The 71,758-nt window shown below is 49.3% G+C and overlaps 1 protein-coding gene and 1 long non-coding RNA gene across 2 annotated transcripts; one reads left to right on the forward strand and one right to left on the reverse strand.

The window, feature by feature from the left end:
• Positions 1 to 4,187: 4,187 nt before the first annotated feature.
• Positions 4,188 to 13,462, reverse strand: LOC136456077 (uncharacterized). The gene is made up of 8 exons (XM_066455839.1): positions 6,525 to 13,462; positions 6,107 to 6,413; positions 5,964 to 6,030; positions 5,678 to 5,890; positions 5,213 to 5,594; positions 4,870 to 5,131; positions 4,707 to 4,792; positions 4,188 to 4,631 (listed from the first exon to the last, which is right to left on the reverse strand). The coding sequence occupies exons 5-8, from the start codon at positions 5,426 to 5,428 to the stop codon at positions 4,575 to 4,577; spliced, it is 621 nt and encodes a 206-aa protein (XP_066311936.1). The 5' UTR covers positions 5,429 to 5,594; positions 5,678 to 5,890; positions 5,964 to 6,030; positions 6,107 to 6,413; positions 6,525 to 13,462; the 3' UTR covers positions 4,188 to 4,574.
• Positions 13,463 to 50,118: 36,656 nt separating this feature from the next.
• On the forward strand, positions 50,119 to 53,090 carry LOC136458326 (uncharacterized). Its single transcript, XR_010759971.1, has 6 exons — positions 50,119 to 50,238; positions 50,682 to 50,839; positions 51,018 to 51,066; positions 51,178 to 51,287; positions 51,979 to 52,089; positions 52,927 to 53,090. It is a non-coding gene; the product is annotated as an uncharacterized lncRNA (long non-coding RNA).
• Positions 53,091 to 71,758: the final 18,668 nt, after the last annotated feature.

A 71,758-nucleotide genomic window follows, 5' to 3' on the forward strand; every position in this document is an offset into this window, starting at 1 on the left:
TGAAGGCTTCAAGCCTGTGAAGCAACGACTACAACGATTCTCTCCCGACAAGAAGGCAGCAATTAAAAAAGAAATCACAAAGCTAATGGTAGCCGGATTCATCAAAGAGATCCTTCATCCAGATTAGCTAGCAAACCCAGTTCTAGTACAGAAAAAGAATACAGATGAGTGGCGCATGTGTGTCAACTACACAGATCTCAACAAACACTACCTGAAAGATCCGTTCAGGCTACCACACATTGATCAGATAGTTGATTCAACAGCTGGATCTACCCTATTATCCTTTCTTGATTGCTATTCCGGATATCACCAAATCGCATTAAAAGAACAGGATCAGAGCAAGACATCTTTCATCACCCTGTTCGGTGCCTACTACTATAAGACAATATCTTTTGGACTCAAGAATGCTAGAGCCACTTACCAAAGAGCTATCCAAACATGCCTTGGAGATCAGATCAGCAAAAACGTAGAAGCATACGTGGATGATGTGGTTGTAAAAACAAAGAACCCGGATACACTGATTGAAGACTTAAAATAAACCTTCGAGAACCTAAAAAGGTGGAGGTGGAAATTGAACCCAAACAAGTATGTATTCGGAGTCCCTTCAGGACAACTACTTGGATTCTTGGTCAGTCATCGCGGAATCGAAGCAAGCGCTAAGCAAATTCAAGCCATAACAGAGATGGGCCCTCCTCGAAGCATCAAAGATGTACAAAAACTAACAGGCTGCATGGCGGCACTCAACCATTTCATTTCAAGACTCAGCGAAAAAGGGCTACCTTTCTTTAAACTACTAAAGAAAACAGACAAGTTCGAGTGGACGGAAGAAGCCAATGAAGCTTTCAAGAAACTTAAGGCGTACCTCACCTCCTCACCAGTTCTCACACCTCCAAAGAAAGACAAAGACATGATGCTATACATTGCGGCAACTTCTACTGTAGTCAGCACGGCGATAGTAGTAGAAAGAGAAGAAGAAGGGCGCGTGTATAAAGTACAGCACCCGGTATACTACCTCAGCGAAGTACTATCAGAATAAAAAATCTGGTACCCGCATGTGCAAAAACTACTCTATGCCCTACTGATCACTTCACGCAAGCTTTGCCACTATTTTGAAAGCCACAAGATTACCGTGGTAACAGATTTCCCACTAGGAGACATCTTACACAACAAAGACGCAACAGGGCATATATCCAAGTGGGCGGTTGAACTCGGTGCTCTCAACATCGATTTCACCCCGCGGAAAGCAATTAAATCTCAAGCCCTTGCTGATTTTGTTGCCGAATGGACATAAATTCAACAACCCATGTCAAGCACCATCCTTGATCATTAGAAGATGTACTTTGATGGATCACTCAAGCTAGGCGGAGCCGGTGCAGGCGTCCTCCTAATTTCTCCAGATGAAAAACAACTCAAGTATGTCCTTCAGATATTATGACAAGCTACCAACAATGAAGTAGAATATGAAGCTCTCATCCACGGGCTAAGAGTGGCTATTACCCTCAGAATCAAGTGACCACTCGTATACGGTGATTCGGTAGTAGTCATCAACCAAGTCAACAAAGATTGGGATTGCACCAAAGAAAACATGGGTGCTTACTGTGCTGAAATCCAAAAACTCGAAAAACATTTCCAAGGATTTGAAATTCTACATGTCCTGTGGGATTCCAACATTGCAGCAGATGTCCTTGCCAAACTTGGATCGGACAGGGCAAAGGTCCCACCCGGCGTATTCATAGAAGAGTTATCAGCTTCTTCTATCAAACAACCCGGTGAGACAACCACAGAACTCATAGCCAAAGGCAACCAGATTCTGGTGATCAACACTTCATGAACACAGGTTTTTATTGATTACATCAAAGAAAATAAGTTGCTAGCGGAAAAATAGGAAGCCACACGAGTTGTTCGCAGAAGCAAAAACTACGTCCTAGTGGGGGACAAGCTATACAGAAGAGCCGCATCATCAGGAGTGCTCCTAAAATACGTCTCATTTGTAGAAGGCAAAGAAATCCTAGGTGAAATACACTCAGGTTGCTGTGGAAATCATGCTGCTTCAAGAATACTAGTAGGCAAGGCATTTCGCACCGGATTCTACTGGCCAACTGCTTTGAAAGACACAGAAGAACTTGTCAGAAAATGCAAAGGTTGTCAAATGTTCGCAAGACAAGCTCATGTGCTAGCTCACAATCTCATCTGCATCCCACCCGCTTGGCCTTTCTCCTACTGGGGGCTAGATCAAGTAGGACCTCTCAAGAAAGCAAAGGGCGGTTTCAAGTACATCTTTGTAGCAATTGACAAGTTCACCAAATGGATCGAATACAAACCACTCGTAAAATACAGCATTGCCAAAGCAGTCGACTTCATCTAAGACATTATGCACCGCTTCAGCATGCCCAATCGAATCATCACAGATTTAGGTTCTCCCTTCACAGCTATAGAATTCAAAAGTTGGGCACAGGATTGTGGCTTCAGCATAGATTATGCATCAGTCGCACATCCAGAAGCCAACGGACAGGTAGAAATGGCTAATGGACTCATACTAGCCGGATTGAAACCAAGACTGTATGAAGAACTAGTAGACTATGGATCAAAATGGATTGAAGAATTACCCAAGGTTGTATGGGAGCTACGGACTCAAATAAGTAGAGCCACCGGATACTCACCTTTCTTCCTGGTGTATGGATCAGAAGCTATACTACCCGCAGACTTGATCTAGACGTCACCAAAGAAAGAGCAATACGACGAAGGAGAAGCAGAACACACCCGAAGATTAGAACTCGACAGTACAGAAGAAGTTAGAGTAAATGCTACCCTGCAATCAGCAAGATACCTCCAAGGACTAAGGCACCACTACAACAAGAATACCCAGTCTCAATCATTACAAGTCGGAGACCTAGTACTAAGAAGAATACAAAAAACCAACGGATGCCACAAACTACTCAGTCCATGGGAAGGTCCTTTTATCATCACAAAAGTCATCGGACCAGGCACATACAAGCTCATAACTGAAGACGGAAAAGAAGTCAACAACACATGTCACATCAGTCAGCTATGAAGATTCTACGCATGAAAACAACTCAAGGGAAAATATGTATACAAGACACGAGAGATCAACGTTCATGATCAACAAAGATAGCACCCACCAAAAACATATGTATCATTATGACATATCAATATTAATGATCAATAAAGATGATTCTTTCTCGACAAACATATGTCTCATCATGGCTTTTCCTGAGTTGTTTCCAAAAATCAAAATGGCTGAAAAGACGCCTGAGCATCCCGGCCAAGAGCAAAATAGCTGAAAAGATGCTTGAGCCCGCCGATGAGGGTAGCTAACAAGCTAACACCCGAAAGAAAAAGCAAAATGGCCAAAAAGACGCCTGAGCATCCCGGCCGAGAGCAAAATAGCTAAAAAGACGCTTGAGCCCGCCGATGAGGGTAGCTAACAAGCTAACACCCAAAATAAAAAGCAAAATGGCTGAAAATACGCCTGAGCATCCCGGCCGAGAGCAAAATAGCTGAAAAGACGCTTAAGCCCACCGATGAGGGTAGCTAGCAAGCTAACACCCGAAATAAAATGCAAAATGGCTGAAAATACGCCTGAGCATCCCAGACGAGAGCAAAATAGCTAAAAAGATGCTTGAGCCCGCCGATGAGGGTAGCTAACGAGCTAACACCCGAAACAAAAAGCAAAATGACTGAAACTTAGCCTGGGCATAGACCAGAGTAATTTCAAGACAAGACCCTCCAGCTACTTGTTCCAAATAGCAAGAGGCTCGGGGGCTACACTAGAGATACCTAAGAACACAAAGACCTACATATAATGAGTTGTTTACATGGCACAGAAGAAGGCCAGACAAGCACTCGACAGATCAAGAAAGGTTGTCAACACAAAGATCTATATATATAACGAGTTGTTTACATGGGACAGAAAAGTACTCGACAAATCAGACAAGCACTCGATAGATCAAGAAAGGTTGTCAACACAATATATAACGAGTTGTTCACATGGGACAAAAAAGTACTCGATAAATCAAGAGAGTTTGTCAAGATAGCGCACAGAGTTGTTTACAAGGCAAAGACGAAAGCAAGACAAAGTACTCGGCAAGTCAAGTAATTCTGACCAGTTAGACAAATCATCCAAGGAATAAACAAGGCATCTAGGCAGAGAAGATATCAACAAAAAATCTTCATTCAAAAGAAGCATAATGTCATATTACAAGGCACGGGCATAAAGGTCAAATACATCAAGCCTCATCATCAGGAGGAGAGATAACAATATTAAGATTATCTACAATTCTACTAGCTAAGTCTTCAACCTCAGGCTCCATCCTCTCAACGGCATCAATGTACTCTTGACTATCAGCTTCCTCTGCTATCTTGGACAAAGGAGCCACTGGAGCAAGAACCCGAACCTAAGCCAGGACATTCTTGGTACACAGTTGGGCGCACCTCTTCACAAACTCTTGAAAACGAGTCAGAATTCGAGGAATTAACTGAGCCCAAGATTGCCCATCGTCCGCTGGAGTTCGAAGAACGTCGGCTACTGAACGAAAAGATTTACACAAAGCCTTCTAGTTTTTAGTAGCCGTCGCCAACTTGCCAGACAAGTCTTCAATAGTTTTTTGGGCCTACACAAGATCTCTATTAGCTCCACGCCTAATCAACTTAGCAAGCACAAGTTCTTCCTCGGCATGAGTAATTACCTCCTCAGCCTTGTTGTGACTAGAACAAACAAGAGTCTTCATTTCATCAATGCCCTCCGAGAGTTTCTGCTTTTTGACTCGTAGAGCTAAACAAGGCACCAAACAAACAAGTCAGCAGAAAAGAAAGTTTGAATATAGAAAGAAACAAAAGAACTCGCAATACCATTGCACTCTTTCTTCGTAGCCTCCAAGTTCTTCATGACCTCTGAATTCTTTGAAGCCTCCTGGATGGCAGCATCCCTCTGCTTCTTGGCCTCAATAACCTGGGCACGAAGACCTTGTTCCTCCTTCTGATGCATTTGACGTTCAGCCTCCATCTCGGCATGGTAGAGATCCAGCTCTGCCTTCAAGGTGCTCAGCTTAGAAGACAACTTCTTCTTGGTTTCAGATGAGAAGAAGAAGCTAGTATGGTCCCGAGAGAAGGACTAAACAAAAAGAAAGAGAGAAAAAAGACATAAGAATAGGAGAAAGACGAACACCCAAAGAAAGAACTTCAAAAAACTTACTTGGAGTTTTTCTCCAAAAGAAGTTGCAAAGGTTGCGAAGTCTCCCCAAGAAGCGGTCAACTCTGACAACTGATGAGTGGCATCAAATTGATGAACCACATCTTTAGTAGAAAGAGGAGCGGAGGGAGAAGACGGCTGATGTGGAGAAGACGAGACCAAGGACACATCATGGGAAGTCCCGACTGCCTCCCTAGATGAGTCCACCGCAATGGCCATGGTCACCTCTGGGGCAACCAAGACAGCAGCGGCATCATCACCAGAAGGCCTTGTCGCCCCCACAACCACTTCACTAACAGTGCGTTGCGAGTCCTAAGGCTCAGTACTCGGTGGCACAACAGAAGGCTGAGAAGAAGTCGACGGGGGGACGAGAGAAGACAAAGGCCTAAAAGTTGATAAAAGAACTCACCACTGAGAACAAGAGAAAAGGAGAACAGAAGCAAAGAGATAAAACCAGAATCCACTCACCCAGCTATCTTCTTCTTCGTAAAACAAAAAGAAGACTTCGTAGGAGGAACCATGGCAGAAAAAACGTCCCCGCCACTAGGCGGCAGGAGCAGTATAGCCGGTACCAGAGCCCCGGAAGAACTCGGTACCAGAGCTACGGAAGAACCCGGCTCTGGAGCCATGGAAGAACCCAGAGCAGGAGCCTCAGAAGAACTCACACCCGACGACCATTTACTACAAAAAGATAAAGACCAAAGTCAGAATAAAAAGAAGGTTTCAAGTGCAGGGAAATAAGAAAACAACTCACCGCCGCATAAGGGGCACACCATCATCCTCTTCTTCCTCAGTCTCAACCAAGGCCACCAAGGCACCAGCTGAAAAAGGAACAAAAGTACTCGGTTCAAGATAAAAACAAGAAGACAAAGGGACAGAGTGTATTAATATGCTCACCTAAGAGCATGCTAGCTACAACTAGAGTATCTGGATGAGTACTTAGCTGGCGAGACTTCTTGAAAGCAGGTAAACTAGATGAAGAACCATCCGCTCATCCCCTCTTTGAGACACTACGAGGACCTCGAGGGACTAGACGAGGAATATATTCTTCATATACATCAACAAATCCAGAAGAAACTCCAGGAAACACTGTGGTGATTGGGAAGTTACTGGTTACAGAAGCCCCAGCAAGGTTCTCCCCAGTATTCACCACGGCAGGGAGGACATCAAGAGGGATCGGGTCAACAAAGTTGCGCCCCAATTCCTATAAAAAGAATAAAACAACAAGACAAGGAAAGTTAAGCAAAAATGGATATAGCAAAAGAAATACTGAAAGTACCCACACAACTTTTTGCACGAAGAAAAAATAACTTACAGCTGGAGGCGGGTTGTTGACAGAGAACTCGGAGACAGTAAGCGGGACAACACTTGCTCCTTTTAGCATCTTTTGGAGACACTCGAGTACCTCCTCGTCGGTCAACTCAAGGGCTGGGACCATGCGTGAAGGATCCTCAGCCCCAGAATACTCAAAGCCAAGGTGCTCTCGCTCCTTTAGAGGCTGAACTCGATGATGAAGAAAGCTTGAGACAATACCGAAATCGGTCAAGCCCTACTGTTTCAGAATACTTATCCTATCAAGAAATGGCTGGATTACCTAAACCTCAGCAGTCGTCACAGGGTTCTTATCCCATCAGTCATTAACCAAGGGACTAGATCCAGAGTGAACAACAAGAGAAGGAATCAGATTAGCGGCATAAAACCAGTCGGCACGCCAATCCCTCACAAAATCAACCAGGTCATAGTCAAAGAACTTGCTCTTAAGACCCTGGTGAAATTGAATCCCGCAGCCACCAAGAACACTGGTGTCTTCGTGGCGGGGTTGGGGTTTCAGATGAAAGAAGTAGCGAAAGAGAGAAAGAGAAGGGGAAATCCAAGGAAAGTTTCACAAAGATGAACAAAGATAGAGAGGTGAAGGACTGCATTGGGAGCAAGATGATTTAGGCAAATCCCAAAATAGTTGAGAAATAGATGAAAAAAGGCAGAGGCAGGAAGGCAAAGTCCAGCACGAATGAAGGAGACAAAAAGAACGATCTCACTAGAACCTAGAGCAGGGACCCGATGCTCACCTAGAACTCTCCATTCAGCAATGGCTTTGCTCTGGATCAAACCATCGCTGACAAGTTCCCGAAGCTGATCTTCGGTCGTCATCAAAGCCGGCCAAGCCTTCTAGGCAGCCCTCATGGCCACGAACTCTTGATTCTCAATCACGGAAAGTGATGATTCCTCATCCACGAAGGTTGACTAGGACTTGCTCACGGCCTTCTTCTTACCCACGTACTAACGGAGGCAAAAAAGCAACTAGGGGAGGAGAAAGCTTGGACGGCGGTGCTAAGACGGCGGCGACAATGGCGACGGCGAATTTCTAAGAGCTAGGGTTTCAAGACAAAAGATGGGCAGTAGAGAAAAAGAAGATGAAGGGTCTTTAAATAGATTTTATAGTGATAAAAATGGCCCACCAGGCTCGTTAAAGCACCGTGTGAGAACACAACGGTCCATTTACTAACACAGCTAAAATGACGGAGGGCACAAATCTACACAACGGTACAATTCAACAGACAGATTTCAGACTTATCCATCCAGCACTACGGCGGAGTTATCAGATTACTGCAAAAAACAACCCGCCAACCATGAAGAAAAGAAGGGCTACCTCACAAGGAACATAAGAACTCGGTTATTACGGAAAGAACTCGGGAATCTCATGAACAACAGGGACTACAGCAGAAAAATAAATGACAACTCAGAAGACAAGATTCTTTCTATTACAAGCGACTTAAAAAATAGAAGACTACAAATCTTACAAAGACCCAACGAACTCGGTACCACGAAAAGCAAAGTAGCAAAGAGGAACCCGAACACGGCTAGGCTCTAGAACAACTATATGTCCCAAATTGCTACTCAGAAGGACAAACCGCCATCGGCTACACTATTTTCTTTAAAGGACGGACATAGTGCATCCAAGGCAGAAATCAGCAATACGGCGGGACAACATGGAGCAGAGAAGGCCGACAGACATCTGTCTACCCAAGACCGATGTGATGTTGGATATGGTGTTGATCTATACTGGATAGTCTCAGGACAGGCGACGAGGATCAACCCATAACTGCCAGATGAAGGAACAAAGCCCACATCATAAGACTTCCTCCAACTATCGCCATGTACATCTTGGTACAATGCTGCTACGGAATTAGCCTACCTCTAATCCCTATCACAAGACTTCCTCCAGCTACGACAAGACACACAGGAACTATAAAACACGCCCGGGGGCTACTCTACTTCGCAAACTACCATGTTCAAGACCACGAAGGTTTCAACAGAATGTTCAATGAATGAAAACAAACACCCCGGGAGGGTATTTATAGATCGAAGGAGCGGTGCACATGGACTAGGAGTACCAACGAAACAAGCCTAACAAAGGACACAGTGAAAAGACAGGGCTCAATAATGGAAGACTCAAGCGAGAGGAAACAGTACTCTAAGACGAGCATATTCGGAAGAATATACCAACACAGTACAACCCATGAACAAAAGACATTTATACTCAACTACCACCATACAACTATATCTGACAACAGCAGACTACCAGAGAATAAGCCAAGACTCTGCATCCGAGTTCTTCCTGAACAAAACAACCCCGACAAGGTGCAGCAAGAACCAAGACAAGCACTTAGAAAGAACCCGGATCGATTAGAAAACAGCCTCGAAAAGGTGCTGCAAGTACAAAGACAAATTTAGAAAGAACCCGGATTGATCAGAAAACAGTACGGATGAGGTACATACACGTTCAGAAAAAATCTAGACAAAGTGCAAACAATCTGAAAGAGGTACATCGAGAACCAGAAGTCTAGAAACAACCCGGACATATGCGCAGGGGCAGCAAAAGGAGAGGTATATAGTTCTTTCGAACAACTCAGATTCAAGACCCACCAACTTTTTGTTCCAAATAGCAAGAGGCTCAGGGGCTACACTCACTGAGTGCACTTTTTTCTTCAAAAAAGCGCACGTCACTCAGAACACTTCTTCAAGACAGACGACTTCAAGGCCATAAGATAAAAAGAACCCGGACATAGCTATATCTGAGTTCTTTCTGACAAAAAGAACCCGAACACAGCTAAATCAGAGCTCTTTTCAACAAGGAAGCCAGGGAACCTTTCACCAAAGAATCAGGAAGATTTCAAGAAAAGACCCTCAAGCTCCTTGTGCCAAACAGCAAGAGGCTCAGGGCTACATCCAAATGGGGGTACTTTTTTCTTCAAAAAGGTACACACCACGCGAAGGTCTCATAAAGTGCTACACGGTTTTGCTCAAGAAAGCACTCGGACGACGCTTGTTCCTGCTCGACAAGACTTGAAGGGACAAGACTTGAAGGGACAAGACGAGGCTTCTAGAACTCAACCATGAAGTGCCCAGGGGCTTGTCGGTGCCGGACCCATGGGATACCCCGCAAGGAAGAGAGAAGAACTAGCCTGACTAGGATTCTTCCCATGTAATCTTAGTAGTAGTATTATCCTGTAATCCTACTAGGACTCTCACTATAAACCGACTAGGACTCTGGCCTCCTAACTATATAAAGGAGGGCAGGGCTCCTTGAATCAGGAGTTCAGAGAACAATTGTACAACACAACACTTTATGATCAAGCCAACGTAAAGGCTAACACCGACTGGACGTAAGGCTATTACTCGATCAGAGATCAAGGGTCCGAACCAGGATAAATCGACTGTCTCTTGCGTTAACCATCGAGTTCTACATACGCTGAAGCCCGAACATACTGCCCTAGGTACCCCCAGGGCAGGCTATCGGTGGTCAAAGATCGACAGGTGAGACGGAGCCTGCGGCCTTGGGGTTAGGCGACACGAAGCCCTTTCCCAGAGGTCGGGCGAGGCAGAGCCCTCCCCCAGAGGTTGAGCGAGGCGGAGCACATGACCTTGGGGTCGGGTGAGGTGGAGCCCTCCCGCAGAGGTTAGGCGAGGCGGAGCGCACAACCATGGGATCAGGCGAGGCAGAGCCCTTCTCCAGAGGCCAGGCGAGGCGGGGCCCGTGCACCTGGGGGTCGGTTGGAGCTGTAGTTGTGCTCTTGACTGCTCGGATGAATCAATGTTGATGACCATTAGCTCCTTCCCTTCGAGTACCCTAGTATTGGTCCCCAATAGTAGCCTCGAGCCTATGGAATAGTAGAATACTTCTTCGGAGGTTTTTCTAAATGGGAGGACTCTGAGGGCCTTGGCCTTCTTTCATCGTCCACGACATGTTCTGGGGACGGCGATTCCCTTTCGTTGTGATCGAAACCTTCGGGGGTCTGTCGTTCTGCGACCGCGTGTTTGGTCTCCTTGCGAGTCTAACTTTCCTCGAGCCCCCACCTGTAGCAGGGGTATGATTGGGGGTCAGTTCATTTTTGTGATCGTCTTCCCTCAAGCGTTTTTCCGATATAAACGGATGGGTTGAGCCGTGCTATGATTTTCCCCTATGGACAAATCATAGTACTCAGTGAGCTGTTAACGGCCTAGTACGAGTGGGGCCCCGACATCCCGTTTGTGGGGATCCGGCTTGGGTCAGCTAGTGACCGACTCCAGATTCTCAGCGATCAATCCATATAGTTCTCGGGTTCGTTCGACCGGTCCCGAGGGCTCTCTACCTCTCTTCGAGGAAAACCATGGATCATATCTAGCCAAGACTCGAACGTGGGCCAAGATGCCTGCAGCGCTCGTTTGCCCAGGTACTGGCCACTAGCGGGCCTATCCTTTTCCACTCCTTACTCTAAAGGTGCCCAGAGCGGTTGTTGAATCCATCGATGGGCCAACCTTCGAACTCCTAGGCCTAGACGGACCGTAGAGGCGTCTTTTAGCTCCGTATCCCTCTTACCCGTGGCGGGTTGTGGCCCGTTTAGGAAGACAAAACGTCTGACGCATTTTCTGAGGGGATGGCCACATGTTGCATGCACACACCCGATGATGTGACGCGGTGACAGGTCATGGCAGGCACGGAGATCTAGGCTGGCGGTTGGTTTTCTCGCACCTGTCGCCCCTATAAAACCAAAGGGTTAACCCCCCGGGTTCCATATGTTGCATCTTTGCCTCCGCAGCCACGCCATCGCCGCCATCGCTTATGTTTCCTACCTCCACATCTCTACCGCTGTTGAGCCCGCATCCATCCGTCCCCACCTCCAATGGATCCGTGGTGTTGTTTCGATATCACCTTCCAGCGCATGGAGTGCCTCGTCCATCGCGGTCTTCTCTACGTGTGAACCTCGGCCGAGGAGTGGTTGCTGCTCGACGAAGAGGATTTGCCGTTGCCGCCCGACGGCTACGTAGTGTCGTTCGCTCACTTCTACGAGCGGGGGCTCGTAACCCCGTGCACAAATTCCTTCGAGGGCTGCTGCACTACTACAAGATTGAGCTGCAACATCTCAATCCTAGCAGATCCAACACATGGCGGCGTTCATCACGCTGTGCGAATGATTCCTGGAGATCAGCCCCCACTTCGACTTGTGAAGGAATTTCTTCGCCGTCAACCTTCAGAAGAAGAGTGAGAAGAGTGGCAGGCAGAAGCTGCACAGGCCGATGGGGTGTCTCGGCATCCAACTTTGGAACAATCGAGTCAACGAGTACCCGTCACTATGGGATACACTAGTTTTGCCGAGTGCCAGGGGCACTCGGCAAAGTCTCTAAAACACTCGGCAACTGCTTTGCCGAGTATAACACTCGACATACAACACACGACATTGTGTGTCGGCAAACAACTATTTACCAAGTGTTTTTTTATCGTGCACTCGGCAAATGATTTGCTGAGTGTCAAATTTAATACTCGGCAAAAAAAAGTGGTTTGCCGAGTGTTTTTATAAAAACACTCAGCAAAGGATTATTGTTTGCAAGTGTTTTTAGGAATTACACTCGGCAAACCTATTTTCTAAAGAAAAATAATAATTTTTTTCTCAGGCATACCATTGTTGTTTGCCGAGTGTTTTTTGAAATTATACTCAGCAAACATATTTTCAAAAAAAAAATAATTAGGAATTACACTCGCCAGCTACCATCTGTGTGCTGCTTACAGTAGCGCAAGAACTGGCTCTTCAAAACAAGCTGCTATCACTTCCCAATTCGCTATCATACATGATAATTTTCAATACGCAGACAGTTTCATGCTAATTGGAGAATAATTTACAAGCAGCCAACCAAACAAAAAACTGAAGGTCTGCCAGGAGATCCACTTCACCGACTCTAGCATATATAAGTCCAGGAGAAGAAATATAGAATTTATACAGCTGATCACACGCAAGTGCTTGAAAAACTGTTGGATTAATTTCTCTTGCAGCTGAGCACGATCAGGCACCGAACAGAGAGAAAGAGATGCTAGTAAACTGTTGACCAATCAAAAAATAAGCACGGACTGCTGCACTTGCCGCTCAAAAGCTAACAGCGAGATGCACCTGCAGCTAGTGGATCCTACGCTCATGTGCCTGAAGCAGGAACACGGAGGGAGTCGGACCGAGCAGCCTGGGAGCGGCGGACTGCTTCCTGGAGTTCGACTCCTTTTCACGAATCAACCAGAGAAAGAGAAGAAACACAGAGAGAGGAGGGAGCGTACCAGCACAGCGCAGGGTCTTTGGACCTTGAATCCGGTGGCCCAACAACGGTACCACACCGGTGTGCTCTGTGCGCTAGCGAGCACGGACTCGGGCGCTGGGTGCGCTCCTGCGGACGTCGGACAGAGCCGACGGACTTAAGCAGAAAAGGGACGCGACCAAAAAATTCAATGAAAACTAGATCAAATCAAAACGAATCGCTCCCAAATTTTGCACAGACAATCACAGCGGAGGAGGGAAGCTATTCTCAAGAAATCATTGCCCAATTTGAACTCTGCCTCCAGAAAATTCAGATCGAAGCCAAAGAACGAAAACTTTTCCCAAGACCGACAATCAGCTCTCGTCTTGATTCAATCGAATTCATTTATAGAGCAACATCAGCACATATCATTGCACGAATCTAGCCGACCGAAACACCTCCAAAACCTCGAATCAAACAGATCGAAGCAAGAACGAAAAAGGAGGAAAACTAGAACACAGTAGCACAAAAATCACATACAAACACACGTGATGAATCCCGGAGGACGACAGGAGCATTCGAAGATTTCTGCGGCGACCGGAGGGGAAGAGGGCTGCTAGGAGAGGAGGGGAGGGAGGCGGCGCAGGCGGGAGGAGAGGGGGTGCTGGGGCCAAGAGGAGAGGGGAAGAAGAAGGGGTGGGGACAGAAGGAGAGGAAGCGCCGGTTAAGTATGATATTTTGTTTGTTTGCCTGAGTGTTTTAGACTGCGGCACTCGGGTAAATTTTTTTTTTTCTTTGCCGAGTGTTCTAATCTAGATACTCGGTAAAGTTTTTTTTTATTTTTTTTCTTCTCATTCTTTTAAAAAAGATATTTTTTATTTTACCGAGTGTTTCAGATCTGGGCACTCAGCGAATTTTTTTTTATTTATTTTTTCTTTTTCTTTGTCAAGTGTTCTAGATCTGGGGACTCGGTAATTTTATTTTCATTTTTTTTTCTTCTCTTTCTTTTACAGAAAAAAGATATTTTTTGCTTTGCCGAGTATCCTAGATCTGAGCACTCGTCAAAGTTTTTTTTTATTTTTCTTCTTCTTCTTTTTTCCTAGAAAAAATATTTTATTTCTTTGCCAAGTGTCAAAAAAACACTTGACAAATCCCCTCTTTGCCAAGTGTTTTTTTACACTCGACAAATCTCCTCTTTACCGAGTGTTGTTTTTTTGCCGAGGGTTTTTATCGCAGCACTCGGTAAAAAACTTGTTTGTCAAGTGCGCGAGAGAATACACTCGGCAAACATAAAAATACTCAGCAAATTTGACGTTTTCAGTAGTGCATCCATGTGGCTTTCGACGTCCAACAAGGGGCGGCACTCACAGTGGTTCTCCCTCAAGAACGACACCACTGCCCCTCTGCCGGAGTTCACCGGATGCCTGATCAAAGAGGCCCCGGAGCCGTGGAGGAAGTGGGGCGTCCCAGGGAAGGACATAAAGAAGATCTGAGACCACATCGCCACCATCCACATCCTGAAGAAGAACGGCCTAAAGGGGTCAGGCGTCATCGGGGCTTACCACGCAAGGAGGGTGGCGCCGTTGATGATGCGCGCGCTCCCGCTCTATGCGATGGCGCCCGAGGCATCGTTCGACAGAACGGTGCTTGCCGAGGGAATGCCCCAACTCTGTGATCACGCAACGCATCAAGGAGGCGATGGAGCCTTTACGGAACGACGCGGGTGCCGCCCTCGACTTCATCTACCTGGTGTCGGGGCATCCTTCGATGTGGCCGGAGCCAGGCTACATCGTCTTCGTAAGTTTCCCTTTCTTTTGTATTCTCTTCAATTGATTTCCCGACCCCATGAGACTAACTTCGAGAGGGGCGAGACCAGCCGAGGGACCTCATCCTCATGGATCACCTGGCGCCGCTGCCAAGCGATTTGGCTGTGAGGATGGCGAATCGCGCCAAGGGCGAGCGGCTGAGGAAGGCAAAGGAGGACAAGAAGATGAAGAAGCAGCGGAAGTTGCAAGCGCGGGAATAAGGGGAGGACACTGGTAGCGATGATGATGATGATGGTGACGACGACGAGGTAGCCAATGATATCGAGTTGGACAACCTAGAGAACGAGGATGCACTGACAGGTATCAGTTCGTCCTTGCAGGCGTCGGGACCCTTCCCATTCCATGAAGGGGAGGGTATGTCTAGGGAGCCGGTAGAGGTGGGCCGTACCATCGTCCTGCCCTAGGAGCCAACAGAGGCTGGCGGCTATGCCATCGCACCCAAGGTGCTAGCAGAGACGGGCGGCTCTGTCGTTGCGCCCCAAGAGCCAAAGGGAGTGAGCCCCTCTGCCCAGGAGCAAGGGGGACTTGAAACGGCCTTGCTCTAACGAGGCAAAGCGAGGGTTGGGGGTTTGCCCCCCAAACACATCTACCACCCGATGGCGCTGAGGTGGGTTATCACTTCCTCTATTTTTTCTATTTTATTTGGATTTCGTCGTGACTTATGCTTTTTTCCCTTGCAACATCGGCAGGTCATGTAATCCTTAGGCGCTGGCGCCAAGGAAGAGCATCATCCTCCAATTGAGGCGGCAGCTGTCGGTTGGTGTCACACCTGTTTTAGGTGAGAGCAGCGCCATGTCGCCGGCCGATTAGGCGCTACCCATGGTGGCGCTTGTGCCCTTGGTGGGACAGGCAGACATGGGCGCTCAAGGGGCACCTTCGGAGGTCGTGGAGCAGCCGGTGACGGACGCGATACCGCTGTTGATGGCGGGACGGATGGGGCTACCGATCGTGCTTGTGGCACCGACCGTGGTGGGCACGGTGCAGCCGGTCATGACCCTACCGACACAGGTGGACGTGGTGATGGCCATGACAGATGGCTCACAGCCGAGCGTAATTGCAGCGGTGCCTGAGGCACCGGTGTGACCCATGCCATCGGCGACCGAAGCAATGGCGCCTAGCATGGGCCGGATGGAGGGGGTCATAGCCGAGGGGTCCTCGGGAGTCGTTGTGCTAGGAGAGGGGTTGGTGGTGCTTAGAGACAATGGGGAGTTGTCCCTAGTCCTAACATCGGTGGGTAGCAACTCGACCGCACGGGGGCGAGCCCCTACTCTAGTGGGTGGATCCGTAGGATCTGATGTCGACACTTTTTACCTTGGACAATGTGGCAGAGAGCATGGAGCAGGGGAGCCTCAATGTAGGGATCACGTCCATGCTCGAAGCCCTGAACCACGCTATGGGCGCATTGCGCGATGTTGTCGTTCCCTCCGGTCGGGTATTTGCCTGATCCTGTTTCTTGCCCTTTTCTTCCTCTATATACTTTTTGTATCCTGACCATCATCTTTCTGCAGTCCCTTATAGCTCGTAGCTGGGGGGAAATCTTGGTTCCTTCGTCAACAAAAGGAAACCTAGGATAGCCTCATTGAGGAGACACAACTACATGGGGAGGTGATAGCTCAGCTTGTTGTCTCCCAACAGTGGGTGTCCGAGCTAACTCCCCTCGCCGAGGAGGCGGCCAATCTTCAATCGCATGTGGCCAAGGCCCGTCGAGATGCTGATGAGGCCAAGAAGCCGTTCGAGGCCCTATCGGCAAGGTAGCGGAAGGATGATGAAGAAGTCACCAGGGTCAGGAAGGAGCAGGATGAGTTGCTCTAGAGGGATGCTGAGACCCACTAGCGGATCCTTGACCTTCTGGGTGAAGTTGAGAAGGAATGGGATCTAAAGCTGGGAGCCAAAGAGTAGCTCGTGGCCCTAGAGAAGAGGGCGAGCCTGGATGTCGTGGCGGTCGCTCGGCTACGCAAGGAGCAGGATAAACTGATCTAAACCACGGAGAGGCTCTGCTCTGAATGTGGCAAGCTAGCATTCCGAGAGTGTGACCAGACCTACCAAGAGCGCGACAACACGTAGCAAAAGGTCGGCACCCTCTAGGCCGAGCTTGAAAGCACGGTGACCCAGAAGCTAGAGGCCAAGATCGTTTCTGCTAGGCTGGTCATGGATCTCTCTAAGGTGAGGAGAAATCTTCAAGCAGAGAGTGACGAGCTCGGTATCCTAAGCATCACCCTTGGAGTGGTCTACGACGACCTTGAGGTGGTGCGGTCAGAGGGGACTAGCTCGCTCGTAGCTCGAGCTATCGAGATCACGGCTCGGATGCGCCAACTCAAGAGGAATGCCCTCTACGCTGGGATCAATCAGTCCTTCACGATTGTTCGTTCTCATTATGGGGACAACATCAATTTGGAGGCGATGAGCCATGGCTATGCGCCCTGCTATGAAGTCCACGAGCTAGAGGCGATGGAAATGGCGGTGGCTCCCCTTTCGCAGGACCTGGCGGACAGGATAGAAGGCATTGTTCTCCCTCGGAGGGGCTAGTTAGTTAAATAGGTTGGGCGCTCATTTTTATAATAATCGGATAAGTTCTGACCCTTGTGTTTTGTTCGAACAGGTCTATTCTTTGATTTCGGTCTGAATAAATTTGTTTTTTTTCTCCCTTTTTATGTGTGAAAAGGGTTAATGCGTTTTGACCCTTCCGTTTGTTAAGACCGTAGAGTTCGAGGTGTAGGCAGATAACATTGATCACGCTGGTGAGCAAGAGTGCCGTAGCCGCTAGGGCGTAGGTTTCTTGCAGTCTGACTAGCCTTACTCAGTCGTTTGTTTCCGCAAACCTTACCACTAGGTTTTTTAACATGAGGAAGGGGTCAGGCACGTCGGCTATTTTAGAAAGGGTATATGTATATCCCTACCAGCCCTTGAGTGAGACCCGACCCCTTATCATTGCTGGGGTTAGGTGCCAATAAAGATCGAGGAGAGGATAGTGAAACTAGTAGGAGAAAGCGCCTCTTGTTTTAGAAACGTTATTCTTAGTTTTCACACGTACCCCCTCCTTAGGATCTGAGCCATTATTCTGTGACCGTGCATTCGGTCTCCTTGCAAGTCCAACTTTCCTTGAGCCACCACACATAGCAGAGGTCCAATCGAGGGTTGGCTCGTCTTTGTGATCATCACCCCGTCTGTGGTTTTCATAATCGGAGGGGTTGAGCTAATGTCACTTGCCTCAATGGCTCGAGTGACGTGCTCGGTGATCTCGCTAACAGGCATGTCCGAGTGGAATCCAGTTCAATTGTTGTAACACCCCGGGTGTTTAAATATTAAAAAAAACAGGACATGTCATCATATGCATTGCAAGGCATTGGTCATATTGCAAATTTTGATATGCATTCACTAAAACAAGTTTATATTTATGTTATGAGTGTTGAATTGAATTGTTTGAATCAAGTCCAAAATTTGGTTTGGATTTGAATTTTCGAGAAAACCCTGATTTTTAGTATTTAAATCCTACCCTAAAAATTCATTTCAAAATCTAAGTACATTTTGGGGTTGAGCCTAAAAGCAAAAGTGTAGAGCTTGTCAAGTTATACAAAGTTTGTTTTTGGAGTTTTCAAAGTTATTATGAAAATTTTGAAGTAATTCGAAAAGGCGTAATTCGTTAAATGTCCCATATTTGAATTTAAAAGTTCATTTCAAAATGTAAACCGAATTAGGGGTTAGTTATAAAAGCAAAGTTGTAGAACTTTGGATTTTGAACAACTTTTATTTTTGGATATTTTTGAGTTGTTATACAAATTTGGGAGTAATTTGAATTTGAATGCGAATGGCAATTCTATAATTACTGTGAACAGTGTTCACCGCCTAAGCTACACTGCCGGCGACCTTCTGCTCGCTTCTAGGCGCGACTATGGCTGCCCTCGGCTTCGCGCTGATGCGGGAAAGACTCCTCTGTGGCATCTCCTTGCTTCCTTGGCCGCCCTATAAAGCTCCGACGCCATCGTCGTCAGTTCTTTCTTCGTCCTCTGTTTTTCCAGACGTTGCCGATCATCTCCGTCGAGCCCTCGCCGTCAAACCAGCGCCTGTGCCGTCGCAGCAAAGCGCTCAATAGCTTCGCCTACTCCTTGCGCACCTAGCCAACCAACTATGGTCTCTTGATTCCGCCAGGAACTCGTGGTGCATCGCTTTCTTCTCCACGGCCGGTAACCTCGCCGTCGTGCTGGTGTTGTCGTGGCCAGCGCCCTCCGGTGAGCCGTTGCCCTTGATTAGTGTACCTACGGCTTCGTCTCGATGCTGTGGTGCTTAATCCCTTGTTGCTTGTTTGTTTTGCCTGCTGTAGTCGCCGGAGCGCCGTCATCGACGATCTTTGCTCCACCGTGATCATCGTGGATGTTGTCACGCATCACCGTTACTTCTCCGGTCTCGCTCTTTGCTCCAACGCGTTCGGGGTGAGCTACTGGTGCTTCTTGAACCCTTTGTTTTAGCTCTACCGGTCTTATTTTGCCGGCGTAGCACCGCCAAGCCGCCGTGTCCGCCATGACCGGTGTTGAGCTCGGGTTGTGCTGTAATCAGTGTGAATTGTGCCACCAATCGATGCACCTAGTCGTAGTGAACGTGTTGGTAGCTTTGCCGTCGCTGTTGGTCTCACCGTCGGCGAGGAAGCATCGGTCAGCGCCGTCGCCGTCGTGGTCAACGCGGGAGGTTAGGGATGACAAGTGGGACCCGAGTGTCAGTGACTGTGTAGTTAAAAATGAATTTTCCGTTTTTCAGCTTTGAATGAATAGTGATGTAATTTGTTATTTTTGTGTAGATTTATTTAGAGCTCCAAAAATTATGAAATTTTTTGTGTGACCTCTCTGTGATGTATATTATTTAATAAAAATATGAAATGTTATTTTTTAGCACTTTTTGAATGTGATGAAAATTGCTTAATTTATTAATAAATGGATTTCCATGATTTTTCTAAGCTTATTTAATTGTCCAAAAATTTTGAAATTTGTTTTGCCACTTATCATGTAATGAACATTTACAAAAAATTTTGAGATCAATTAGAATAAGTTGATTTATTTCATAATTTTGAATTAAATAATTAATTCATAAAAGCAAATAGTAATCTTTTATGATTTTGGTTTTGATTGAATTTTGGATTGAGTGATGACCTTGGGTCATTAGTCGGTAATGATCCTTGGCAATTGATTTAGGTGTTGCAAAAAGGTTTAGTTAGTTTGACTTGCAACTGTACCACGAAGGAAAGTTGTATTCGAATTGTTAATTTTTGCATCCATCATTGAGCATCATGTTTCGTATTCCGCATCATGTTAAACATGGCATTGTTACTACGTGTAGTGAATGAAGGTGAACACATAGTAGTTAATCAAGTTGTGGAGGAGATTAATCCATCTGTTGAGGTCGGATCGAATACTTGTGGAACGTCATAGGAACCGGACTTTTCCGTCAACAAAGGCAAGCCCCGGATGCATACAACCCTACCATGTGTTTTACAAATTAATTTCGCTTTTGCTTTTCTTTACTGCATTAAGTGATTAGAGTTAAGTAAAAGCCTAATTGGTGCATTACCAACATTGTTTTTCCGTATCTACCTTGTTACCAGTTTTACGTCAGTAAATGTCTAGTTATGCTTAGCCATGCTTAGACAGATCAAAATCGGGTGATTACCTATCACCTGCGAGTTTCAAATGGATCTTTGGGTTACTTATGTTATCATGAGATATAAGAATATGAAGTAATAAATCTAGACCTGGGCGGATTCGGTATGTGAGAGCCACAAGACGTGGAGGTCTTATAAGCGGATTCTTTCCGCCTGTGTCGATTAAGGTCCATCCGTTGTTGAACTACGTGAGGTGAGACTTTGTAGTACTAACCACATACTCCAGTAAGCCTTAACTTGGCTATTCTATTACGAGAATGGCTACTTGCGCACTAGGAGTGGAGATGACGGGAATAGCGTGTACCCACGTGGCAATGGGCTGGATTGGTGGAGTACTATATTCTCGGGTGGCGCGGACCCGTTCTTGTTTTAGAGGATCCGAGAGTAGGTTGGTATATATAGGTCAGGGACCTACATATGTCATGTGGTCTGGAATTCCCAGCTGGGTTATAATCGGTTCGAATCGTCGTTGCTCCTCGGTTATGGAGACTCACTTCTCTGTTCATCATCATAGTTTAATAACTGAACTTGAGAAGGTGTTGGATATGAAGTTTCATGATCTCAATACAGATTGTGTCATCTTTGTATATGATTTTATGAAGTTTTAAATATCGAATTAAAGAATTTTGTTAAAGAGCTGTTACACAAAATAACTTTGATTATTGCTAAAGCTATACCTTGAATCCTTGAGCCTGCATTCCTGAGTTTATCAGTTCTTATTTTGGTTAAGTCTTGCTAAGTACTTTTGTACTCAGGGTTCATTGACCCTTGTTGCAGGTGAGCCTCATGAGCAGATCTGTTTTAGATCATGCTACATGACTATTGTTCGATCTGACGATGAGAAGTAAATGTGTGGTCCTTGGGCAGGGCAGTTTTAATGTATGTTTTGTATTATGTTATAATGCCACTCCACTATTTTGTTTTGTAATAATCATCGACCTTGTTGTGAGGTTTGAAACTACTGTTTTATAAACTAAGTTATTGTAAGACTTTCACTATTTTTACTCTGATGTATATATTTGAATAAATGTTGTAATACAGCAATGACTCTGTAATGTGATCTTACTTCGGAAATCGTGGATGATTCGGGGTTCCCCGAGGACACCCGACAGACTTCTTAAGTTACTAGGAACATATGCATAGTTTTCAAAGGTCGTTGGACACTGACAAGTGCATGTAGGTCCTATAATTTAGGAGGTTCTGCCACAATTGTTCATGATGGGGTTGACATAGCCCTCATGTGGCATTCCACTGCTCCTTAACCCGCCTCCTAGCAGATGCCTGAGTCATTCCAGAGACCGACTCAGGTGGCCCACTGGCCTCCCCTCGATGGAGATTCTATGGGCTTGGCTCGAGGTTAGGATCGAACAAGAAGGTCAAGGTGACCCTATCCACTTCTGAGCAGGTTGGGCAAAGGCCGCTAGGGCTCATCTATATTTTCTCCACTGGCTCTGTTTTACGCAGGGTAGCCTCGAGCCCTTCGTGGGCCAGCCTTTGAACCTCGGTCGGTCGGATTCCTGAGTTGGGGTCGGTCGGCTCAAGCCCCCGAGCCCTGTTGGGCTTAGTAGGGGTTTGTCGAGTTTCATGGGTCACCCCATCCATGGTTTCCACAACCAGAGAGGCTGAGCTAACGACACTTGCCTCGATGGCTCGAAGGTCGCACTCGTCGAGCTCAGCTAATGGGCATGTCCGAGTGGAATCCGGGTCCATCGTTCATGACAGTGTCAGCATAGCCCTCATGTGGCATTCCACTGCTCCTTAACCCACCTTCTGGTAGATGCCTGAGTCATTCCTAGAGACTAACTTAGGTGGCCCATTGGCCTTCCCTCGATGGAGATTCTGTGGGCTTGGCTCGAGGTTAGGATCGAACGAGGAGGTCGAGATGACCCTATCTGCTTCCGAGCGGGTCGGGCAAAGGCCGCTGGGGCTCATCTTCATTTTCTCCCCTCGCTCTATTTGACATGAGGTGGCCTTGATCCCTTCACAGGCTGGCCTTCAAACCTCGGTTGGTCGCCGCTCGTATCGAATGAGACGTCTACCACTTCGTGATGCGATGCAAAGCGTTGTGACGCAATAATTGCATATGCGATGCTTGGATGTATGAGATGAATGTGTGGATGAATGTATGAATGAATGCATAAGACTGGATGAATGATTACTCATGCACTGGAGAAGTAAAGTAGGAGTTGGTAAAGTTACCTCGATGACGCAATAATTGCTCCTGTTGCTCCCTACTCATCTATCGACAGTGGCCTAAGCCGTCTGATCAACTTGGGCAACCTGTTGGCCTCTCCTTGATGGAGATTCCATAGGTGGGCCCCTCCAAACCCTTCTTAGGAAGGCAGAGGCTAAAGCTCGAGGTGCGGGGACAAAAACTCTGATCACGCTGGTGAGCAGAAACACCATAGCCACTGGAGTGTAGGTTTCTTACAGTCCGACCAGTTTTACTTAGCGTTTGTTTCTACACACCTTGGCCCTGTTTGCTTGTCTTATAATCCGTACTTTTCAGCTTATTTTTTCAGATGGAACAGTGATATTCTCTCATAACAAATCAGCCATAATAGTGTTTTGGCTTATTTTTTTAGCGAAGCGAACGGGCCCCTTGCCTTTAGGTTTTAGCATGAGAAAGGTTGGGCATAGAGAATGTCTACCGAAGATACACTCTTGCTAGCCCCCGAGTGAGGCCCAACCCCTTGCCATCGCTAGGGTCAGGTGTCACATAGAGATGACCCGTCTCTCAGTAGCGGCCTGAACCATTCGATCTACTTGGGTGACCTGCTGGCATAGGACTTACCTTGATGGCTCGAGTGATGGATTCAGAGAGCTCTTATCGGACATGTCCAAGTGGAATCTAGGTCCATCGTGCATGATGGAGTTGGCATAACCCGCATGGGGCATCCTACTGCTCCTTACCCATCTCTCGGCAGAGGCCAAACCGTCTAATCGACTTGTATGACCCATTGGCATAGGACTTACCTGCAAAGATAGAGGATGAGATCATCCCGCCCAAGAAATGAGTTAGGCAGATAAGTCAGGCGGTGAACTTGTAATAAATGAACAAGCTCTTAAATTTTGTTTTGGCCAAATAGCTTTTTAGCCCTTCTCCCCTTTTTGTATAAAAGGTTAGTGCATTCTGACCCTTTCCATCATTGAGGCCATAAAGCTCGAGGTGCAGGTGAACAAACTCTGATCATGTTGGTGAGCAAAAACACCGTAGCCGCTTGGGCATACGTTTCTTGCAGTCCGACTAGCTTTACTTAGCGTTCATTTCTGCAACCCTAGCTTCTAGGTCTCAACATGAGAGAGGGTCGGGCATAGAGAATGTTTGTCAGGTGGATATACTCTTAGACACGTACTGACTCTTTTCGTAGTTAAGGCTAAAAAGCTCAAGGTGCGGAAAAAGCTCTGATCATGTTAGTGAGCAAAAACGTCGTAGCCGCTGGGACATAGGTTTCTTGCAGTCCGACCTATTTTACTCAGCGTTTGTTTTTGCAACCCTTGTTTCTATGTCTCAACAGTGAGAAAGGGTCAGGCGTAGAAAATGTCTACCGGATAGATATGCTCTTATTAGCCTCCGAGTGAGGCCCGACCCCTTGCCATTGCTTGGGTTGGGTGTCACTAGAGATCGGGGAGTCGATAGCAAAACTGATAAGAGATAGTGTGCGTATATTAATGGTAAAAGCAATATAGTTGCACGATGTTCTAGGCATTGATGAAGACTTCATCGTCGATGGTCTTGAGCTTGTAGGTGCCTGGTCAGGGCACCTTCGCGATGACATATGGTCCCTACCATGATGGAGAGAGCTTGTGGTGGTTCTTGTTGCTCTAGACAAGGCGGAGCACCATGTCCCCTACGTTGAAGGCCTGACCCTACACTCGACGACTGTGGTACCAGTGTAACACTTGCTGGTACGTAGCCAAGCGAAGGAGGGCAATGTTGTGTGCTCCATCTAGCTGGTCTATGGCATCCTCAAGGGACGCCTTGGCTCCCTGATCATCGTCTACCCTGACCCTTGGTGCTCCGTAGTTGAGGTTGGTCGGGAGGACAGCCTTGGAACAGTAGACCATGAAGAATGGCGTGTAGCCAGGTGGCCTGGATGGGGGTCATCCTCAGGCTCCATAGCACCGTGGGAAGTTTTGTGACCCATCGTCTGCCAAACTTGTTCAACCAATTAAAGATCCAAGACTTGAGGCCTTGTAGGACCATGTCATTCGTGCGCTCGACCTGCCTATTCATGTGGGGGTGCACCACGGTGGCCCAATCGACGTGGATGTGGTATTCATAGCTGTCGGTGTTTCGGACTGGGGGGGTCCTCAACCAACCAGTGAATTTGTTCTACATGCTCCCTGATTCCGGATGGTGATGCAAAGAGACACAAGATTTATACTGGTTCGGGCAATCGGTGCCCTACGTCCAGTCTGAGAGATCAAACTTGTATTCCTTGCACTGAAGTACTCGTAGTAGGGGGTTACAAGCTAAGGGGGAGAAGGAACTAGTCCCAGGTCTTAGCAGAGTGTCAGTGTGGGCCGTCTCAGACGTTGCTCTCAAGTGGCTAGAATGTGTGCGTATGTGTTACCAAGTGTCCTCTCCCTCTAAGTGGCCCAAGTCCTCTCCTTTTATAGTTGAAGGGAGGACAAGGACCATACATGTATTACTATGTGGCGTCGTGCCAATAGGGGTGGCACGTCTGAGCCCTGTGGCCTGTTCCTGTGGCGGTGTGGTCGTAGGAGTGGTCCGTCCTTAGGAGTACTAGGGCGGCGTGGTTGTCCCATCAGATCCTATGTGTCGTGGGAGCCCCGGGAATGCCTTGGAGCGAACGTGGCGACGAATGTGCAAACCACTAGTGTACAGACTGTGCGCGAGGCCGAGACTTGGTCGGTGCCGAGGCTTGCACTACGGTGGGGGGGTCTCAGCGGGCACGAACCCCAAGGTCGCTAAGGCCCTGGTGTATAGTGCCTAGGGCCTTGTGTGAGCGGCTGATCGTGGGTACAACATTAGGACATAGTGGCTGGTAATCCCCATCGTATCCTGTCCTAGCCGGTATGGCGCTGATCGTGGACACAGTGTTATCACACAGTGGCCGGTAATCCCTGTCGTGCCCTGTCCCTGGCCGGTATGGCGCTAATGCGACCTCGGGTCGCATCGGCCATTCTGTGGTGTTGAGCTACTGTTCGGCTAAGATTGCGGGAGTGGTTGAAAGTATTAATGAGACGTGACGCGCTGTCGGGGGGTTGACCGAGGCGGGGGCGATGGGCTGCGGACGAGCCGGCCTCGAGCGGTACGGAGAATGAGGCCTCGTGCGAGACGGAGATATGGCTCCTTGCCGAGGCCTCACGCGAGAGGCCTCGCATGACACGGAGAACGCACCTCCTGCCATGGCCTTCTATGGAGAGCCTCGGGCGAGGCGGAGATGGCGTTCCCTAGCCGAGGCCTTCTCCGGAGAGCCTCGGGCGAAGCGGAGTTTGCGTTAGAATGCCGAGACCTTCCGCTCAGGGCTTGAGGCAAGGAGGAAAAGGACCCAGTGGGCTCAGTCATGGCTCATGAGGGGCCCACGACTCGCCTTCTAGTTTTTATTTATTAGAGGGGACTTTAGCGACCCTTTCGATGTTCGCTTGGGGTACCCCGTTCTAAGGTACCCGACAGTAGCCCCCGAGCCTCGGGGGGAGTGCATGCACTCCCCCTGAGGGCTTGCCGAAGCTTGTTTTATACCTACCCCGTAGGAATTGGGGTTTGTTTTTTGAGGTTCTGGTGGGTGCGCACGAGCGCACACGCCGGGTGTAGCCCCCGAGCCCCTGGAGGAGTGGAGTTACTCCTCCAGGGGCTTTCTTCATTTTTGCGTCTGAGCGAGCAGTTCTTAGTTGCATTTGCCGAGCCCCCAAGCGCAAGTTCGGGTTGCGGGGGTCTCGGCGAGGCTGCAGGAAAAAGCCCTCTAGCCTCCGCACGGAGCGAGAGGTTTGTCAGGGGTCCCCTGACTTTGGGTATGATCCTCACGCTTCCTTTTGCTCGGAAGGAGAGGTGGAATGTGCCAGGCTACCCTCGATGGGCACGAGCATGGACATTTCCGGTGAGCTGTTAGCGGGTAGTCCGAGTGGAGGCCCGAGCCCCATTCGCTGGGGAACAGCTAGTGGTCCAGAGACGCACTCCAAGAGTACTAGGGGGTTTCTCTAGTGGGTGCCGAGGCCGTTCGCGGGCCTCGGTGGCTCGGTGCCTCCCTACGGTGGGATCCCATTCGGATACTTCCCTGCCAAGTCTCGGACACGACTTAGGACGCCCTGAGCGACTGTTCGCTCAGGGCCTGGGCCATTCGTAGGCTCGTCCTGATGTCGTCCCTGACTCTGTTGCCCTGGGAGTAGCTGTCGAAACCTTTTGGAGGCCTAGCCTTCGAACCCCTGGACCAGTAACGGGCTCGGTGCCCTTTATCGAGTTTGTAGCGAAACCTCTAGCACGGTTTTGGACTGTTTGCCTTCGTCTTGGGTGTTCTGGTCCTTTCATCTGATCTTCACATGTCCTTTTCGTTCGAACGGAGGGTTAGTTTACCGAGCCCATTTTGGTCTCGGCAAGGTTGCAGGAAGAGCCCCTAGCCTCTGCGTGAGAGGGCCGTCAGGAGTTCTCCTGACTTTTTATACGCCCCTCGCGCGTGAGGGTTTGTTTGCCGAGGCCCCTTTGGGCGCGAGCCTGGGTCGTGGGGTCTCGGCATATTTGTAGGAGGAGCCCCCTAGCCTCTGCATAGGGCGAGAAGGCCATCGGGAGTTCCCCTGACTTTTTATGTGACCCTCGCGCTTCCTTTTCACTCGGAAGGAGGGGTGGAATGTGCCTCGCTACCCTCGATGGGCACGAGCGGTGGCACTTTCGGTGAGCTGTTATCGGGTAGTCCGAGTGGAGGCCCGAACCCTATTCAGTTAGGGGACGGCTAGCGGTCTAGAGACACACTCCAAGAGTACTAGAGGATTTCTCTAGTGGGTGCCGAGGCCGTTCATTGGGCCTCGGTGGCTCGGTGCCTCCCTACGGTGGGATCCCATTCGGATACTTTCTTGCCGGTCTCGAACACGACTTTGGGCATCCCAAGCGTTTCGCTCGCTTGGGCCTCGGCCCCGTATAGGCTTGCCCATAGTCACCCCTAACTCTATTATCCTGGGGTGGCTGTCGAAACCTTTTGGGGTCCAGCCTTCGAACCCCTAGATCGTAATAGGCTCAGAGCCCGGTTCCTTCCTATGAAAGGAACAGGCCACGGGGAATATCTTCCCCATTGGCTTAGCAACGGGTGGCGCGCCTTTTGAGGCGGTTTCATGGGGAGGCAAAACGACGCCTGCTGCCGTAGTGGCCGAGCGTGACGTGATGGACGGGACGTAACTATCCTCGCATTTAATGCGGGAAATATGGGTGCGTGGGCCGATGAAATCGGCTCGTGGTTAACCACGCCGGACAGGGGAAAACCTCCCCGATTTCATCACCCATTCGTTTCACCTCCTCCCTGCATAAATACCTAAGGAGCCTCGCCCCTCCTCAGTCTTACCTTGCCTGCATTAGCACCGCCTTCGCCGAGCCGTCGCCAGAGCAGCAGGTGCCGGGAAGAAGAGGAGAGAAGAGCGAGCCTGGGTAGAAAGCGAGAAAAAAGCGAGAGCATGGGAGGGAGAGAGAAAGACTCACTGCTGCACCCGATTCCTCCATCGCACCCATGGCCGGCAACGTCGTCGTTGTCGAGGTGGACCCTTGGGATCCATCGGACGTCACCGAGGAGATGCTCCAGTCGCTTGTCAATGGTGGACTCCTCCACCCGGTGATAGACCCTAGTAGGCTGGAGTGGATTGCTCCGTATGGCGAGCCGGAGCCGAGGCTCCATGACGGCTACATCGTGAGCTTTGTCTCCTTCCACGAGCACTGGCCTCGGTGTCCCGGCGGACCGGTTCATGCGGGCACTCCCGCACTACTATGGCATGGAGCTCCACAATTTTAATCCCAACTCCATCGCTCAGGCGGCTATCTTCGTTGCCGTCTGTGAGGGGTATTTAGGGATCGCTCCCCATTGGTAGTTGTGGCTCCACCTATTCTGGGCGCGGCACACTACCAAGCCGATGGGCACGTCGGGCAAGAGGAAGGCATCGAGGGCCGGAGGCTGCACTCTCCAAGTGCGTCAGGACCACCTGCACCTCTACATCCTGGCCCAACTCACGTCCTCCAACCACCGGTGGTACACGAGTTGGTTTTACCTCCACAACAAAGATGGAGGACTTCCCCCCTACATCGAGCGGATTGTGGGGAGTTGCCCGGAGAAATGGAAGTGGGGTGTCCCAAAGGTCGACCAGCCCAAGCTGGAGCCACTCCTGGAGGGGCTGGCGAGGCTGCGGGGCCATGGCCTCACCGTAGCTGTGGTCGTGGCCGCCTTCCACCGCCAGAGGGTGCTACCGCTGATGGCTCGGCGGCGACGGCTGTTCGAGATGAAGCCGGGTGAGCCCATTGAGGGCACCCGGATGTCCTCCTCCACCCTCTCTGACGAGGAATGTCTCCGTCAGGTGGGGGAGACGGTAAATGCGAAGTTGAGGGGTGGCAACTTGACCCCCTTCGTGATGCGACCGTCGCGGGGGTTCCTTTCGCTGGTAAGTCAAGTGCTGCTGTAGCCTCTAAGCCTCCTCAATCTCTCCTTATCCCTTGTTTCCTTATGCGCGTTTGTCATTCCTTCAGGGGATGAGGGACGTGCACTCCTCTCCGCCGCCCATTCCCGAGGACACGGGGCGGCGTGCGATCAATCGCGCACATGCCGATGCGCAGAAGAAGCGAAAGGATGCTAAGGCGGCGAAGCACATGAAGCACATCCTCACGCGCGAGGAATTGGATAAGCGCCGCCATCAACAACGGAAGGATGGTCTCCCATTGGAGGAATCCCCATCGACGTCGTTGTCGACGGAGGCCTCGAATAGGAACGACAAGGGCAAGGGAGGACGAGGCCCCCTAGACCACCTTCCTGACATCGTGGAGGTGGCGCCCGGGGCGTCGGCAAGCAGCCCGGCACCCCGGGGAGGGGAGGAGAAGCGGACTCGGGGCCGACGGTTGCCCGCTCTGGGGCCGAGGCCGACACGCCTGAGGCGCGGGCGTTAGGCAAGCGCAGCCGTCGGCCCGGTAGGCTCGGCGGCCGTGGCAGAGCAGGTGGCGGTGGAGGCTGACGCCACCACCCCCGTAGAGGACCGAAGGGGTGCCGGGGTCCGCTGAGGACCGACCGGCATCGATGGATACGGATGCGACGCCACTACCGCCGCCTCCGCCGTTGCGGATGAGGTTTGCTGTGGCGAAGCGGGGGCCAGCCCCGTTCGAAGTAAGTGTATTTTTGGCAGGGTCATAGTGTCTTCCGTTCGCTTTTTAGGTCTCGCGCTGACCCTGTAGGTTAATTTTTCTTTAGTCGGAAGCGGCCTGCAGACGACCTCCCCTTGGCGCCCCTTCAAGGCGCTTAAGGCGAGCCCTGGCTCCTCCGCCCACTGGGTGGCGGAGGCACAAGCCACCATCCAACGTGGCGCGGCGTCGGCGAGGGTCGACCCAAAGGAACTGGCCGCCCAAGGAGGGGTTGCCGAGGTGGCCCCTACATGGTCGGATGGGGCCGTCGTGCCCTTTGTTGCCGAGGCTCCCAGGGCCTCCGAGGCTGAGGCGATGGAGGCCCCAGTGCCCACGACTGCCGAGACCGCAGTGTCCACGGTCGGCATTTCTACGTCTGCCGAGGCCACAATGGCGGAGGCCGGAGCCCCCGAGACTGCCGAGGCCATGATTGCAGAGGCAGGAGCCCCCGAGGTCACCATGGCCGTCGTAATGGCAGCGAGGCCGTCTGTGCAGGAGGTGCAGGCGGCGGAGGCCTCGGCTATGCCCTTGGCTCAGGGCTCACCGTTGTTGCGGGAGAGCGCCTGGGAGATGGAGGTCTATCCGATCTCCTCTGATGATACTTCCCGGGTGCGGGAGGTGGTCGACGCCGAGGAGACTGATGCCGTGGAGCAGCCGGCGCCACTCTTGGACGAGGGAAGCTCGGCCCTCATGCGGGTGCGACCCGAGCCCTGCGGGTGGGATCACCCGCGGGTACTGTGGCGAAGCTAGGATGACCCTGAGGGGGAGCCTCTGTTCGCCCTTGAGGATGCGGCCGAGGGCAGGCGCTGGAGTACCTTCGAGCAGTACCACGAGCTGGCAGAGCGGTCGCTATGAACAGCGCTGTCCGTGGTGGCTGACGAACTGCCCGGAGTCACCCTAGGTTCGTGTGTTCCTTTCTCATGTGACGTTGTTCTTTTCTCGGTTTTGTCGCAATCGATGACCTCTGCTCTGCCTCCTCAGGAGCTCGAGACCCGGTCCCTCAGGAAGTCGGTCTTCCTCCGGCGGGAGAGGGGAAGTCTGGGACCAGCTTCAGCAGCAGAGGGGCCTTCTTGCCGATGCTAACGAGCTTCTGTCGGCATGAAGCACGGAGGTGGAGGACCTCCGCCTTCGCTATGCTGACACGAAGGTCGAGGTGGCCACAGCCCAGACACAGCTCGCCCCCTTAGCGGCGCGGATCAAGGAGCTGGAGGAGGAGCTTATCCGCACCGTCAAGTGATCGGGATGCCTTCATATCTCGGGCTGAAGAAGCGACGGCCTCAGGCAAGGCCCTGGCCGGGCAGCTGGGGGCAGAGGAGAGCGCGCACCGGCTGACCAAAGGCGCTTTGAATGAGGCCCTTGCTTCGGTTGAGGCCTCGCAAATCGAGGCTGTGGTTTTGAGGGGGATGGTCGAGGGTGAGTTCCAGTCCCCTTGTTTCATTTCCTTCTCCTTATGTTCGCTCCCTAACTTCTTTGTATGATGCAGAGCTGGGGAGTGAAGCTTCTAGGGCGGCGACTGAGACCCGACGCTAGGAGTAGAAGGCCAAGGGTGAGTTCCGTGGGCTTCCGTCCCTAACTTGGGTTGTTTTTTCTCTGGCTCGACCTCATTCCATTTTCTACGGTGCAGAGTCAGAGGCGGAGTTCGCTCGGGCCGCCGAGGCTTCCAGCACGGTGCAGACAGTGCTTGACAATGAGATCGAGGAGCATGAGGTGCTGAAACGTGCCGCCCTTTCCACCTGCGAGGCCTTGGAGGTTGAGGGGGTTCAGTCAGGCAGCTCCCTTGGGAGTCGCTTGATTGCGCTGAGCAACTAGGTGCACGAGCGACTCCGAGGGGCGCTGCACATGGGTGTCAAGCGGGCGATGGCCGTCATCTCCTCTCACTACCTTGGCATTGACCTCCCGAGCATCAATGATGGCTATGTTCTGCTTGATGATGAGGAGGAGGCCAACGCGGCGGTCGCGAAGCTGATGGTGGTGGCGGAGGGCCCTGGCACGGTGCTGGCGATGCTCTTTGAAGAGGAGGTGGTTCCTCCCCTACCAACTGCTGGTGCTGAAGGCCTCGAGCCTTGACCTGGGCCCCAGGGGTTATGTAAAAGTAGAATAGGGGTTATTTTTGTATCATAACGTTTGCGGCTGTCGAGGCCTTTACTTTTGAAGTACTTGTGTTTCTTAGTTGTTTTTCTTATGTCTCCGAGCCTCTGCCCTCTGTTGCTCCTGATCAGATTTCATTTGCAAGACACCCCCCTGGGGCCTAAGCCGTCCCTTGAGCGAGAGGTAGTGAGGGAGTGCCATAGCCCAGAGGTGTAGGTAGTCTCGCGACTCTACTGACCTCTTGCTTAGGAACAGCCCTTGGTCCAAGGAGTTTTTGCAAATGATTTGTCAGAGCCTGCTAGAGTCTTGGCGTAGGAATTTTTGTGAAAAACAACTAAAGAATGGTGCGTGGGACCTAGGGGGAGTCCCCCATCTAGCCCCCGAGGGAGGCTTGGTTCTGCCAAGGCAGAGCCGAGTCTCCCTTGTCGTGTTGATTGTGTTGCCGAGACCTACGATGGGCTTGGGGGGTTTCTCAAAAAATAAGACCAACTATAGAACGCTTTTTAATTGTATTTTGGGAAACGACATATACAATGCTTGGAAATTTAGGGATAAAAGTGATGTAGCTGTTCTATGTTCCAAGCGTTGGTGAAGATTTCGCCCTTCTCATTGGCCAGCTTGTAGGTCCCGGGCTTTAGCACTTGGGCGATGATGTACGGTCCTTCCCATGGCGGGGTCAGCTTGTGGCGACCCTTGTTGCTCTGTGCTAGCCTCAACACCAGGTCGCCTACCTTCAAGTCTCGGCCTCGGACGCATCGGGCCTGATAGCGCCGCAGGCTCTACTGGTACTTGACCGAGTGTAGTAGCGTGACGTCTCGGGCTTCCTCCAGCTGATCAAGGGCGTCCTCTCGGGTGGTGCGGTTACTCTGTTCATTATAGGCTTGCAGCCTCGGGGAACCATATTCCAGGTCAGTGGGGAGGATGGCCTGTGCCCCATAGACTAGGAAGAAAGGCGTGAATCCCGTGGCTCGACTTGGAGTGTTCCTCAGGCTCCAGATGACCGACGGGAGTTCGGCTGAGCCATTTCTTGCCAAACTTTTTCAACCGGTTGTGAATCCTTGGCTTGAGGCCTTGTAGGATCATGCCGTTGGCATGCTCTACTTGGCCGTTGGTCCTTGGGTGTCCTACAGCCGACCATGCCACACGGATGTGGTGGTCGTCGCAAAACGTCAGGAACTATTTGCCGGTGAACTGCGTCCCGTTGTCGGTGATGATGGTGTTGGGGACCCCAAACCTGTGGATAATGTCAATGAAGAATAGCATCGCCTGCTCGGATTTAATTCGACTGATCGGAACGAGCCTTGATCCATTTGGAGAACTTGTCGATTGATACCAGTAGATGGGTGTAGCCCCTGGGGGCCTTTTGTAGAGGCCTGACCATGTCGAGCCCCCACACGGCGAACGGCCATGTGATGGGGATGGTTTGCAGGGCTAGGGCCGGGAGATGCGTCTGCCGAGCATAGTACTGGTATCCTTCGCAGGAGCGTACTAGCTTGGTAGCGTCGGCGACCGCCGTCGGCCAATAGAACCCTTGGCGGAAAGCTGTTCCCTACGAGCGTCTGAGGCACCGCATGGTGCCCGCAGGCGCCTGTGTGTAAGTCCCAAAGCAGGGCTTGGCCTGCCTCGGCACTGATACAACGTTGGAGGACACTTGAGGGACTTCGCCTATACAATTCATCATTGTAGAGGGCGTAGGTCTTGGCTCGGTGCGTGAGCCATCGTGCTTCGGTTCTGTTGTCAGGAAGCTCCCCCCGATCAAGCCAATCGAGGAATGGGACTCGCCAATCCAGCATCCTGAATCAGTCTGCGGAGGCTCGGTGTTGACTTGCATGACCTTGGGCTCAGTCGAGGGGGTCTCGGCAGCAGAGGGGGTGTTGGGCTTTGCTATGGGTTCCACAGGTGGGCCCTCCTCTATTGTCGAGGTGCAACTGATGGAAGGTTTGTGGAGGTCTCTGGCGAAGACGTTCGGGGGGACCGGGGCTCGTGCCGAGGCCATCTTTGCTAGCTCGTCGGTGGCCTCATTGTACTTTCACACGACGTGATTTAGTTCGAGACCGTCAAACTTGTCTTCTAGGCGTCGTACCATCTTGTCAGTAAGCCTCCATTTTGGGGTCGAGGCAGTTTGACTCCTTCATCACTTGATCTATGACGAGCCGCGAGTCAGCCTCGGACATCGAGGCGCCATGCCCCAAGCTCGATGGCGACTTGCAAGCCATTGATGAGGGCCTCGTATTCGGCCACATTGTTGGAGGCGGTGAAGTGGAGCTGCACCATGTAGCGCATGTATACTCCGAGGAGTGAAATGAAGAGCAGGCCCGTGCCTACCCCGATCTTCATCAGGGATCCATCAAAGTACAGGGTCCAGCACTCCATCTGAATTTGAGCCGGTGGCAGTTAGGGTATCTATCCATTCAGCCACGAAATCGGCCAAGACCTGAGACTTGATCACTTTTCGAGGCGCAAAGGTCAAGGTTTCCCCCATAAGCTCGACAGCCCACTTGGCTATCCTGCCCGAGGCCTCCCGGTTATGAACTATCTCGCCCAAGGGGAAGGATGATACCACAGTCACTGGGTGCGACTCGAAGTAGTGGCGCAGTTTGTGTCGGGCCAGGACCACAGCGTAGACCAGCTTCTGGATGTGGGGGTAGCAGTGCTTTGGTCTTAGAGAGCACCTCGCTGATGAAATAAATAGGTCATTGGGTGGGCAGAGTATGCCCTTCTTCCTACCTCTCTACCACTACGGCGGTGCTGACCACTTGGGTAGTTGCGGCGACGTAGAGTAAGAGGGCCTCATCCATGGCTGGGGGTATCAGGACGGGAGGATTGGTGAGCAGCCTCTTGAGTCTGTCGAGGGCTTCTTCAGGCCTTGGGGGTCCAGGAAAAGCGCTTGGAATTCCTCAAAAGTCGGTAAAGAGGTAACCCTTTTTCGCAGAGGCATGAGATGAAGCGGCTCAGGGCCGCAAGGCATCCCATGACCCTCTGCACTCCCTTGAGGTCTTTGATTGGTCCCATGCTAGTTATGGCCGAGATCTTCTCTGGGTTAGCTTCAATGCCATGCTCCGAGACTATGAATCCCAAGAGCATGCCTCGGAGGACCCCGAACACACACTTCTCGGGATTGAGCTTGATGCCCTTCTCTCTAAGGCATTTGAAGGTTATCCTCAAGTCAACAATGAGATCCTCATCCTTTCTGGTTTTGACCACGATGTCATCTATGTAGGCCTCGACGGTCTGGCCAATGTTGTCGCCAAGACCTGGGTCATGCACCGTTGGTACGTGGCACCTGTGTTTCTGAGACTGAAGGGCATCGTTACATAGCAGTACATACCGAATGGTGTGATAAAAGAAGTCGCAAGCTGGTCAGACTCTTTCATCTTGATTTGATGGTAACCAGAGTACGCATCAAGGAAAGACAGGGTCTCGCACCCTGCAGTGGAATCAACGATTTGATCGATTCGGGGTAATGGGAAGGGGACCTTTGGACAGGCTTTGTTCAAACCGGTGTAGTCTACACACATCCTCCATTTCCCACTTTTCTTCTTGACTAACATGGGGTTAGCCAACCACTCTGGGTGGGACACTTCCTTGATGAACCCGGCCGCCAAGAGTTTCTGTATCTCCTCACTGATGGCCCCTACGCTTTTCCTCGTTGAAGCGGTGCAGGCGTTGCCTCATGGGTCTGGATCCGGCCCGGATGTCTAGGGCAGTGCTCGGTGACCTCCCTTGGTATGCCCAGCATGTCCGAGGGGCTCCATGCGAATATGTCGGCGTTCGCACAGAGAAAGTCGACGAGCATGGCTTCCTATTTGATGTCGAGGGTGGCGCTAATCCTTAGCGCTCGGTCGTCGGGGCAGGCGGGGTCGACCGGGATGAGTTTGATGGTTTTAGTAGGCTCGAATGCCCCCAGCGCGATGCTTGGAGTCAGGCACCTCGCCACTGAGTTGGTCGAGGTGGGCGAAGAGGGTCTCGGCCTCTGCAAGAGCCTCAGCGTACTCGATGCATTCGATGTCGCAGTCGTATGCATGTTCGTACGTGGATTCAATCATGATGACACCGCTAGGGCCTAGCATCTTGAGCTTGAGGTAGGTATAGTTGAGCACTGCCATGAACTTGGCGTAGCACGGCTGCCCCAGAATAGCGTGGTAGGCTCCCCCGAAACCCGACTACCTCAAAGGTGAGGACTTCCTTGCGGTAGTTGGAGGGGGTGCCGAAGCAGACAGGAAGGTCGATGTGCCTAAGGGGTCGCGTGCGCTTCCCTAGCACGATGCCATGGAAGGGTGCGACGTCGCCTCGGAGCCTCGACCGGTCGATCTCCAAGAGCTCCAGGGTGTTGGCGTAGAGGATGTTGAGGCCGCTGCCTCCGTCCATCAACACCTTGGAGAGTCGAGTGTTGCCAATGATCGGGTCGACGACTAGTGGGGTACTGCCTGGGATTCGGAATATGGTTAGGGTGGTCATCTCGATCGAAGGTGATCACCTCTCGAGACCAGTCAAGGTACTGGGGGTGGCCACCTTGACCGAGAAGACCTCTCGGTGTTCCCTCTTGCGCTGCTATGCCATAAGGCATGCCAAGGGCCCATCGAAGATCATGAAAGCATTGCGTACCTCGGGGAACCCGTCATCCTGCCGTCGTCCCGGTCGCCGGCGCCCTTCTGCTTGGCGTCATCATCGGGAGCCCGAGCCTAGCGTAGTAGCGCCGCAGCATGGTGCAATCCTCGAGAGCATGCTTGACCGGGTTCTAGTGGTAAGGGCAGGGTTTCTTGAGCATGTCATCGAAGGGCCTAGGGCCTTTGAAGCCTCAGGGATTCTTGCGCTTTGTGGGCCGCGACCAGATCAGCCTCCAGGACCTCCCGCTTTCCTAGGCGCCCCTTTTTCTTTCTCTTGGGGAGGTGGGAGGCTGAGGCCTCAAGGGCCTCGTCCCTCTGCTTACCCTTGGTGCCGGTGTCAGGGAAGATGGCTCCGACAGCCTCTTCACCCGAGGCAAAGCTGATGGCGATGTCGAGGAGCGCGGTAGCAGAGCGCGGCATGTTGCGACCTAACTCTCGGACCAAGTCCCAACAAGTGGTGCCGGAGAGGAAAGCTTGGACGATCTCTGAATCGCCGACGCTGGCCAACTCGGTGCACTGTTTGGAGAAACGCCGGATGAAGTCTCGGAGAGACTCGTCCGGCTTCTAGCGACAGCTCTTAAGATCCCAGGAGTTCCCAGGGTGCACGTATATGCCCTGGAAGTTCCCGATGAAGATCCTAACCAAGTCGCGCCAGTCGTGGATTTGCGAGGGGGGAAGGTGCTCGAGCCAGGCTCTCGTCGAGTCCGATAGGAGCAAGGGGAGATTGCGGATGATGAGCAGGTCATCGTCCGCGCCACCTAGCTGGCAGGCCAGGCAGTAATCAGCAAGCCAGAGTTCTGGGTTGGTCTCGCCGCTGTACTTAGCGAGATTGGCGGGTTGCCGAAACCAGGCAGGGAAAAGAGCAGCGCGGATGGCCCTGCTAAAGACCCGAGGGCCTGGCGGTTCAGGGGAAGGACTGTGGTCCTCCCCGCTGTCGTAGCGACCACCTCGGTGTGGGTGGTAGCCCCGAGTGGGCCCCTCGTTGTCGTGGCATCGTCGCCTGCTAATTGCCTCATGGTCTCCCTATGCCTCGCGTCGATTGCCAAGGCGGTTCAGAAGCACAGGGAACCCTATGGGCTATTGGCGCTTGGTCGGGCTCAGGAACGAGCCAGGGGCTTCCCTATCTTGCCGAGGCGGTGCCGTGGGAAGGTTCAAGGCACCCCCGTGCCATCGGGAGGCGGACCTCTCGGCCTGCTAAACCGCAGCGGTCTCTAGGAGATCGCGGAGCTCGCCGCAAACCCGCCACCCCCTCCGTGGTAGAAGGCTCGGGCATTGCAGGGACCAGCATTGCCGTAGCCATGACGTTCTGGCTAGCGCGATTGAAGACTAGGGGTTGCTCACTCCCTTCGTCGTCATGGATGCGGTGATGCACATCGTGGGCCCTCCGTCGGGCTCCCCTGCCTTCGCCGCAACCTCGCTGTTCTTGTTCGAGAGAGTCTCGAAGCTGCTGCAGAAGGAGCTAGTCTTGTTTGACCTTGGCCTAGAGCTCACGGAGCTGTTTCTAGGTCTGGGTGCTGAGGTCGTGCAAGAGCGACGTTCTCATTTCGTGCGGTCGGCAGGACATTGTGTGGGGGTGTGGCGGCGCCTGCCCCTGGACTGAAGCGAGGAATAGCTACCTACCCCCCTCATCCTCTTCGCCCGCCCTCGGCATCCCGAGCCCAACGTGAAAACACACTCGCGAGTGGGGTCGTAAGTGCCTTCGTCGTCGGAGTCGGAGTAACTCGAAGCAGGTAGTCACTTGCGGCCAAGAACTGGCGCAAAGCCTCAGGGTCATGGAGCCCGAAGAAATCCGCTCTGGGCCATGCCTCGTCCTCATCCGAGGAGTCGGCATGGGTGCTTAGGTCAAGAGCAAAGCGCTGGCGAAGTTCCAAGGGATCCTCATGAGCGACAGTGTAAGCGTAGGCGTAAGAGGTGGCGGCATTTCTCAACCCAAAGGGGTAATGGGATGGTGCCATTGCCAAATCTCTGCTCCGGCGGAGTCGGGTTCTTCAGGGGGTGGTGGAGCGAAGCTGATGACTAGGCATCGCCGCGTGTCATCAGCGAATTTCCTTTATCCAAGCTCAGGCCAGACAGGTCCCCAGCCAGGGGACCCTATGCCAACAGCTGGTCAGTAGGATATCGGCAAGGAATGGCGTGCCGCCCCGGGTTCGCGTAGCGTCAGGGTGGCCTTGCTCGCGTCGTGCATGGCGAGCGTGGCGAGAGCGGCCGCCGGGCGCCGCCTGCGCATGGGCTAGCCGGTGCGTAACTTCATCGTCAGACGGTGGGGCTCGAGGTGTGAGGAGTACCATGTCGTACTCATGCCCTAGAGACATGAACTCTAGGCTCCTAAACCAAACTACGATGCCGAGACGCAATGGTCAGTACGGGGTCTGCCATCCAGAACCTGCTAGGATGACGAAAACTGACACGCAGACAGCCCCTACCTGGCGCGCCAACTGTCGGTGTTTCGGACCGGGGGGTCCTCAACCAACCAGTGAATTTGTTCTGCGTGCTCCCGATTCCGGATGGTGATGCAAAGAGACACAAGATTTATACTGGTTCGGGCAATCGGTGCCCTACGTCCAGTCTGAGAAATCAAACTTGTATTCCTTGCACCGAAGTGCTCGTAGTAGGGGGTTACAAGCTAAGGGGGAGAAGGAACTAGTCCTAGGTCTCAGCAGAGTGTCGTGTGGGCCGTCTAAGACATTGCTCTCAAGCGGCTGGAATGTGTGCGTGTGTGTTACCAAGTGTCCTCTCCCTCTAAGTGGCCCAAGTCCTCTCCTTTTATAGTTGAAGGGAGGACAAGGACCATACATGTATTACTATGCGGCGTCGTGCCAATAGGGGTGGCATGTCCGAGCCCTGTGGCCTGTTCCTATGGCGGTGTGGTCGTAGGAGTGGTCTGTCCTTGGAGTACTAGGGCGGCGTGGTTGTCCCATCAGATCCTGTGCGTCGTGGGAGTCCCGGGAATGCCTTGGAGCGGACGTGGCGACGAACGTGCAAACCACTGTGTACAGACTGTGCGCGAGGCCGAGACTTGGTCAGTGCCGAGGCTTACACTATGGTGGGGGGGGTCTCGGCGGGCATGAACCCCAAGGTCGCTGAGGCCCTGGTGTACAGTGCCGAGGCCTTGTGCGAGCGGCTGATCGTGGGTACAGCATTAGGACACAGTGGCCGGTAATCCCCGTCGTATCCTGTCCCAGCCGGTATGGCGCTGATCGTGGACACAGTGTTATGACATAGTGGCCGGATAATCCCCGCCGTGCCCTGTCCCGGCTGGTATGGCGCTGATGCGACCTCGGGTCAGCGTTGGCCATTCTGTGGCGTTGAGCTACTGTCCGGCTGAGATTGCGGGAGTGGTTGAAAGTATTAATGAGACGTGACGCGCTGTCGGGGGGTTGACCGAGGCGGGGGCAACGGGCTGCGGACGAGCTGGCCTTGAGCGGTACGGAGAATGAGGCCTCGCGCAAGATGGAGATCTGGCTCCTTGCCGAGGCCTCGCGCGAGAGGCCTCGCGCGACATGGAGAACGCACCTCCTGCCGAGGCCTTCTGTGGAGAGCCTCGGGCGAGGCGGAGACGGCGTTCCCTGCCGAGGCCTTCTCCGGAGAGCCTCGAGCGAAGCGGAGTTTGCGTCAGGATGCCGAGACCTCCCGCTCAGGGCTTGAGGCGAGGAGGAAAAAGGACCCAGTGGGCTCGGTCGTGGCTCGTGGGGGCCCACGACTCGCCTTCTAGTTTTTATTTATTAGAGGGGACTTTAGCGACCCTTTCGATGTTCAGCTTGGGGTACCCTGTTCTAAGGTACCCGACAATAGCAGAATCGAAAGGAGCTTCTTTCTGGTGAACTATGTGCTGTTGTCCGTGATAATGGAGTTCGAGACTCCAAAGCGATGGAAGATGTCAAGGAAGAACAACACGACTTTCTTAGACTTGATCGTGGAGATCAGTCGAGCCTCTACCCAGTTTGTAAATTTGTCTATGGTGGCAAGCAAGTGCGTATAGCCCCTAGGCACCCTCTTGAGAGGTCCGAGCAGATCGAGCCCATAGACCGCTGAACGACCACGTGATGGGGATCATCTGGAGTGCTTGGTCCAGCACATGGGTCTGCCGAGCATAGTATTGACACCCTTCGCAGGTGCGCACAATATGTCTAGCATCAGCTACCATGGTCGGCCAGTAGAAGCCTTGTCGGAACGCATTTCTGACCTAGGTTCTAGGCGTGGCATGGTGACCGCAGACCCCACCGTGGATGTCTCTCAGCAACCGCTTCCCTTGTTCGATGGGGGATGCAGCGCTGTAGGATCCTAGCATGGCTTCGCTTATAGAGCTCACCCTCAATAAGGACAAAGGACTTGGCATGACACACGAGCCACCGAGCCTCTGTCTTGTCCATCGGCAGTGCCTCATGGAGGAGATAGTCGAGGTAAGGCGTCCTCTAGTCAGCTAGAGGGTCAGGCTCTGTCGCTGGATCTTCATCAAGCTCCATGACTTCGGGGTTGGATGGAGCCGATGGTTGGTTAGCCTTTGAGCCCGGGGCAGGCGGCCCATCATTGGCTTGTTCTGGCTCATTGTAGCGGACCGAGGGCTTATACTAATCATTGGCGAAGATGCCTATTGGCACCAGCTCTTGGCCGGATGCCAACTTTGCCAGCGCACCAACTACCTTGTTGAGATGCTTCGGGATGTGATTGAGCTCGAGACCGTCGAACTTGTCCTCCAGCTGGCGGACTTCCCGGTAATATGTAGCCATCTTGGCATTGTGGCAGCTTGATTATTTCATGACTTGGTCGATGACCAGCTGGGAGTCACCCCGGACATCGAGCCATCAGATACCCAGCTTGACTACGATGCATAGGCCATTGATGAGTGCCTCATACTCGACCACATTGTTGGAGAAGAGGAAATGGATGCAAACCATGTACCTCATGCGTACCCCGAGTGGCGAAACGAAGACCAGCCGCACGCTGACGCCTTTCTTCATCAGCGATCCATCGAAGTACATCATCCAGTACTCATGGTCGATGACTGTTGGCTGGCATTTGGACCTCGGTCCACTCTACAACAAAATCAGCTAACACTTGGGACTTGATGGCCGTTCGGGGGCATATAAAATGCCTTGACCCATCAGCTCAAGTGCCCACTTGGTAATTCTTCCCTGTGGCATCCCTATTTTAGACGACCTCAACGAGAGGGAAGAACGTCACAATCGTCACTGGATGTGACTCAAAGTAGTGACGCAACTTCCTTTTGGCAATGAGGACGACATACAGGAGCTTCTGGATTTGGGGGTAGTGGGTCTTGGAATCGGACAAGACCTCGCTAATGTAGTATATGGGATGCTGCACTTTGAGGGCGTGTCCCTCTTCTTCTTGCTCTACCACTAGGGAGGCGCTGACCACTTGCATGGTGGCTACGATGTAGAGCAAAAGTGGTCCCCATTGATTAGGGGGACTAGGATCGAGGCCTTCATTAGAAGCTACTTGACCATGTCAAGTGCCTCCTAGGCCTTGGGCGTCCATTCAAAACGATCGGCCTTCTTCAGGAACTGATAGAGGGGGAGACCTCATTCGCCGAGGCAGTGATATAAAGCAGCTAAGCATAGTGAGGCACCCTATAACTCGCTATACCCCCTTTATGTTCTGAATTGGGCCCATCCTCGTGATGGCCGAGATCTTCTCTAGGTTGGCTTCGATGCCATGCTCGAAAACGATAAAACCTAGCAGCATACAACTTGGGACCCGAAAACACACTTCTCGGGGTTGAGCTTGATGTCATTTGCTTGGAGTTTCGTGAAGGTCTGTTCTAGGTCGGCTATGACCTGGTCAGCCCATTTGGACTTGACCATGATGTCATCCATGTAGGCCTCAATAGTTCACCCGATGAGGTCCCCGAAACACTTGAGCGTGCAATGCTGGTACGTAGCCCCTACATTTTTAGATCGAATGGCATTGTGATGTAGCAGAATGATCCAAATGGGGTGATGAAAGATGTTGCAAGCTGATTGGACTCTTTCATTGTGATCTGATGGTACCTAGAGTACACATCAAGGAAGCAAAGGGTTTCACACCCTGAGGTCGAGTCGACTACTTGGTGGCAAAGGAAACGGATCCTTTGGATACGCTTTGTTGAGACCCATGTAATCAACAGACATTCTCTATTTCCCACACTTCTTTCGTACAAGAATGGGATTGGCTAACCACTCAGGGTGGTATACTTCCTTGATGAACCCAACCGCCAAAAGCTTTGCAATCTCCTCACTGATGGCCCTGTGCTTCCCCTCATCGAAGCGATGCAGGCGTTGCTTCACTAGATTGGAGCCTGGACTGATCTTCAAGGCATGCTTAGTGACTTCTCTCGGAATGCCTAACATGTTAGAGGGTTTCCACGCAAAGATGTCTGTTGGCGTGGATGAAGTCGACGAGCGCGCTTTCCAATTCAGAGGAAAGCATGGTGCCAATGCACACCACTTTGCCCTTGGAGCTGCTGGGGTCTATCAGGACCTCCTTGCCACCCTCTATAGGTTCAAAAGACCTGACCGACTGGCTTGGGGTTGGGTGCTTCTTTGGTGACCTCCTTCCTAATGCCCATGAGCTCTTTGGATGCAACAATTGCCTTGGCATGCTCGCAGCACTCGAACTCGCACTCGTAGGTGCGCTAGAAGGAGGTGTCGATGGTGATGACCCCACATGGACCCGGCATCTTTAGCTTGAGATAGGTGTAGTTGGGGACGGCCATGAACTTCGCGTAGCATGGACGTCCTAGGATGGCGTGGTAGGTTCCATGGAACTCGACCACCTCGAAGGTAAGGGTCTCCATCCTATAATTGGATGAATCCCCAAAGGTGACGGGTAGATCGATCTGCCCGAGTGGCACGGCCTACCTTCCAAGCACGATGTCGTGGAAAGGCGCCCCGGCCAGCCAGATGCGCGCTCTGTCGATGCCCATGGCGTCGAGCATTTTAGCGTACATGATGTTGAGGCCACTACCTCCATCCATCAGTACCTTGGTGAGCCACTTCGTGCCAATGATCGGGTCGACCACAAGCAGATATCATTTTGGCTATGGAATGCTTTTTGGGTGGTTGGTCCGATCAATGGTTATGGCAGACTCCAACCATCGGAGGAAGGAAGGCGCGGCTGGCTCGGCCGTATAGACCTCACGGCGTGCAAGCTTCTGGCGGTGCTTGGAGTCGTAGGCCACCAACCCTCCAACGATCATGAGGTAGCCATCTAGTGTCGGAAAGCGACCATCCTTCCCCTCCACGTCATCTATAGTCGGCTTGGGGTTCCCCCAATGCTCCCCCTTGTTGGAGCCTCCGGACAAGAACCATTTCATGAGGCCGCAGTCCTTGTATAGATGCTTGATGGGGAAGGCATGGTTCAAGCATGGCCCTTTGAGCAGCTTCTTGAAGTGGTTTAGGGTACCCTCGGCGGGCTTTCGACCCCCTTGTGGTCGGTGGTGGCCAACAGTGAGCCCTCACGCTACTGCTTGTTCTTCTTCTTGCTAGGATGGTTGGAGGTGCCTTCACCGGCGTCCTCATCCCGCTTCGTCTAGCCCTTGAGGCGGTCGAAGATCGCACTGACTGCCTCCTCGCCCGAGGCATGGCTGGTGGCCATGTCGAGGAGCCCCTTGGTGGTTCATAGGCCCTTACATCCTAGCTTATGGACTAGGGACTCGCAGGTGGTCCTAGACAGGAAAGCTCCTATGACGTCGATGTCAGCGACATTGGGTAGCTCGTTGCACTGCCAGGAGAAGCACTGGATGCACCCACGAAGGGTTTCTCTGGTCTTTTGTTGGCATTTTTTGAGATCCCATGGGTTACCAGGACCCGCATATGTGCCCTAGAAGTTTTCCATGAAGATCTCTTTCAGGTCCACCCAACTTTAGATTCGGTTGGGCGAAAGGTGTTCCAACCACGTTCGCACCAAATTGGCCAGGAACAATGGAATGTTGCGGATAATGAAATCGTCATTATCCGCTCCTCCAGCTTGGCAAGCAAGCTGATAATCCTCAAGACATAGTCCGGGGTTCATTTCCCCAGAGTATTTTTGGGATGTTGGCCGATGGTTGGTACCATGGTGGGAAGATGATGTTGAGGATGTGTCGACCGAAGGCCTAGGGTACCTGCAAGTCATGGCTCGGGCTTTGGTCCTCACCATTGTTGTAGCATCTGCCATGATGAGGGTGGTAGCTATGGCTAGCCCCCTCCCCTCGCATCTCTGTAGGCACTCCTATGGGCATCGAGGGTGTCGCACGCCTCAAGGTGGCAGCCGAGACGCTCATGCACTGGACCGCGGTGCGTGGCCTGCTGCGTTGTGGCACCTGGTGGACTAACGTGGCCTTGTTGGGTCATTCTGAGGGCGTGTGCTGGCTAGCATTGAGCTTGTGTCATCGGGACAGCGAGCTCTCAGCCTGCTGCACCACTGCACGCTCCAGTATCATGCGAATCTCATGATGGGCCAATGATCCTCGAGCGTCGCGGGCCCCGAAAGCCCCTAGAGCAAGGCCGCTACAGCAGCGATGTTCTGGCTCGCCTGGGTGAAGTGTGGGAGGGCTTCATCGTCCTTGATGATCCTGCAGTTCATGTCGCGGGCCATGGCGCGCGCACGCCCACCATCTCTGTGGCGCTCGAAATCCACGTGTTCTTGCTAGAGCTAGAGTCATGCTTCCTTGAGCTCTTGGTGCTGGGCCTTCAGCTGCTCTACTCGCTGGCAAGGTGGGGCCCCTGCATCCCTCTCGACCTCATTATCGAAAGTCATTCGTTGGGGTAGCCTCTCCCTCATGGATGCTTTCGACGTGTCCCTCGGGGGTACCTACCATGAAACATTCATAAAAGGGATGATGGCTACCCCTGCTGGAGTCAAAGCTAGAGGGTGACTCCGATTCTCCTACGAGGAGGTCGTGGAAAGGTTCCGCGACATATTTGGTCATCCCCATAAACTCATCGTTCACGGGGGATGGAGGAGTGCGTTGCGCCACAAGGTGGCCAACGGTCTCTGTGGTGTTGCGGAGATCGGATGGGAGTGCTGTCGGGGCACTCCGAATGAGGTATTCTGGAGAGAGTGGCTCTTCTCCGACAAGCTACACCATGATGTTGGTGAACGAGAAAGTGAGGTGGCGTAGGTCCTCCCATGATAGTCGGGGTCCCAGGAAGGCATCGAGCTGGCGCTCTAACCTCCCGTAGTCCAAGCCGAGGAGCTGGTCGCTCCCGAGGGCACGGGGCTCCGGTGCATGTAGCTACAGCTCCTTAAACTCCTTGGCGATCGTGTTGCGGCCGGCAGAGTGGAGAGGTTGGACGGCGGCGGGAGCCTACGCCAACTCTCCCTCTGTTGTGACGATGAAGTCCAGGTCTTCGAAGCGCACGTGCGCCCTCGAGACCCAGCTGACACCGTGACTGTCCATCCAAGACCTGAAGTGGATGTCAAGACACGCAAAAGGCCCCTACTTGGCGCGCCAACTGTCGGTGTTTCGAGTTACCACCGACGAGTAAGTTTCTAGTATTGCGCATCTGGCTCATATGGTGTGCTTAGAGGACATGAGGTTTATACTAGTTCGGATAGAAAGTCCCTACGTCCAGTTTGTCGCTGCTGCTCATGTTACTAGCACTGAAAGTTTGTAGTAGGGGTTACAAACAGATGAGAGAGGGATAGGTCCCAAGTCTCTAGTGAAAGAAGTAAAAGGGTGCTGAGAGCTTAGTTGCTGCTCTTGTGTGTATCTAGATCTGATCGGTTTGGGGTTGGATCGGATCCTTCGTTCTGATTCGGTCCCTTTCATAGGACGCCCTGCTTTCCCTTTTATAAGTCAAGGGAAAGCATGGGTTTATAGCAGAGGAAAAGAGAAGAGCGAGAGAGAGAGGAAGTCATTTTGGATCGCCGGGTCCTTCTTATCCTTCATGCGGGTGATATGAACCCGCTAGGGTTTGTTTCCAATCTTTCGATGAGAGGTGTGGGATAACTCGATTGATGGGTGGAGACGACGTTCACGGCCCGACTACAGCCTTCCAAGCTGCGCCTTAGCAATTGATACACCACCTCCAATGGCTGCCGCGATCTTGTGGAGCGCATCACCCGACCACTAGGGCACTCGTCCTACAAGCAATCGAATAACTAGCAAGAACAAGTATAGCAAGTACTGAATTACTAGATGTAGATGAAAGTTTCAAACTCAATCTCAATTAAGGTGGGGTTCCGAAGACAAGAAGACGGGCGGCTGATCCAGCACGCGCGCTTACAAACAAGTAGCGAGAGCTAAACTTGATCTAAACAAAACCCGACTATTCTTGGTGGCGGCTAAGGAGTATATGAAGGTGGAAGGACGACCAGGGGGTGTTGGGGTCAGTTCTCCAACCCTAGGATACGTCCCTAATGGACCCAACTTGATACACGGCCCATTGGACCAAACTAAGGTGACACAAGCACCTTTGGACAAACAAGCTCTCAGTAGTAATTCAGTCATTGCGGCCGCCTCAAAACAGATATGGACTTGATTCCAGATCCATATGAAAATAGACTTCATAAGGATTCCATGAAGTACTTGAACGCCCCAATCCGAGTCCGTATGCGACCGTGGTGACCATCACAAGTTGGAGCTGTCCTGGAGTCCGAATTCAGCCTCCGCAAATCCTTGTCCCTTTCGGTCCTCTCCCTGGTTCCTAACCAAACAAGAGTGCACGCGTCTCCATGGTCTAAATATGATGGACATGAACTCAAGAGTGAACTTACTTGATGATTAATGTGACGAGCACGGGCGCGAGTAGTAGGACCAGAAACTGGTACTCGTGTCGGCGTGGATGTATCGTTGGTGTTGATGTCCTCATCAGCGGGTCCCGCCGACCCTGTAGATGTCAATAGGGACAGCTCCACGTCGTGGCCCTGTGCGCTACTAGCGCCATGTGCAGGCGTCGCCTGTCGGTCATGGCGTTCCATTTCGTCACAGCGAACGTCGTGGTGAGCTGACGCGCCTGTTAGTATTCGTATAGGGGTTAGGCAGAACATCACCGGTACGCCCGACACTATTCTTGATGTGAATCCTCAGGCATGGCCCGTCATGGCCATGGGTTACATCGGGGCATGCCAGTCTCTTCCTTGGTGTTAGAGTTTTGACCCAGGTCCATACGCTTGGACCTGGAGTGGTTGGCGGCGGTATGGGACCCCCGTTGGACGAGCCGGAATCCACAGCCTCGTGGTTGGGTGAGGCGGAGTCCGCGGCCCCGGGGTCGGGCGAGACAGAGCGCAAATCCAAGGGTCGGGTGTGACAGAGGCCCGCGACCTTGTGGTTGGGCGAGGCGGAGTCTGCGGCCCCGGGGTCGGGCGAGGCAGAGCCCTCTCCCAGAGGTCGAGCGAGGCGGAGCGCAAACCCAAGGGTCGAGTGAGGCGGAGCCTACAGCCTTGGGGTTAGGCAAGGTGGAGCCCTCTCCCAGTGGTCGGGCGAGGCGGAGCGCAAACCCAAGGATCGGGCCAGGCGGAGCCCCGCGGCCTTGGGGTCGGACGAAGCGGAGTCTGCGGGCCCGGGATTGGGCGAGGCGGAGCGCACGACCTTGGGGTCAGGCGAGGCGGAGCCCTGCCCCAGAGGTCGGGCGAGGCGGAGCGTACGATCTTGGGGTCGGGCGAGGCGGAGCCCTTCCCCAGAGGTCAGGCGAGACAGAGCCCGCGCACCTGGGACTCGGTTGGAGCTGTAGTCGCATTCTTGACTGGTCGGATGAATCAATGTTGATGACCATTAGCTCCTCCTCTTCGGGTACCCTAGTATTGATCCCTGACACAACTACTCGGAGAATTTACACAGCCTAGCAAGAGCAAAACACGAAAAATTTTACATGCATTTCATAATATTGGGATCCACTCCTGACCTATTATTTTACATGCATGGGACTTTCCCCCAACTTATATCCTCAATATCAATCACTACAAAATTTTATATATTTACATTGCAGGGACCAGATCTACGCCACACTGCTGGGTGAGGACGAGACACGTTATCTGGGTTACCTCTACTCGGACGTAGCTCATGCCACCACCGAGCAACCTTGTCGCAGCGGTGGCTACTTTCCGACGCTTCGATCGGACTTCTTCTCGCCTCCATGGCTTAGTTGGCACAAGGCTCGGGGGCTCGGCCATCGCCACGGCTTAGTCAGCTTCACTCCGACGGCTCTCGCAAAGCTGAAATTCTAGAAAGGAAAATTCACATGCCGGCATACTACGTCTCGACGACGTAACATGCCACGTGCTTTCCAGATTTTCCATCACCGGCCAGCAAATAAGCAAGGACTCTATGATCAACGTGGTGGTACAAGCTAGTTGAGGCTCGCATGCATGCATCAGATATGCACATTGGTGAGACCTGCATGTACGGCCATGCAAGCACAGCCACAAAATCTAATCGGCCCAGCTTCCGGACAGCAGGCTATTCGGCCACGACGGCCGACATCACGCCCACGGGCTTCCAGCTCAAACGACGCTAGCTATTTCGATTCCGACTCCTAGAGTAGCGGATTCATCAGCAGCAGCATATTGAACTCAAGTCGGATACCCCAGGCTTCTTCGTCAACAGTGTTGGGCGCTCCATCAGAAAACAGAGAGATGCACAGATACATCGTCTACAACCTCATGCATGATGACGTAAGCAAGATAGTTATTGGAGCTTTCACGTACACATCTCTATCAATACGAGATATACGTACGTACACAGGCAGCCGTTTCGACTCGAACACGAGATCAACCTCGTCCGACTGTGACTACGCACTCGTCCGACTGCACCGTACCGACCGCATCCTCGAGCGAAGTTGGATCTGACTGAGCCATTCAAGCTAGCATATTGAGGACCCACTACACCAGATTCTCACACTAGGAATGGGGGCATTTTTACTATAGAGGCGGTTAGGGTTGGAGGCGCCCCTACAGTGGGCATCATCGGGCCCTCAGCAGCCTAGCCGCCCCATCAGATGGCACTGTTGGGGGTGGCTGGTAACCTGAGCCGCCCCTACAGTTAGGGCTGATCTATAGGGGCGGCTCAATCACCAGCTGCCCCTACGGTGCCTATTTGTCTTTTTTCAAATTTTAAAATTTGAAAGGTCTAAATTTAGTTAAATGACAAGATAACCAAAATAAAAGTTGTAGATCTTGATGAGTTGAACAACTTTTGTATTCGTCACTTTTACATCTTAAATCATTTATGGTTTTAAAATTTGGTTTGAACTTGTTAAATTTCAAATTTCAAATTTTAAAATGTGTAAAACATTGTCACATCCAAGTTTGATCAAACTTAAATGCTGAAGCATGATTAAAAAAATTTCAGGAAAAAAAAACATCATATTTGGAGTTAGTATGAGGGAGAACAACTAGTTATAAAGTTTACCCACAGATTAAAAAGAGAAATCACACTGTTCTAGATGATCCTTACATGATCATAGTGAACAGTGTGATTTTTTTAATCTGTAGGTCAACATTTGTAACTAGTCTTTCTTCCTCGTACTAACTCCAAATCTGATGATTTTTTCTCCTACAATTTTCTAAAATCATTCTCTATCAATTTATTTTGTTGGTTTTGTCAATATATGCATATGAAAAGTTTGAGCAATTTAAATTTTGAATTTCAAAAAATGCAACTTCAGACAAGATTTGGTACCCCAAATGATTTCAGCTAAAAAAGTGATAAATACCAAAGTTGAATAACTCATCAAGATCTACAACTTTTGTATTGGTCACGGCGGGCGCGACGACGGCGGCCACCATCCTCCTCCTCCGTAGCCCTCCCTCGCCTCTCATCTCCGTCTCTCCTGCCCTTTCCTCTCTCTCTCTCCAACTGCCGCCTGCCCTCGGACCTGGCGTGGGCGCGCGGGCGAGACGACGACGGCCCGCGGCACCAGTCGCGCACACGCGACGCCCCCCCCCCCCCCCCCCCCACACACACCACGACAGTGGCCCCAGCTTCAGCTCTGTCGGCGCAACGGCGGCCGCGGCCCCACCTCGGGCGACGCACCGGCACGATTGGCGCAAGCTCGGGCCCGGCCCCCCGCCTCCAGCAGCAGGTACACCCATCCCTTCTCTTCTCTGTCTGTTGTGCCACAGCAACCTGCCAAACCCTAGCTTCATCCATTTGTATGCGGATTTGATCTGATTATAGCCTACGGTGCCTGCTGATTCCATTTTTAATTTGGATCTGATCTAATTAATTACATCCTATTGTGCCTCTGATTCCGTTTTTCTAGAAAACAATAGAATTCATCCATGCCTCTTCACATTGTCTACATCTTATGCTTTGGATGTGTTTTAGGACCCATGCCTTTGCCTGTGTTACAGTACCTCATATTTCTCCTTTCATGCTAGAACAAAACAGTGATTATGATTCCGTATTACTTATACAGTACTCTGTTGTTTCTCTACCCTTTTTCAGAGTGCCTAGCCTTCCAGGTGAATTACTTTGAGATTCCACGAAATTTTCTGAATTATGTGGTGCTGTCGTGTCTTACAGGCAGTCCCTGCTTAGTGAATCTTGATTGTTTGGTTCCACAACAGCTTTGCTGCTGAAGAAAGTGCTGAGGGCACTGAGGAAGCAGCTGGAATTCTTTCCCAAAGAACCAATTTCCAGGAACTCACAGCTGGAAGCCTGCAATTGCTTAACTAATATTGGTATAACTCTATTAATTAATTCTAAAATATCCCCTTTCTTATTTGAGATGTAGATAAATTGAAATTTAGTTATAAGAAAATTGCATTAAAATTACTAATTGGTGTATGTTTTTACCAGTGCTTGACTGTTTGTAGTATGTAATAATAGCTAATTCTTGGTGAACTATTTTTTTTTCAGATATTCACACATCAGACCATGCAGATTTGCACTGGACCTGCATAGCTGGGTGAGCATCTCTTCATTTTTGTAGGCACAATACAAAGCATATGTAATTTGAGGTCTGGCAAGTGATTTTGTGTATGGTTTTTGTTCTTATACTATCTTTGTTTCCATGCAGTTGTTGTGACTCATAACTTATTTTGATCTATGCTACATCTTGGTAGTTGTAACAGCAGCTCTTAGATTTCATTCTTGGTCAGTTCGAGAGTAGCAGCAGCAGTATGGGAGGTACTTGATGAACAATTTACAGCTTACTCGATGTATTGTATGTAATTGATCTACCAGCATCCCATGCAGCTGTGGAGTTTGTCAATTTTTTTTCTGATGTGCTCAGTAGCTTGTTGCTAATTTATAAGTTCCTAGTTTTACTAAATAAGTTTTAACAACAAAAACTGTATGAATCAGCAAGCTGTAAAGCTCTAACTCAGCCAACATTTTAGAACATTTGGACTGTGTTAGTTTAATTCAGCAGTGAACTTAGATAGATATTTTTCTATAAGTGAAATTTTTATTTGTGCACTATGAAAACCTGTAACGAACTATGACTCTATGAGTGGTGTGCATTTGTGACCTCTTTAATGCTATCCTCATAATTTTTATTTGTGAGAATTGTGACCTCTCTGCCATGCTGTGCACCTGTGATGTTTTCATGAGATATAAGTTACTAGCTTGGTACTAGTCAAACCTCATGTTAAAACTACTAGTTTGTTTGGTTAATTGTGAGCAGTTCCCTGTGTTACATTTTAACAAAATATCTATGCCTGCTTGCTGGTGTGTACTTGACTTCTTACATTTCAGTTTTTTATATCTAAATTAGTAAATGGAAACAAAATAGCAGTACATTTGAACTATTTAATTGCAATTTATGCAACTTCTGGGCTCTTGATACTTGCTTGTGGGTGTTTGCTCTTTTATGCAGGCCTCTGGTTGTGTGCTCTACTCTGCTAGGCCTGCTGTAGCCCCTCCAAAACAGGTATGCTTCTCTGTGCTCTCGTGCATTAGTTTGGAGGCAAAATTTGGTGGCTTCAATGTAAGATTTCTAATGTTTTATTTCATAAAGGCTGCTTGTATATACTTGATGCTTAGTATGTGGTTTGTATTTCAGATCTCAACTCTCTAAATTGATCTCTTAGGATAGAACATTGGCACTATTGCAAATAGTACCTGGAGCCAAAATTTGACCTTCTATTAGTTCCTGAAAACATTTACATGCTTTGTTCATTGAAAGATTAAAAACAGTTCAGGTAGCACGGTACATACATGTTTCTAAAACTTCGTTTCAGCAGCTAGCTGATCATTAAGGTTTCCTTTCATGTTTTTCTTTTTGGCTGGTAACTAGGCCTTTGTTCCCATTCGTTGCTAGTATTTCTAGTAGTTAAATGGTTTAGGTGCAGCCTGTCTTTTTCAGTTCAGTGTATCCGTGGTCCAGAGTTTGCATTCTCAGTTCATTGACTGTTGTTCTATCCTTCTTGTTTGCTCACGGTCTGTCTAGTTTATTCCAAGTGCTTGATCTGTTTAGTTTGGTAGACTGCAGTAGTATCTAAGCAAAGCTTGTTTTTATTTTTATTTTTATTTTTATTTTCAGTTCAACGCAAAGCTTGTTTTAAACTTCAGTGATCAGTTTGCAATAAGATCCGTGGATTTCTTCTTACTAATGGTTACTATCATTTGAGATCGATCGTCATCAAATTTCTTGTGTTATTTTGGTGGGCGATTGCTATCGGTCTTTGACAATTTTTGGATGCTGCTACCCCTTAGCTGTACAATTTTTGGAGGCAAATTGCTATCTTCTAGTTTATTCCAATGTACAACTATGTACATTGGAACTTGTACTTTATTAGACTACTGATTCTATCATTTTTTTCAGGTACTTTTGGATGCTGCTACCAGCTTGTGAACAGCAAGCCGATCATAGTACTAACGGATGTGCAACCAACCGATTCATTGGTCATGACCTAATGGCTGTATGGTTGTGGATTTTGAGCTTTTGCCCAATGTTTGTTGGTTTTCATGGACATGTGCTATGATGAACTTTTGATAATCAGCTAGGATTAGCCATTCTTTTGATCATTAGATACTTCAAACAAGGACTAGTTTGATTTTAAATGACATTACATGCATAATGGTCTTGTGTTTGTGGATGTATATATGTATATTTGTGGCGATCAGATTTGAATTTGAATTATATATATATATATATATAATATATATATATATATATATATATATATATAATATATAGATATATAGAACTACTATCATATAGCTGGCTGCAGAATAACTTATTCTGTAGCCACTTTGAGTTACGATAATTACTATGTTAATTACGAGATTTACAGTAACTCCTTACTAAGTGGTTTACTATAACGTTATGGTAAATATTCCCATGTGTTATAGTACCCAACTATCGTAAATATGTATTGACATTATGGTAAATTAGTATATAAAATTATGGTAAATAGAGGTGGCTACAGAATAACTTATTTTGTAGCCGGCTGCTGAATAGCCTCTCCCTATATATATATATATATATATATATATATATATATATATATATATATATATATATATATATCTATATATCTATATATATATATATGGTCAGATTTGAATTTGAATTATTTATTTTTTTTGCTGGAAAATCCACTGTAGGGGCGGTTCCTTGATTGAACCGTCCTTACAAATACACACAGCAGGGGCGGCTGGTGATACAGCCACCCTTACAGAAGTCCACTACAGGGGCGGCTGATATTACCAGTCATCCCTACAGAGGGCACTGTAGGGGCGGCTGAAAACACCAGCCGTCCCTACAGAGGGCACTGCAGGGGCGGTCAGAAAACTGCCCCTATAGAGACACCTTTTATAGGAACATCCTGGAAAGGGTGACTGACGTAGCCACCTGTACAGAGGCTCTAGAACCGCCCCTACAGTTAACTTCTGTAGTAGTGACCTGCACGTCCGTGTGCAAGACAATTCCAAGAATCAACGTGCCCATGCGACATGCACCTATCATCAACACGGAGTCCGATACAAGGCATCAAATATTTCGATAAAGGCATGCATCCTGCAACAAGAAAGCCGTACGAGCTGCAAGCGAGCTAGAAAGCTACACCTCTGATCAGTGCCATTGACGTCATCACACAATGGCTCCGGCCATTGTTTTCAGCATTCACGGCGGTCATCACCATCGACATACAATGGCTCCGGCCCTCGTCCACAATGGCTCCAGCCATTCCTTCCTACTATAAGGTACACAACCTAACGGTTGTTCACACCTTACTCAAGTAGTCATGCTATCATTCCACGAGATACGCCGGCTACCCGCACTGGTATACATCTCCGACTTAAATGTCACCCCTTCCACGAGATACACCGGCTACCCATGCTAGTATACATCTCTGACTTTTAAAGTCACCTAACAGGAACACGTTGACTATTCAGTTGGCTCACATCTCTGCGACTAAGTATTCTGTCGCACCCACGACATCTAGCCCTGCGCTAACACATGTCATCCCAGAATGGATTCCTCCGGAAGCAAGGCGACTGACTTATCCTTCTGGCGCATGAGCCACAAAGATGATAGTCATCAAGGTCCCTTGAATACAAGTGCCTGAGCACTTTATGCTGACTAAAAGTCGCACACGGTTTTTTACAATTATCCCGACTACGTCGACTAAACCTACTCGGATAAAATTTTCTTACGTCCTTATGTGGCCTATCAAGGCGTACGACATAGTTCACATCCGACAAACTCAAGGTTAAGTCCTAACCGACTATCAATCTTCATATTATAACCACGCCCTCTACACTGGAGACGGCTTCTTTGCCGAGTGTCCCAGACTTTGCCGAGTGTTTTTTATCAGGCACTCGGTAAAGAGGTTGTTTGTCGAGTGCCATACAGAAAGCACTCGGCAAACAAATGACACTCGGCAAAAAGGTGGTTTGCCGAGTGCCGAACACTCAGCAAAGAATAACACTCGACAAAGACCAGTTTTGCCGAGTGTCAAACAATAACACTCGGCAAAGGGCCGCCGCCGTTAACAGCCGGTAGCCGCCATTAATCCTTTGCCGAGTGTCTTATCCTGACACTCGGCAAAGAGGCTACTTTGCCGAGTGCCATTTTTTGACACTCAGCAAACCATATTTTTTCACTTTTGACCTCCAAACTTTTTCTGCAGTCCTCAGACAATATATGGTACTCCATGTTCCAATGTGGCACATTTCTCGGACTTTTTCTATATTTCTTTAATTTATTTCATTTAATTAAATTTTCTTGTATAATTCAAATTAGAACAGCTAGTCATTCGAAGAGTGAAAAAAATGAATGAAAAAATGATATTCATGTTATTTAGTATAATGTGAGGCCGTATCTAGGAACAGACCACCAATTTTGAACATCTTGTTCACGAAACATGACCACGAACTTACGGTCGAGTTGTTTTTAAATTCTATAAAAAGCAAACAAAGTCCGAAAATCATGAAACTTGTCAAGATGTCAAGATATCATATGTGGAGGCTGTGATAAAAAAATTGAGGAGGTTTCGCGCAAGTTGTCACGTACGATGCTTGCAAACCGAAGTCGGCCTCTTCACGAAAGGCCGACTTTGGTTTGCAGGCATCGTACATGACAACTTACGCGAAACATCCTCAATTTTTTATCACAGCCTCCACATATGATATCTTGACATCTTGACAAGTTTCATGATTTTCGAACTTCGTTTGTTTTTTATAGAATTTAAAAACAACTCGACCGCAAGTTCGTGGTCATTTTTACGTGAACAAGATGTTCGAAATTAGTGGTCCGTTCGGGATACGGCCTCACATTATACTAAATAACATGAATATCATTTTTTCATTCATTATTTTTCACTATTCGAATGACTAGTAGTTATAATTTGAATTATACAAGAAAATTGAATTAAATGAAATAAATTAAAGAAATATAGAAAAAGCCCGAGAAATGTGCCACATTAGAATATGGAGTACCAGGTATTGTCTGAGGACTACAGAAAAAGTTTGGAGGTCAAAAATAAAAAAAATATGGTTTTGCCGAGTGTCAAATGGCACTCGGCAAATGAGCCTCTTTGTCGAGTGTCAGGATAAGACACTCGGCAAAGGAGTCTCTTTGCCGAGTGTCAGGACCTATGACACTCGGCAAAGATTTTAAAAAAAAATTAAAAAAACCCCTCTTTGCCGAGTGCCTGGCCAGGTGGCACTCGGCAAAGAATTAAAAAAATAAAAAAAACTTTGCCGAGTGCCAGATCAGGGGCACTCGGCAAAGAAGGCATTTAACCTCCTGGCCCAGCTAGCCCACCACACCGCACGCACACACGCATGCTCACGCCAGCACCGCGCCGCCGTCGCCGCCCTGCCCCGCGCCCGCGCCGCCGCACCAGCCCCGCCGCCGCACCCGCCCGTGCCACCGCCACCCCAGCCTGCGCCAGCCCCGCCACCTCCCCTGCCTGTGCCGCCATGTCAGCCCACCCCTGTCCACGCCACCCCCTACGCCGCGCCACCGGAGGAGGAGGAGAAAGAGAGGAGGAGGAGGAGGAGAGGAGGAGAGGAGGAAGGATGGAAGAGAAGGAGGAGGAGGAGGAAGGAGGAAGGAGGAAGGAGGAAGAAGAAGGAGGCGGCAGCCCCGCCGCCGCCCCCGCCTGCACCCACATCGCCGCCGCCCCCGCCCACGCCCACGCCATCCCCGGTGCTTCCCCAGCCATCGCCTTATCCACCGGTGCCCTGGCCCCCTTCACCACCGCCGCCCTACGATGCCCACTAGGTATGCCCTACCGTCGTTGTCGTCGTAGTATTACTAGTAGTTATGGTAGTAGTAGTGGTAGAGTAGCAGTGGTGGTAGTCATAGGAGTGGTTGTGACATTACTATATATATGTGATTGGATATAATCTTGTGCATGTCGGCCGTGCTGTTCATATATATGTGCATGTTGGACATCGTGCCATTAGTTTTCTTGCAGGTTTTGGAAACCTCACCATGTAGGGGAGGTGCTGCCGAAATTTTGTATTGACAGTTTTATGTTTCTTTTTTGTAGAGAAGAGCCCGTCGGAGCGGAGCCGGAGTACCTCAGCGACCCCGATCGCCTTCCTCGCCGCTGTGGGTCTACCTGCAACCGCATCGCCTCGCCACTGCACCGACCCACCATGGCCCCACTAGCCTGACTCCACCACCACCCTAGGTATAACCCCTCTTTCCATATCATGGTCGTAGATCACATAACCCAGTTAGGCGTCTCCCGTTTGAAAGAGATACGGTTGGAAATATACAGATATTTCCATATCTAAAACCATATCTGTTTCGAATTGTCCACGTTTTTTGGACAGCCCACGGATGCATAGGTGGGGTTAGTTTCCATGGTCTGCTCTGATCCGAGACAGAGTTTTGGCATCATCTTCCTATTGTTCTTCGGATACACACTCTTCCTGGTAGGACGTGTATTTGGAGAACAGCGGGGAGGTGCTGCCAAAATTCTGTCTCGGATAGGAGTAGAGCATGGAAACTAACCCCACCTATGCATCCTCGCGTGGGATTAGGACCTATCCTCACCTATTAGATAGTAGGAACGTCGTGTAGATGCAATTGATGTTTGTATTACTCGTCACTATATATGTTAGAGGATGGAGGACCGTAAGTGGATGTACACGGGCCGCGCAAGTCAGGATCAGGTCACCAATGAATGGATCGACAAGACCGATGCTTTCTTGGAATGGGCATTTGGTGTGGCTGCTAAAGGAGCGAGTAAAATTTGTTGTCCTTATAGCAAATGTGCAAATAAGAAAAGACAAACGAAGAAGGTCATGGGGGAACATCTTTGGAAGAATGGATTTATGGCAGACTATACCTGGTGGGTCTACCATGGTGAAGCCGATCGTATGAGAGAGGAGGTGGTGAGACCACGCGTCGAGGATTATGATGCCGATGCCAGGGTAGCAGATATGTTAAATGACTATCACGAGGCACAGTTAGCTGAAGGACGTATGGAGGAGGAGCTAGAGGCAACCGCAAAGGCGTTCTATGACATGTTTGCCGTGGCACAGAAAACCCCTTCACGGCCAGACAAAGGTTTCTCAACTGGATGCCATTAGACGCATAACGGTGTTAAAGTCCTAGTATAGCCTGAGTCAAGACGCCTTCGATGGTATGTTGACAGTTATTGGCAGCCTGCTTCTGGAGGGTCACCTTCTGCCAAAAAGCATGCATGAGTCACATAAACTCCTTCGTGCACTTAAGATGCCGTATGAGCAGATACATGCTTGCCCGAAGGGGTGTGTCCTATTTAGGAAAGAATACATGGAAGCAAAGTACTATCCAAAGTGTAAATCCTCTAGGTTCCTAGAGGTAGATTCTGGTGATGGCCAGAAGAGGTTGCTTGACATTCCCGTGATAATCCTACGGCACCTTCTGTTCATACAGAGGATCCAACAGCTATACATGACCGAGGAATCCGTGAAACATATGACATGACACAAAAATGGCAAACGATACAATCCTGATAGGATGGTACATGCATCCGATGGTGAAGCATGGACCCACTTTGATGGCATTCATCATGAGAAGGCTAAAGAGGCTCGTAATGTATGTGTTGCACTGGCAACAGATGGGTTCAATCCTTATGGAACGATGGCTGCCCCATACACATGTTGGCCCATGTTCGTTATCCCCCTCAATCTCCCCCCCGGTGTATGCTTTCAACAACAGAACGTATTCTTGTTGTTGATAATTCCTAGACACCCGAGGAATAATATGGGTGTGTTCATGGAGCCTATGATTGATGAATTAGTCCGTGCTTGGGAGGAAGGGGCATGGACATATGACCGAGCTACAAAGAAAAACTTCAAAATGCATGTTTGGTACCACTACTCCCTGCATGACTTCCTGGTGTATGGGATATTCTGCACCTGGTGTGTTCATGGAAGTTTTCATGTCCAGTATGCAAGGAAGGTCTGAGGTTCATTTGGTTGCAGAAGGGTGGTAAGTATTCATCATTCGACAAACATCGGCAATTCCTCCCTCTTGACCATGCATTCAGACGAGACATTAAGAACTTTATGAAAGGTGTCGTAGTGATAGACCCTGCACCACCGATAATGACTGGTGCCACAGTTTGTGAACAGATAGATGGTCTCGTGGTCAATCCAGAAGGTGGTTTTGTGGGATATGGAGAGCAACATATGTGGACTCATAAGTCAGGCTTGACTCGGCTCCCCTATTTTGATGATCTTCTCCTTCCACCAACATTGATGTAATGCACACTGAAAAGAATGTCACCGAGGCACTTTGGGCAACAATCATGGACATTCCTAACAAGTCAAAGGACAACGTTAAGGCTAGAGTGGTTCTAGCAATGTTATGTGATAGACCAAACCAACATATGAAGCCTCCTAGTCGCGATAAGACATGGAGAAGGCCTAAGGCCGATTCTATGCAAGGAGCACTTCCCTAGCCTGGATGAGTACGTCGGAGTGACGGGGCTGGCCTACTCATTTGACCACTACGTCGCCGCCCCCGATGCTGCAGATTAGGCCCGTAGGGTATTCAACAAGGTGGAGTGGGTGAAGCAAGAGCTATGGATAAGTCTTCCTCGCACTACATTGCTCAATACATTCTTGAAATAACGAATGGATACATCATGTTTGTATGCAATATTTCTTTAGATGCCAGGACGGACATGAGGCCAGGGCGGATGCGGTGGCTACCAAATGCTGCAAAAACTCATCATGGACATGCATTACGAGGCGCGTATCCAAGGCCATCGTAACTTACCATGGGACCATTCTTGGAACAAAGGTCACCAAAAGGGACGCAAGATCCATGACGCTGACCCAGGACCAGTACCTGCAGGTAAATATAGAACATTAACACTGATTCCTTTTGAGATTAAGTAGGCTTAATTTCATCTTCCGATATGTCATGTACTTGATGGCCTATAGATGATTCCTTATTGGTGCGCCGCGCATCCCCAGTGCTAGGAACAGATGGTGGACAGGTGGTGCTCACGCGAGTGGGAGGAGACGCACAACTTGTGCCAGGAGCGGTGTTTGATGATGCCAAGTGTAGCACACCATCAAGGCAGCCATAGCCTTAGCGGATACATAGAAACATGGGTACGCAAATTCATTTATTTATTCTAACGCTCAATTCTGCATGATTTCTAATCATCTTGCATTTTTTCTCGCAGTCGGCGTCACATGGTGGCCAGCCTTGCTGATGTAGACTAGGCCCGATCTTCCAAAAGGTATTATAGTGTCGATTGGTGGAGACTCAACGTTCACGATCTAGGCTTCGAACCAAGACTGATTCGGACCCCCGCAACCGTTACACCACTGCTCCGTTGGTTATCAACCACGCGAACGCGATTGACCTCGCCGAGAAGGCTTTCCTGCAAGCGAATTGAAAATACAAGCAAGAACAGGATGAACGCAATATGAAATTACAAATAAATATGAGGCTTATGATAATGAGAAGGAGTTCAAGTCTTTATTCAAAAGGACTAATCACCACAGGCGAACAAGATCAAGAACTGAGGCCCTAGTTCACAGCAAGCAGCATTGGCGGCACAGTTGCAGCAAAACAATGTCTATTTCATGAGAAAATCAAGAACTAAACAAAACCCAAACCCTAAAGAGAGCGACGACTGCTATTTATAGTCTTGGGCGTCACCCCCTAGATGCACCCCCTAATGGGCCCAAACACGATACACGGTCCAACGGATCAAAAGACAGTGTCACAGCACCCTGGCAGATTCTGGACGCTGACTTGTTTCCATGATTCCCGTTGATTCTGAAGGTCTTTTGATGTGAAACCACTTGGATTGGCTTCCTTATCAAATTAGCTTTCCATCCATATATGGATGGTCGAAAACAGAGTCTGGATGCGTCTTGAGTGACCAGTTTAAGACAGACTGGTCCTGAAACCCGAGATGGGCTCGAACTTCAGTTGGACTGGGCTTCCACCATGAAAAAGATGAATTGGACGCCCATGTTGGACCTCCTCCTCTCCTTGTCTTGTATGCGACGAAGTAGTGATGTCCTCATCATCCTCCCTTTCTTGAATTGAAGTCGCCCTCGACTGAAGTAGATCGTCTCCTCCATTAGATGACTAGCAATGATGGTTCCGAAAGAAGACGTTCATCTTGACGCCCCATCCTTCGCAAAGGTGGCTGCCATGGTGGCTTCCCTGTTGGGAATTCATCCTCCTTCTCCTGCAAAAGGTTAGTACCAACAAGAGGCATAGCACTAGGACGCAGGACCAAGTGGACATATAGGCGATGTACAAGTTAGAGCATAACATGGTTCATCATGAACAGCAAGAATAGATTTTAGAGGAAATAAAACTTCTTTCATGTTACTTAAAGGTTCATTTAATGGTTTGCTAGAGTCGCTATCAAGGCCTTTATTTTTCTTTTCAGCAAGTTCCTTTTCATATTGCACAATTTCAGCAGGTGTTAAAGGAAGTAAGCAATGGTCTTTCCTTTAAACATAAAAATATATCTATTTTGCCTACCATGATGTACAATATTATTATCATATTGCTAAGGGCGGCCTAACAAAAGTGAACAAGCTTGCATAGGGACGACATCAAAATTAGCATAATCATGGTATGACCCGATAGAAAAATGCACACGAGCAGATTGTGTTACCTTTGCCTTACCACTATTGTTGAACCACTGAACATGGTATGAATATAGAAGAGCACGTGTAGATAAACCAAGAGTCTTGACAAGCTCAGAACTTACCAAGTTATTGCTGCTCCCTCCATCAATTATAACACGAACATGGAAATTATTAACAATGAGGAACATTTGAAGCAAATTATGGCGTTGTAGCTTGTCTACTGGCTCAACTTGTGTACTCAAAACACGCTGAACAAGGATTGATTTGTAGTCTGTAGTGCATGCCACACTATCAATTACCTCATCAGGATCTTCAGCACTATCCGCAAATTTATCTGCATAAAGATCAGTTGCAAGTGCAAATTCATTCTCTTCATCACTAGCACTAGCATACCCACCATCATCAGTAGCAATATATGCGCGTTTGCTGGGGCATTCTTTAGCAATATATCCCATGCCCTTGTAGCGGTGGCACACAACTTTAGAAGAGCTGCTAGAGGAAGGTGAAGCAGATCTACTAGAAGAAGGTGTGATAGGAAAACTCTTTTTTACAGGTGCTGGTGGTGTCTGCACATTAGAAAATTTACTCACCTTGGTTGGACGTGAAGGAATGGATGGAGTCACGGATGGAGTCATGGATCGCCTAGGTTGTCATCCTTGTACTTCTCTTTCAGCTTTAATAGCATAATGATATAATTGGGAAAGTCTAGTCCATTCTTTATAGTCAAGAACATCCTGTATTTCACGACGCAAACCTCCAAAAAATCTAGAACACTTATCCATTTCATCCTCTTGTATGTTACTACGTGCTAGACCAATTAAAAGCTCCTGATAATATTCCTCAATAGTTTTGCTACCTTGATTTAAATGTTGCAGTTTTAATCACAGATCACGCTGATAGTATGGAGGAACAAATCTCGATTTCATTCGTCGTTTAAGTACAGTCCAGGTTTGAGGTATTTCAGCATTAGCATTAGCATTATTGCAAATATCATTCCACCAGAAAAGAGCAAAACTAGTAAACTCACTAGTAGCAAGTCTAACTCTATATTCTTCAGATACTTGATGGGAGCTAAATTTTTGATCTACAACCATCTCCCAATCTAAATATGCTTCAGGATCAGCAGAATCAGAAAAAGGAGGTATCTTAAACTTGGTTTTAGAGAAAGGATCATTATTACCTTGGTTGTTACCTCACATACCACGTCGGTTAAAGTTCAACCGATTACGGTTATGTGCATCCTCAGCACGTCGTTGAGCTTCGGCTTCAGCCTCCGCGTCGCCATCGTCCTCCTCAGAGAGATCATCATCATCATCTTTAGGACGTGGTTCAGGATATCGTTGTTCAACATCTTCAATCCTCTTGGCCAAATTGGTGATTTGTTGCAGGATCTCATTGAACTTGTCATCAAGAATGGCACGAAGCTTATTCTTAAAAACACAGTCATTGAAATCTGTAGGTGCATCCTTGTTTCCTTGGCCGCTGCCTCCGGCTTTTCTTGACATGGTTAGTAGAAAGGGAAAGACAACACAAATAGTATTATCCCTACCAACTACTTAGGTTGTGGACAAAAAAAAATAAGGCACTCAACTCTCAAGCGTCTTACCATGGTCTTACAAGTGTTCTTACCAAAGCAATAGGCGGTGCAATAGGTCGGTGACTGTGATACCATTGTAGCTTGAGTGTAACAGTTGCAAGGCGAACCTGTACTTAGTTAGAAGAAAGTGGAGCTTGGACAGGCACAATATAGTAGCAAGGAATAGCAAAATTCGCAACTGAATAGCAAAGCTGAATAAGTATCCCAAGTACTTGTCATAGTTGCTGGCCTACTCACGTTCCAAGTACCAGATGTATCAAGTGATGTGAACAGCAAGAATATGATTAGGAACAAGGTAGAAATGAACACACGCAATCACAGCTCAAATGACGCTCTCTATGTGCTCCTCTAGATATTGTTCCTCTTTTGCCCCTCTTTTTTCTATTTTTTTGGGCTGTAGTTGTTTTTTGAGAAATTTTGACTTTTTTTTATTTTTTGATATTTTTTGTTCACTTAGGAGCACAAAAGAAGTAACCATAGAAAATATGAGCTTAAACAAGTGAAAGACGTGGCTTGTGGAATTTTTAGAAGACGTGCTCGAAATCGACAAAAACCTTGTGACCACGAAAAGAGGATCTTGTGACCACTTTTTGACCAAAATAAAAATCTCTGACCCTGACAAGCCAGGGGATGGACGGATCCAAAAAAATTTTGATCGATTTTGATATATGGAACGTCAAAATCCGAGTTCGTATGCGAAAACTAGACCAGTTTTACGAACGCACTCTGAATTAGAAGACAAAACAGGAATAATGTGCGCAAAATTGGTCACGGCAGTAATGATTTGATGGAAATAGTGAAGACAAGTATAGGAAATTAGATGGCATGGACTAGGGTTTGATGGATACAAAGGAAACTCAATAAGACTTGGAGATGTTCACGGATTATGATGAAAAACAAAGGGGAAAACACAAACTGAACTAAAAACGATCTAAAACCAGCAACCAAAACTTGACCTAGGGCACAAACTCAACAACGCGAAACAGAGATCGAAATTGCACGACACAATGAAGCTATAGGACAGGAAATATGTGGCGATGTATTTTTTTTGCTTTTTGTGGACTATAGGTAATGCAAAAATAGTAATAATCTAAAAGAAAAACAAAGTTATACCTAGCGGGCAACAAGGTCTCTGATACCACTTGATGTAGATTAGGCCCGATCTTCTGAAAGGTATGATAGCGTCGATTGGTGGAGACTCGACGTTCATGATCTAGGCTTCGAACCAAGACTGATTCAGACCCCCACAACCGTTACACCACTATTCCGTTGGTTATCAACTACGCAAATGCGATTGACCTCGCCGAGAAGGCTTTCCTGCAAGCAAATCGAGAACACAAGCAAGAATGAGATGAATGCAATCTGAAATTGCAAATAAATATGAGGCTTATGATAATGAGAAGGAGTTTAAGTCTTTATTCGAAAGGACTAATCGCCACAGGCGAACAAGATCAAGAACTGAGGCCCTGGTTCATAGCAAGCAGCCTTGGCGGCACAGTTGCAGCAAAACGATGTCTGTTTCACGAGGAAATCAAGAACTAAACAAAACCCAAACCCTAAGGAGAGCGATGGCTGCTATTTATAGAGTCTTGGGCATCACCCCCTGGACGTGCCCCCTAATGGGCCCAAACACGATACACGGTCCAACGGACCAAAAGACGGTGTCGCAGCTCCCTGGCAGATTCTGGACGTTGAATTGGTTCCATGATTCCCATTGATTCTGAAGGTCTTTTGATGTGAAACCACTTGGATTGGCTTTCTTATCAAATTAGCTTTCCATCCATATGTGGATCGTCAAAAACAGAGTCCGGATGCGTCTTGGATGACCAGTTTAAGGCAGACCGGTCCTAGAACCCGAGATGGACTCGAACTTTAGTTGGACTGAGCTTCCACCATGAAAAAGATGAATTGGACGCCCATGCTGGACCTCCTCCTCTCCTTGGCTTGTATGCGACAAAGTAGTGATGTCCTCATCACTTGCTCCATCTTCAAGGCATTTGCTACGGCCCACAAGGGCAAGGCGACGTCCGACATCAACTACAAACCGGAGGATAGGCCTGAGGCGTATAGCAATGCGACCGTCCACAACCGCCTCAGTGAGTACACATCGATGGCAAGGGAGGTCCATGGCTTAGAGTACGATTCGAGCACCGAGGACCTTGATGGAGAAGTCGTCATGAGGGTGGGCAGAGGCAAGAAGCATGGGCGGTACTGGATTGGCGACGGCGCAATTGACTCAGCCGCTACTCCCAGTCTCTCCCAGATTCGAGCAAGCAGCACGAGCAGGAGCCCATCCATATGACCTCGGTAGGACACTTCACATCACGGGTGGAGGCACTCGAGGTTATTTCTGGTTTATTCGTCTTTCATTGGTTTTTTCATACCTTTTCTTTGCATTATTGTAATATTGGGGTGAATATATTGTAGGCTCAGCTGGAACAAGAGAGACGGATACGGGAGCAGATGCAAGCAAAGATGGAGAGGGTGGAGGCCGAGCAGCGGAGGATGGCAGAGATTCTTTAGTACATGCAAAGTCTTGGCGCCGCTATGGGTGTAGCTCCGCCACCTTCGCTATTTGCTCCACCTCCATCTCCACCTCCTCACTATTCTACTCCTGTGAGTATAAATGTTTTAGTTTCTATGTTCATGCTTACGGTCAAACCTAGTGGAGCATGAAAGTTTTATTCATGTATGGTATATATTTATCTTGTTTCACACATGCAATCTCTTCTCCTTTGTGCAGAATCAATCAGCGGCATCGAACGATACTCATGCTTCAGCGAATCTTTCACCAAATCAGTGATGATACTTGTGGTTGTTAATGATACTTCTATTTGCAATTGTGGTTGACGATGATGGAGCACTTGGATTGCTTGTGAACTTATTTGTGATATATTATGAGACATGTGACGTTTGTGATATATATGTGGTGTTGGTGACATATATGTGATGTTGATGATATATATGTGATATTGGTGATGTTTGTTATATATATCTTCTGTTTGTTTGGATGGGATGTAAAAAACAAATAAAAAGGTTGTTTTCGGTCACTTTGCCGAGTGCAATGGCCATGACACTCGGCAAAGTGACCATTTGGGAACTACCTAGAAACATGCTTTACCGAGTGCAATAGTCATTGCACTCGGCAAACATCATAAGTTTGCTGAGTGCCACTGGCCAGGCACTCGGCAAAGGTCGCCACTTTGTCGAGTGTCTTGTCAGCGACACTCGGCAAAGGTCGCCACTTTGCCGAGTGTCTTGTCGGCGACACTCGGCAAAGTGGCCACCTTTGCCGAGTGTCTAAGTCAATGGCGCTCGGCAAAGTGGGTACCTTTGCCGAGTGCTTGACCTTGACACTCGGCAAAGCCGCCGTCACGGTGGCGCTCGCCGTCACGGCCACTTTTCTTTGCCGAGTGTCGGATTGGCACTCGGCAAAGCCTTTGCCGAGTGCCCGATAAAATGCACTCGGTAAAGAGGTCTTTACCGATAATCTGTTTACCGAGCGCCCTTTGCTGAGCGTATATCGGCCTTTGCCGAGTGCCTCAGGCACTCGGCAAAGAAGCCGCCTCCAGTAGTGGGGGCACGTCATTTTTCAGTCAGACTTCTGAAGGCACTCGGCTGATCAAAGACTAACATAATCCATCAATGATTCAAATAGTCTTTCAAGCCACCGTCAAGATTCTGGATGCATCCTTGCTTGGCTAGCATAGGGCTCCAGTTGCACAGATCGCTACACTAGATCTGCCAGCAATCACTAGGATATGAGTTCATCGTGACTCCGCACGAGTTCATCGTGACTCCGCACGATTATGAACTCTGGCCTCTGCATGGCTAACACAAGCTGATTTCGCAGCCACGCCGGAATATTCTAATTCAAGTTTCAACATTCAGATATCCTACATGCTATCGAGTACGTGATGACAAGCAACGATGCCCTGCTCAAACAAGCAAGCTCGGGAGCCGTCCAAGAGTTGAGAGGAAGCAAGCAAGGCCAAAGCATATGTGTATACGCATGCATGAACAGGTCATGCATGCCACGTCCGACTACCAGCCCCTGATGAATTCGACTCCAACTCAGACACGCCGGGGGGCTTCGATCTTCGTTCGGCTACTGCAGCCCGACTATGCCTCGGACGGGCACATCGGCATCTGTCGTCAGCTTCCTGGAAGCAAATAAAAGAAGATGCACGACTTTCAGAGCTATACCACGCGGTGAATAAGATTTCGGGATTAGACTCTAACATGAGGTCGACACATCTCTATCTCCTCGGGCAATAAGCTCAAGGGCTCGGCTATGTCACAACTTAGTCAGGTGACACTCCGACTATGCTCGGAGGCTCAGATTCAAGAATGGAAGATCAAATTTACAAGCACTCAACCACCTTCGACGACATTAATTGTTCAGCCTACTTTCTAACAAGTAGTCGGACGATTACTCTTGCATCCCTGAGTATATTCTTTATAGATCCTAGCACCAACTACAAGTACTTGGACACAGGCTCGGGGGCCGCGGGATACATATCCTCAAATGATGCATTCAAATTTCTTCGATAAGAAATTGCGGAAAAGACCCTCCAACTCTTTATTCCAAACAGCAAGAGGCTCGGGGGCTACACTCAGTCAGTGCACTTTCTGGAAAGTGCACACCACTCTAAGATCTCAAGAAGCGCTACATGGTTTCTCTCAAGAAAGCACTCGGACGACGCTTGTTTCTACTTGGCAAGACCTGGAGGAACAAGAAGGCTTCCAAGTTCAACCATACAGTGCTTGGGGGTTTGTCGGTGCAGGGCTCTAGGGGTACCTCGTAAGGAAGGGAGAAGATCTAGTCCGACTAGAAATTCTCTAACATGTAATTCTAGTAACATTGCTATCATGTAATCCTACTAGGACTCTTACATTGTAACCGACTAAGAGACCTACATCCTGGGCTATATAAAGGAGGGTAAGGCTCCCTAGATCGGCACGAGGAATAGACCTCACAGTCTAAACCCCAAAAGCATAGGGCGCAATATACTATTCATCCCAGACTGGACGTAGGATGCTATTCCGGTGGACCGAACCAGTATAAATTGTTGTCTCTGCGTTCACCGTCGAGTTCTGCATACGTCGAAGCCCACCAACCATCGTCCCGGGTAACCCCGTGACGAGTTGCCGGTCATTAAACAACGACACTTGCCGACCCAAGGACAACCTCAGTGTGCATCTCCCCGATGGGTCTTCTCGGGAGGTGTTCTTGAGCTCTATCGGCGAAGACGGGCTTCAAATCGGTTCTACCAACTGGCTGATCGGTACATGCTGATTCGGAGTTACTCACTACATGTTTAGGTCATGTGCGACCTCAGGCGTGCTAGTCCTTACTTGAGTGTGATCCGAGATCCAGTTCGGCATCAATAGGGGCATTTTATCTGATTTTGAAATTTAAAGAGTAAATTATCCGGTACTCGATTTCAAGGGGGTGTTTTTTAAATTCAGCGTTAATTTTGGGAGTAAATCAGACATTGCTCTATTGTTAATGAATCATCTATATCTATATCTATATCTATATCTATATCTATATCTATATCTATATATCTTATATAATCCTAAACCTTATTAGAAGTCAGTTTCGACATGCAAGTCATCCACGTCAGCGGTCCACTAACGTATGCAATTATGACACATATCTATTCGTGCATCAGCAAGTTACATATGCACTGACATATAGTATTTATTTATCCATGTCAGCATACTATACAATCTATTAAAATTATTCGTGATTCCCTCAGAAGCCAGGGCAGTGCTTATAGTTTCCTGAAATATGGGCCAAGAATGCGATTTCTCCCATCCTAGTCAAAAGGGTAGACTGGCGCTGGACCCTAAGCTAAGTGGGTAGGAGTATTATTATTATTTGACTCGAGATAAGCCAGACTTTCTTTTAGATGTGGACCACACAAGCTGTATCCTAGCGAAATCGACGCGGCTCTGTTTTTTCCATGTAATAAATAATGCAGGTCAATTTAGACATGGCATGTAGATGTGGTTTTCAAATGAGATACGTACATGATTTTGTATACTAGATTGGTAAAGGTAAAAAATAATCTTGGAGGTTTACAATTGTTAAATTAGTATTCGTTCAAATATAGTGTAGTATTGCGGTTATCATGGTATACTTTCACATTTATAGTTAACTGAAATTCTTCTTTAATTCATTTTGTTTTTGCAATGATCGGAATCGTTCCATAGGAATTGCAATTTAATGGACAATCCGTTTGGATCGGAGTTCGCACTGCTACTTGTACTTTCTCTCCAATATTACTAGATGATACCCCGCATGTTGCTGTAGAGATTTGTAGTATTGTATGTCTTCCGCATGATTTTGCGGCGATGAATCGAAGTGAATTTATTGGGCAATTTTAAATCACACGAACCATTTGTTCATTCGGTGGCAAAGCAGAAAGAAAAACGTAGTGCAACTGAGGATTAAATATAGATATATGAAAGCTAATGTGATGTATATGTGCGGCATCTAACATAAACTTACTCATTGGAATCAAATGATCAAATACCAGATCTGAAGTAGTTAAGCGGCACTCCGAATAAAATATTTTAAAACTCCATACTAATGAATTCCACTGACCTTTTTATTTAGAAGAAAGTAATACCCTAAAGCAGTGACCTGCAGGTCCAGGAGCAGGCATCTATCAGAGAGCGAATACGCTAGTTCCGGTTAGGTGGATGATACCATACCAGTATACACGCAGCTATTCGTTTCTCAACGTATAATACCGCATCTGACCTGGTTCAGCTGCGGGACCCGCACTAAAATAAAAGTCAAAGCTTCATTCGTGCAGTTCTTGCTTCTCGAGTCGTCGCCATATCCTCCCCACCGCTGCCATTCGAGACTGCTGCTGCGTGCTGCCGGCGCCGCGCTAGCTTGCTCCTACTGCCGCTGGAGCTATGCACCTCCCACATGCGTCGCCACCAGCCACCTCGCCATGGCCTTCTCTCAATCGCCCACCGCATGGCCGCTGTAGCCTGTAGGCATCTGCACCTTGCCGTGCCTTCGTACCTGCAGCCCAGCTCGTTTCACGGAGGTCGCGGCTACCGTTCGCCCGTGGGAGGCCGGGGCGGGGGAGGCTACAATCGTAGATTGCTGAGGGAGGATTTGCCCCCCGTCCAGCCGTTTAAATGCTTTGATCAAATCAGCCATGCTTATCAATTATAATATAGTATTTTTTTCTCACAACAAAACAACACATCAGTAAGTTTATAAGCCACAGAAACGATAAAAAAATAGATATAGCGTTGCAAGGCTAATGACCATATCTGTTTCAGCTTTCTGGCACGAAGACAAAAAGACTATTGATGGCCTAGTAGTAGAGTGAGTTGGTGGCGTTATTTTTAGCACTATGATCAGTTACCAATAAGTTGGAAGCTGAAGAGGTGACGACGATGATTACTTAAGACTATCTCCAACAACAACATCTAAAATTGAAGACCCATTCAACGTTTAGATAGTGCTACAGTCAAAGAGTTTAATACACATTCGATATCATCTCCAACAACAAGACCTAAAAAGAATTCTTTCTGCAAATAGGTTTTCAGGAGAGAGGATACTCATATTTGGGTTGTGCCTCTCAGACAACCCAAAATAGGTCTCCCATATATAGGTACTCTATTGGAGGCTGATTTTGGATCTCCTGCTATCCATTTCGGGTTTGAGTGCCCATATGAGTCACCTATAAGCACTCGGCAAAGCCCCTATTGCACTCGGCAAAGCTTTGCCGACTGCCGCACTCGGCAAAGAGCAGTCGACAAAGAACCCGTCGGCAAAGGTTTCTTTGCCGAGTGCCACATATCGGGCACTCGGTAAAGTCTTTGCCGAGTGTCACGTCAGCACTCGGCAAAAAAAAATCTAACGTCAACTCTGACGGCCTCTTTGCCGAGTGCCACCTCAGCGGCACTCGGCAAAGAATTTTTTTTCTTTTTTTTGAAAAATCTTTGCCGAGTACCATACTCTTGCACTCGGCAAAGAAATTTTTTCTTTTTAAAAAAAAATCTTTGCCGAGTGTTATGGCTCTGGCACTCAGCAAAGTTGGAAAATTGGGTCTATGCTTCCCAGCTCTGCTGAGTGCCATGGTCACGGCACTCGGCAAAGCCCTCTTTGTCGAGTGTGGCACTCGGCAAAGAGGGGAAAATGCTATTTTTTTGGTTTTTTGCTTTCCATCAGCACAAACAAAGAAATCACATATATATCAACAAACAGCACAGGATATATCACATACACATCCATATTCTATCACATACACATCCATAACCCATCACATACACATCCACCATCCATAATACATCACATACAAATTCATTGTCCATAATTCATCACATACATTCGCATCATCCATGACAATATCCATCACAATATAAATATGTCTCTAGTAGTAGTCCAACATAAGGCTAAGTCTAACACAAGTCTATGCAACACGAAAAGAAACAAATA

The sequence above is a fragment of the Miscanthus floridulus genome, chromosome 6 (genome assembly GCF_019320115.1).
Source record: "Miscanthus floridulus cultivar M001 chromosome 6, ASM1932011v1, whole genome shotgun sequence".
Classification (NCBI taxonomy): Eukaryota; Viridiplantae; Streptophyta; class Magnoliopsida; order Poales; family Poaceae; genus Miscanthus; species Miscanthus floridulus.

What these genes read in the sequence shown, in the direction of transcription:
- LOC136456077 (XM_066455839.1), bottom strand. Translation starts at nt 5,428, where the DNA reads ATGGCCATTGCGGTGGACTCATCTAGGGAGGCAGTCGGGACTTCCCAT. An exon ending in CTTTTGGAGAAAAACTCCAA is followed by an intron (nt 5,132 to 5,212) that starts GTAAGTTTTTTG and finishes CTTTTTGTTTAG; the next exon opens with TCCTTCTCTCGGGACCATAC. An exon ending in GTCACAACAAGGCTGAGGAG is followed by an intron (nt 4,632 to 4,706) that starts GTAATTACTCAT and finishes GATCTTGTGTAG; the next exon opens with GCCCAAAAAACTATTGAAGA.